The following is a 72,089-nucleotide window of genomic DNA, read 5'->3' on the forward strand; positions in this document are numbered from 1 at the left end:
TTCAGTTAAAGAAAATAAATATTACTTCTTTAAATTAAAAATAATCATATTAAAAGAAAACAACACAAAAAAACTTAAACAGAGTTTAAGCGCCCCCATTGAAATTAAATGGGGGCGCTTAAGTTTGGGTACTTAATATAATTCCCTTGTAAATCTTCTTCATCAATGAGGAATCCAAACTGACTTAACTAAACATATACATTTGACGAAGGCACCCTCCAATTTGGTTTAACAGGCATCAACTCAAGTTTTCCTTTTAATTTGTAACAAATCTTGGACTAACGCCGTATTTTAAGGTTTACATCTCGAGATATTTCGATAAGTCATGGTATTCACTAGCTGCGGAAAAAAAAATTAGTACTAACTAAATTTCACCCAAGATTTCCCAGGAAATTAAAGCAATAAATAATTTTATAAAAATAACTCTTTTCAGTAAATAGTGAGCTTGAGGTTTTAAAAAAGATTTGTTGCTTGATGAACTGCTAATTTCAAGTTGTAGTTTGCAATTTTAACTTGTTGAGGGAACATGATCTTTGACAAAATGCTTATTTACGAAAATTTGATTTTCTTAACATTTCGATTACACTGCTGGTTACTGATTTAGTTTTATTTTTTTTTTGTTTCAGTTGCCAATCTCAGCGTGTTCCACAACTGATTTCACTGATTTATTATAAAAATATAAATATATATACCTTACTATAAACGATGGTAAGGTTTTCTTTCTAAGGATTTGGTGATTTTTGTTCTAAACCTGGTGCCCGCATTCTATACCTGGTGTCTACATTTTCAGAAAGCTGGTAAAACTCTAGCACTAGACTCGATCTAATGATGATGGACTTTGAATCTCTCTCTCTCTCTCTCTCTCTCTCTCTCTCTCTCTCTCTCTCTATATATATATATATATATATATATATATATATATATATAAAACGAAGAAACAACAACTATGTATGGTGCTTATGGTGGTATGTAACTGACTCTCCTTCGGCAGTTTGTATTCCTCCTTTGTGTTTGTAAGATCTGGATTAAATTCTCAGGTATTTTTCAGTGATTTTCTACATAATTTTGCAAAAATCTCGATTAATATTGCAATAACTACACAGCGTAAGCTTGAATTTACAAACAGTTAAAACCATCAAACGCGTTGTATCAGTAACCTTCACCGAGGAGTATTTTTTCAAATGTTTGTAAGAACACTACGTAAAGTTTCTATTGATTAACTTGGTGCATAGACCTATAAGAGATGGACGTGCAACCTATTATTTTAAATCAGAGCCCGCAGAAATCAGCGAGCCATGCGACTTTTTTTTTTCTTAACTCTAAATTTTCACCCGTCAACAAAAAAATCTATTAAAATGGCTGCCCACAGTTTTAAAACAGAAACTTTGATCACGTGGTATTAGTTTAAACTTTTATAGCACTTGTTTGATAAGACTGTTCAGGATAAAGTAACTACTTCACGCGTTGACATTTACTAAACAAGTCACACCAAGGTAAAGGAAATTAGTTGTCGGCACGAACAGATTTTCATCATTTTTCGAAGATAAACATTTGAAAATTTGGGTACTTTTTTTGTGTAAACAAAGTTCCGTCAATAATAAAATAGACCTGTAAGAATAATTTTAAAATGACAAAAAAAAGTATAGCGAAATATAAAAAAGCTTAAATAAAATTATAAGTCAAGGTCTGGTTTCATTGAACTCCTTGGTTCTTCATTCACCAGGGTAATTTTGTGTATTTTTTGAGTATTTTTTCCGATATGTCGCAATTTTTTGCCTCGACTACTCTATAAGCTCCATAATATATATTCCAGTATGCAATATTTTTTAGTAGGTGTATTTTCTAATAGGATTTTTTTATAATTCATTTGATAAAGCAAAACCTTATAAAAAGTTATTCAAATTTATAATTATCTTGCAAAATGCGGCTAGATAATTCATGTTTTCGTTTTTCATATTTTATATAATATTTCATCTGTCATAAAAGGCACATAATAACCCATTTGCTTTTGTCAAATAAAAATTAGTTTATATATAGCTGGTAAATCATACCATGTTAATATTAAATACTTAGTTATTCTTGCGGTTGGCCATAAATTGGCTTTGCTAAGTTCTTTAAAACTGTGACAAATTACTTTTTTCTTTGTTGTATTTACTTTTATATTTTGTATAAGTTATTTATCCTTAACTGTATACATTTCTGTTGTTAATCATAAAACTAAAAAACTCTATAATATTCATAAAGTGGAAGTCTACAGCAATATAATAGGTGGAGTAGTTCCCTGGACATGAAACCATTGTGCTCCACGTGGCTACAAAACTAGTTGATATTATTTATATAGTTGTATTATTTATTATATCTCTTGCTATACATGTACTAAAGTGGTTAAGTAAATGATCTAAATTTCTATATCATCATCAGAGTTATTTCTTAAAATATTAAGAATGTCTAGCTATATAAAATTAAGCTTAAAGCTTAGTTCTATTGCTGTTATCTTGAATCACTAAAAGGAAGTTGATGTAACTGGTTAGACGAGACCAAAAGTTTTAGACGAGTCCGACCACTGATCTCTATAATAACTGGATAGCGCAACTCCGAGCAAAACTTCTTATTTTTTGACGCCAAAATCGCCATATTGGAAAGCCCCAAAAATTTTAATCCCGTAAGCTTTAAGTTCTGTTTTTCGGCTTATCGCTTTATCGCTTTATCGCACATATCAGATTTCATTGTTCTGGGGCTTTCCAATATGGCGATTTTGGCGTGAATTTTGATATTAGAGATGCGCTATCCAGTTATTATAGAGATCAGTGAGTCCGACAGACTTTAAAATAACTTAATATCTAGTGTTTAAGACAAAAGATTTTTTAACAATGCGCAACGACCATGGTTTGCAAAAAAAAACAATAACGTTGTACATCAGATATCATATTAACGATATGATACCCGTTTGAGTTTTTAATGGTAGGGTAAGGTGGGGTAATGTGGGTCTACGGGGTAGTCTGGGTCAGATTACCCCACCCTACCCCATTGATGTAAGCAAACTATTAACTTCTCATTAATGGAGGTTTTTTTAATTATTATGTTATTTTAAATACCTCATAATAACTCATTCTCAGCAAAGCCTGTAGGTTAAACGGCATACTCTTACGAGTGCCTCTGAGCCAGGCTCTTAGATTGACACCGCATGCTGTGCAGCAAATGTGAGGCGCCCATTCCTTGTCTTGGTCACCAATTTTGCAGCCAAAATACAGATGATAAGCTTTCTTCACAAGAGCAGTTATAGAACGTCTCTAAGACGCAAGTGTATATTTGCCACAGATATAGCAGAATGTATCGCGGCTGTTACAACATTGACGAGACATATCGCCAGACAGCAAAACAGCTGTAGCATTAAATTTACTTACTGTTATATTGATACAGACACTGTACTTTACTATAATAATGCACACACACACACACACACACACTAGCTGCACAAACTGTTGCTGATGAGTCACTAACTGGAGTGAGATGTTTGAATATAAATTTAAGCAAAAACTTAGAGAAAATTGAAGATTTCTCTCAAACGGCACGTGATACGTAAATTTTGATGTGATATTTGTGATCAGCACCCAAAAATCGTTAAGAAACACGAAACAGTGTTCAAGAAGTAAAAAATGTGTTGTGCGGTGTAATCGGATATTTTTCAAAGTAACTTAGTATCGAGTTTCCAAATCGTCCTTTTAATCGCAGAATTTTTTGTTCGTCAGTGAACAACTTCAGGGATGAACTTAGTTTCTTGTAATTATCTTGATTTCGTAAATAAAACTGTTTAGTTAATAGCTATAAATTAAATGCCTTATCAAGTTCATCAAGCGTTAACATGTTTTCTTTAATTAATGCAATGTTCTTCTTAATTGTTTTTATCAAATTACTTGCAAATCTATTTACATATCTATTTACCATTATCAGTCTATTCAATTTACTTTAATTTTTAATTTCTATCAGAACACCAATATTACCACTACTCACAGCCTCACCCCTATTTACACTACTCAGACTCTCAATAAATCTACCTACACCCTTCGTCAATCAAAATTTCATCCACATTCAAACTATTCTCACCATCAAACAATCCTACTTCAACCTCCTCCTCACATAAAAATTTAGGTCAAGATAACCAACTATCACTCAGTTGTTCAAAACAAAACATACAAGTTGAAATATCTGCTGGATTCTTTAATCCTGCTACTCTAACAAAAGCAAATCTCTTTACTCTTAAAACACTCAACTCCTCAACATTTCTTAACAATTCTTTCCACTTAAACTCATTTTCTCTCCTCACACTCACACCATATTTACTCTTCTCTTATTTATCCTATCTACACCCTTCGATTCAATCAGAATTTCATTCACATTCAAACTATTCTCACCATCAAAAAACCCTACTTCAACCTAATCCTTACATAAAAATTTAGACCAAGATAACCCACTATCACTCGATTGCTTAAAACAAACGAGTTGGAATATCTGCTAGATTCTCCAATCCTGCTACATGCCTCCATTTCTTTCTCTCAACCTCTTTCCTATCACAACAACAGGATTTTCCACCTAATGTTTCCAAGTGTCTCCTTCTCTTTAATCCAATTTAAAGCCACTTCAGAATCTGTCCAACAACTAACATTACTAATAATTACTCGATTTTCTATTACTCGTTTCACTTATCCTACTAATTTACTCAACAGCAAACAACGCAACAGTTCAAACCAACGAACAGACACCTCTTTCAATACCACTACCTTTGTTTTGGCTGCCAAAAAAAATACTCTCACAGCAACACTCGTCTTAACTCTAAGATAAACAACTACATAATATATCTCTCTTGAGCTATCACAAAATCCATGTAACTCTGCCGAAATAATTCACTCCTCAACTCTAACAAACGCAAATCTCTTTACTCTTAAAACACTCAACTCCTCAACATTTCTCGACATTTCTTTCCACTTAAACTCAATCTCTCCACTCACACTCGCATCCTACTCCACTTTATCTCTACACAAAGTTTGAAAAAATTTTTAGTCTGGCTGTTATAGGCAAAACAATGCCTAATGGATCGTGAATTAACGCCAAAACTTTTAAGATATTCCTTTTTGTTATTTTAAGTTACATGACATTTTTATAAAGTCATTAAATTGGAAAATAAATTCATCATTTTTAAAGTCCCATTCAATTCTTAAAACTCTTTTATACTCTTGGTCACTTTTACCCATCTCTGTTTCTAAGTAAGTACTTTCAAGATTGCTTATTGAATTTTTTATTTCCTTATTTCTTATTATTTTCTCATTAAAATCAAAATAGTTTTGTAATTCTTGACTGTTTGTTTTTCATTTCCTTAAACTGAAACCACTTTCAGACATAATTGTTTTTGACTTTTTATAAAACTCTTCACCCTTCGTTACACTTTAAGTTCCACATGTGACATCATCAACGTATAAATCTTCAACGAATCTTTTTAAAAACTTGCTATTAGATTTTTTACATTTTTTGATGTGATATCTTATTGTTCCATTTAATAAAAAGGGGCTACTAGTCATACCAAATGTTACTCTCAAAAATCTATAAATAATCAATTCTGAGTCCTGTTCTGCATTAACATTCTTATACCAGAGAAATCTTAAATAATCTTTATGCTCACTAGAAATTTCTACATTAAAAAAAGCTTGTTTAATATTTGCTAATATGGCAATATACTTTAATCGGAATCGTACTAGTATTTCAAATATTTTGGATAACAAATTTGGCTCTGAATAAAAATAATCATTCATAGAAAATACATTTTTAGAACAGGAAGCATCAAATACTGCTCTTATCTTAGTGGTTTCCTTATCTTTTCTTACAACTGGCCTGTGTGCTCGGTAGTGTGTTTTTCCTGATTCCTTAGCGATTACATTGTCAGGAACTCTTTCAATAATTTTATTCATTTCGTATTCTTTAAAAATAGCGTCATAATAACTTAACAAATTCTCATCACTCAATTGCCTCTTTAACCTATTCAGACTAATCTCACAAATTTTATAGTTATCTGGTAAAAAGATTAGTTATGAACAATATCATTTTTCAAATTTATGTATCACTCACTCATCGGTAAATTCCATTTTCTCCACACTCCAAAATTTTTGTAAATCACTCCTTAGTTCATCTATCCCACTGAGAGCATCTTCCACACTCCCTATTAAATCAGCATCAACGCGTAAATTCATGATTACTTTCTTATTAACATTTCTTACAGAAAGTATTGGGACACTTAATACTCTTCTAAGAACAGAGAAAGAAGCTACAGGACAGCCTTCAATACCTCTGATAACTTTACCTGTCGTAAATTTATGGTACAAATCACACCCTACCAATAAGTCAATAGGAAAATCTTTAGGACCATTATCATAATCAGCTAACTTTGTGTATAACCTGATGTTGAAAAGTTATTTTTGTTTCTATAATTATAAGAATAATTTTGCTGTGCATTTTTGTTAAAAAAAACGTATTTCAAGTTTTTATGTTCATTTTTTATCATAAGTCAATTTTAAAAGATATTTGGCACAACACTCCCTAGCTTGTAATTCTTCTTTGTAATATTTTAAAAGTTTATCTAATGTCCAAAACTCTCCGGCAAATCTTCTAGGAATTAAAATCAAAAGCATCATCTCGCAGTTTCTCCTTAAGGATAGGAATTAACAAACAGCCGTAAGTTGTTGTTTTTATTTTTAGGGATATAAGATTACGTACACAGCTTTCTTTATCATTATAGAGTTTTCTTAATTGTTCTAGATCATTGAAATTTTTAACTTTCTTTATTTTTAATAAAGAATCCCTATGTGCTGAAACTGAAACTTGTGTATTCCCATATTTGTTAGTAAAGATTTCATTTGCCTCTTTATAATTTTCTGAACTACTATTTCAGGAGTGAAAGTCCTGAAATAGTAGCCAATGCTTGGCTAGACAAATATTTTTTTAATAGTTAAATCGATCTATATCACTTAAATCTTCATGCCAATGAATTGATAAATTAAATTAGTCCCAAAAACCCTGCCAATCTACGGGATTACCATTAAAAACTGGCAATTCTAACTTAGGTAAAATGCATTTAGATTGATTTAAACTTTTGACAGAATCTTTATCTGATTCGTTTATTTTTATACTTTTTAATTTTAATGTCACTCCAGCCATCAACACATGATAAAACTCAACTACACTTGCACTCTCCAAAATGTCATTTTCGATTTCCTCTCGATTTAAATTATTTGATATTTCTTCATCGATATTGTTTATTCTCTTATAACTCTCGCTTAAATTAACTTTTAAACCTATTAATTTGGCATGGTTAAACTCTTTACTCTCTACTTCCTCTCTTATTTCACTCCACAAATTTCCAAAACTTACTCGTAATGCTCTCCTTCTCGCTGCTTTCTTTCCTAATGCAGCTGCCATTTTTTAATAAATATGCACATCAACTCAGAATAAAATCGAATTTTTATCACAATTAACACTTCAACAATTAAATTCTATCAAATCTTTCCAAACAAATCACAAATAACATACTCAACCTACTTCAATCTTCAATACCTCAAACTTTTCTAAACTCTTATCTCTTCATAGTTTTCCATCGGGCGCGATGTAAAGTCTCGAGGATTGAAAACTGCTCCTGTTACTTTGGAGAGACTATATATTTAACTAGTACAAAATAGAAGAGTGCCTAAGCTGCTAGACTAACAATAATAGCAATAATTAAGTAATTAAGTTACAAACGCCACATTTCACAAAACCCATTTACAATAACTAAACAATAAATGCCACTTTCAACATGCTCCTTTACAATAATTAAATTATTACTGTCAATTTTAACATTCTCTTTTTCTCTCTCATTCACATTTTTTGAATTGATACATGCAAAAGCAAATCCTTACTTATTTTGCTTAAGTGTTAAAAAGTTAAGAAATTGATGTTCTTCTAAACCATGGAAAAAGTCAATTGTTTTTTTTGCAAGTATTGCATGAGAACTTGCAATAGCTATTCGTAAGAGAACTTGCAATAGTTTTGTAAGAGATTTTTTAGCAAGGAATCTCTTTCTAATATTAAGCTTTCATAAACCACACAAGTATTTATCCTTCCAAAGCCTGAATTAACAAGTTATAGAGTTCTCTGTGTTCTGTTCGTTTCCGTTAAAGTTAACATATACTCAGACAAAGTTTCACCGTTTTCATGACATTTTTCGTAAAATTCGAATTGTTTGGCAATAACAATGGAGTTAAAATTAAATCAAAAAATAATGATAAAAAAATGTAAAAAATAGATACAAAAATTGAGATGTAAAAAGTAAAAGAATTCATGCGCATCGTTAATTCTTTTAGTTTTCAGTTTTAATCAACAAAAAACAAACTGAACATTTGTCAATGAACTTTATTTTGACTTTTCATATCCTTTAAGTAAAAAGCTGGTAAAATAAGAGAGTCTTTAGATATTTGATTGAAAATTATAATTAATTAAAAAGAGATGCTTCGCAGATCATTTTTCTAATCAATTTGATATTAGCATTTTTTGATTTGTACCATAAATTTATGACAGGTAAAGTTATTAGAGGTATTGAAGGCTATCCTGTAGCTTCTCCCTCTGTTCAAGGATTCTGAATTTTTCAGGAGTTCTTCCATTAATACGACGCCAAACTCAGCAATCATATTTGCTCATGGAACGCATATTTGTTCTAGGAATGCTTATTTGTTCTTAGAATGCATATTGTACTAACTTCTTTTCAAAGGAATTTTTTAAATCAATTTAAAGCAGTTGGGCACTTGATTTTAGTTAATGCATCTAAAATAATTGTATAACTGACTATCAAATAATTGCTTGCAGAACCAATTATTTTGTCACTGATTTGGAACAAAGGTCACTCCAGTTTCAAGTTCACACTTCCATTTAAGTTTCAGAAAGTAGATTCAATGCTGTGTTTCTTTCAGCGTTTAATTATACAAATGTTGTTGCTTTTTTTTTTTCTGAAAAAAATTTTAGTCCTAAACAATTTTTAAATGGAAATAAATTTTCGGTCCGCACTTTGGAATAATTCTCAACAGCGGTTTCGATCTATTGATCAATCATATCAACGCTTTATTAGTATTAAGACGGGCTTTTTAAATTATGGTAATTAAAACACTTTTCTAGTTGTGAAATCTACAAATGTTTGTTAAACCGAAACAAAAATTAAATAGAATAACGTTCAAACTTAGTAATTTCAAAAACAAAGTGGAAATGAAAGCTGATTCTTAGAAGTATCTGTAGTTAGAAAGCTTGTGACTGTGTTCTAAAAATTGATACACTCCTAAACACCAGGCCTGCAGCTAAGGAGTTGCCAAGAACTAAAAAACAATTCTTGATGAATGAATGCATACCACGGGAAACTTGTTTTTTTAGTTTTGTATTCCAAACCTCTTTAAATATTTTAAATATTTTGAAATATGTTTGTAAAATTGAATATTTTATACTTTTTTTGAAAAACTCGTTTTAAAGGCATAAAAATGAAAAAAAAAATGTAATTAATCATAATTATAAAAATATAATAAAATATAACTCTCCTATGTTTGTATTTAGATAACACTTAGCTTAACGTCTGGAAGTGGAAAAAAAAACCCAAAGCGCCAAGGCTTGTAGAGCACCTCTCGGTGTAAAATATTTGTTTCTGATGGGAGTGCTCAGTAAATATTGACTTTAAAGCGCCACATACGCAGCTTCGTCACCGGCTTACATTTTGTCCTATTGCTAAATAGTTATTTAAGAAAAAGAAACAGGATGCATTAAATGAATCACTAATACTTGACAAACCGCTGTTGATATAACTGAATGGAATTGAAAATTAACATAGAAACTTCGATCAAATTCCTATACAAGTTTCAATTCATTATATGATGCAAAATTCGTTCAATAAGCTATCAATTCGTCTGTCAGCCAATGTAACTACACAACCACCCATCATTAAAGATTATTGTGATGCCGCTGCAAAATGATTTAGGATATTTAAATTCCATCTGATGATACTCATCAATTATTTTTAAGATTGCCGCCTAAAGGATCATCTCAAAGATATTACACAAGAAAAATATTTCAGTGAAAAATTTCTTAAAATTTCTCATTCATTTCATATATCAAATAGATGCGTATAAACACTTGATTTGTCAATGAGGTTGGTCTTTGAATTGATAATCTGATTTATTGATCTTAAACGAATATAAAAAAAAAGCGAACTAAAAACAAACGAATTGAATTTACTCGAAAAAACTTTACAAAAAAAATAATAAATTAATATTTAAAGTAGCCTTTTTTTTGCTTTTATGCATAATTCGATGTTGTTTATGATTTTTCAACTAAAATTATCTTATATTAAGCAAGTATTCCGTCAATCCAGCTGCATACAAGCTAAACAGGATTTAAATTAGGCGACCGAGCACACTAAGAAACAACTTTGTAGCCTTTCTCATTTAAGCAGTCTTGAATTGAATGCGCAGTATGAGGTGTGACGCCATCCTGCTGTTCGTAAATAGTTAAAAACCATCCTTGCATTCTCGGATGTTTTTTGACTTTTCTTGTAATGTTAGAGAAGCTAATATCTCCAAAATCTCATTTTGCACCTCGTTATGAGTGACTTGTAACCAATTCTTCCATCAAGATGATCAACTTGTTTTTGTCGTTTGTACCAAGCAGGCGCAATAGTTGGGTAAAATTGTCATTATTATCGTGACCTTGCAGAGCTATTCCTTGTCATCCGAGGTAACATATGCATCGGACTTCCAAGAGATATTTTCGTTGTATAGTTCTCCTATTGGAAGTCTGCTTCTCCATTAACTCCGCAATATCTTGACATGGGACGACGTTAAGTTGATAGAACGAGGCTGTTTTGTGACATGTCGAATCTTGATGATTCTGAAAACATTTTGGAGCTTTTTTCCATGAAACGGAAACTTTGTTAATGTAAGCGTCTTTTTTATTATTCTTATCTTTTTGGTTCCCCTTTCTTTCTTGAATAACACAATAATAGCATAAGACACTGTCAGTTCTCAGTAACATGCGATCATTTTAATTAAGAATTAGGGTACAAACCTTAAAAGTAGCAGTTTTTAATAAACTTGATTCTTTCAACTTGACTGACAAATAAAAAGTTGTGTGTCATAACTTTCATCATAATGCAGCCATGAAAAATCCTTGAACCATTACGCTGTTTGGGCGGAGAAAAAAGTTGATTTTAGTGTGGATAGTTTCTAACTGTTGAACTTCATTTAAAAAAGACTTGCTGTTCACTAATTGTTGCTTCAGTAGATTCATTTAAACGAGGAGAGGCTTTTCAGGTAGTTCACTAAGTGTCGTTTCACAAGATGCATATGTACAGATGGTTTTCGCTTCAAAAAATATGTAATTGTCTTACGCATGTTGATCGAATTGTTGATGAGTAAAAAAGTATTTCACAAAAAATTATTTTATTTAGATCAAATAATAAATAAAATACAGTAAATTGGCTTCAAATAATTTTATCTTGGAACTCATTCGCAGAAACTTAAAAATAAGCGAAATTTTTCGTTTTGTAAATTGTGGTTGTTAGCTAAACTTCATCATCAGTCGAAAATATATAAATATATAATTCATATAAATATAAAAAAAATTCAGAAAAATATTAAAAAAATATTAATAATATTTAATACTATTATTACAAACTAATAAATTACTAATTTAACAAAAATATAATTTTAAAAAGTGTCGTAGTTTTACGTTACGTAAAATAACTCACCACCGTTGATGATTCAAGTAAATAATTTTTTTAACTGACTTTTTTTTTAATGGCGAACAATAACTAGTTATTTTTCTTGCACAGTTACCACTAAAACTAAATAATACAGTCGATTAAATCGATTTTTGTGCTTTTAGCCGAAAGTAGGTAAAAGTGTTTCCATCTATATAATAATAATCAATTTTCTTCTCTGCAATAAAATCAACGTTACTTCGCAAAAATTTGGGGGGGGGGGGGAGCCAAGGGGGGTCTTGCCCCCCCTTCTCCCGTTTCCGTTGCCCATGTATATATATATATATATATATATATATATATATATATATATATATATATATATATATATCTGTTATTTAAATGGAGAAAAACAACATTTTAATAGTACTTAAAGTTTCGTGCCTTACGGCAATCATCAGCTATTAATTACAAATTAAAAACGTAAAAAACCGTTTAAAAACGAATCAAATTTACGGTAGAACGAATTCTGACGTAATGAGCAAAAAGACGCAATCATTTAGTCTTCAGTATCAAAAGAGGATAAAAGGAACTTGTTAGCATGTCGACATTTAGATAATATTTCGCTTCTTTTGTTGAGTAGGTTGTTTTCTTTATGCGATAAAATTTCAAACTTCTCGTGAAGGCAAAGGTTACAGGTCTTGGTTTCAGGGTTGGAAGGTTTGCATCGCTTTACAATTCTCCACTTTATTATAGGTGTGATGGCTTTTTCTTTTAATTTCCAAATTTCCTTTGAAAGTTCTGTATCATTCTTATACCTGACCGTATTAAAAGATTTTACATGGTTAGCATATCTTAGTTTAAATGGTGTCTCGCTAATGCCAAAATAAACTTTTTCTTTGAGTTCAAGATTTTCGGAACTCACGATAGCTTTATAAACGATGTTGCTTAATAAACATTGATTGTTTAAAGGGCAAGTAGTTTTGTTAGTACAGTTGCAAGTGTTTTTTGGTATGCTTTTTTGGTCTTGTAAAATTTTGTGGTTATGCGAATTAATGATGGATTTTACGTTTCGCATACAGCTATAACTTACCTTGATCGAATTTCTATTAAAAATTTTGTGCAATCTATGATTTACCGGGAAGTGAAGGTCAACCAATGCAAGTAAACGGTTTCCTATTTTTGTTTCCACGTTTTGACTGAATGGAGGGTTAAACCATATAATGTTTCGCTTGCGTTTTGTATTTTTAGTGGTGGCAACATGATGTTGATAACTAAGTTTACATTTATAGCCTGCTTTATTTAAAGCCTCTTCGTAAGGTGGAGTAGCATTTTTAAAAATAAGTTCGTTTGATGAAGTGGAAGATAATCTTAGTTCAACAGTGCGAGGTAGTCTTTTGATAACACTTGGTGGATGGTTGGAATCACAGTTGACGTAACTCAGTTCGTTATCACATTTCGAGTAAGGTCGAAAAGAATTATCATTAAGATCAAGTGTCACATCAAGATAATTTACGATTTTCATATTGCATTTGATGGAAATAAGAAAGTCATTACTTTTAAATATTTTCACGAAATGCTTTTTGATTTTTTCCATCTGCTGGCCGTTTTTGTTTTTAAATATTGCTAGCCCGTCGTCACGATATAGCCCGAAATCTTCACTTTTATAATATTGAGAAAGTTGAAATAATAGAAAGATTCCTACTAATTCACATACTTCAGCACCATCGTAAGCCCCCATTGTAACATCGAACTGCCCCCCATTTTTCTTAATCCACGTTTCATTGTTGTTAAAAAGTAAAGATTTTCTTGCATGTTTTATTATTGCTTTTTGCTCCGAGTTTATTAAAAGGTGCTGTTCGGCAAAGTTGATTGCAGCGTTGAGAGTTTTTTCACTTATTGAAGGATAAAAATCATTAATGTCAAAAATTAGAAATTTGTAGAGATGCTTGTTTTTAATTTTTTTAAACCAGTCGGTAACATTTAAGGTGCTTTGCCATTGGTTTACAAGGAGCTTACTTTTGAGTTCATTGTTGATTTGAGATAAAATATATTGATTGGTTATGTATTATATCAAGACAATACAAAGCTCTTATATATATATATATATATATATATATATATATATATATATATATATATATATATATATATATAAGAGCTTTGTATTATCTTGATATAATACATAACCAATCAATATATTTGCTCCTACTAGTTGAGCACTCTACTCAAGTTCGTCCAGTAAAATGGAAAAATTCAATTTAAGATACTCCATCAAAAACATACCAATACCATCGGAAAAAGAATACAAACTAAAGCTAATCGAGAAAACTGAATCATTTTTGAAGAAGATGAGGTGGAAGGCGTTATTTTTCATTAACAGCAAACTAACTTCTAAAGACGATCATAATTATGTGATCTATGGAATCAATTCGATAAAATGTCCACCGCAAATAAAAGAAATGGCTTCTTTCGAAAAGGACGTATTACATTTAATTAGAACAATAAAATTTAGAAAAGTCAAAAACACGTTTTAAAATAAAATGAAAAAGGACATAAAAACCATACAAATGTCTAATAAATAAAGGCTGACAAAACGTCAAATATGTACAAGCTATCTAAAGAAGAATATAACCACCTTTTAACTAATGCTATCACCACCACCTACAAAAAAGGTGACACAAAACTAAAAGACAAAATAAATAAAGAAGGGAATAACATTTTGCGTAACCACGATGTTTATAGTAAAATCAAAATAAACGGTTCTTCTGGATGTTTTATTACATTGAAAGACCACAAAGAAAACTTTATCAACAACCCTACTGTTCGACTCTTAAATCCAGCAAAAAACGAGGTAGGAAGAATAAGCAAATTTATTTTATCTCAAATCAACAATGAACTCAAAAGTAAGCTCCTTGTAAACCAATGGCAAAGCACCTTAAATGTTACCGACTGGTTTAAAAAAATTAAAAACAAGCATCTCTACAAATTTCTAATTTTTGACATTAATGATTTTTATCCTTCAATAAGTGAAAAAACTCTCAACGCTGCAATCAACTTTGCCGAACAGCACCTTTTAATAAACTCGGAGCAAAAAGCAATAATAAAACATGCAAGAAAATCTTTACTTTTTAACAACAATGAAACGTGGATTAAGAAAAATGGGGGGCAGTTCGATGTTACAATGGGGGCTTACGATGGTGCTGAAGTATGTGAATTAGTAGGAATCTTTCTATTATTTCAACTTTCTCAATATTATAAAAGTGAAGATTTCGGGCTATATCGTGACGACGGGCTAGCAATATTTAAAAACAAAAACGGCCAGCAGATGGAAAAAATCAAAAAGCATTTCGTGAAAATATTTAAAAGTAATGACTTTCTTATTTCCATCAAATGCAATATGAAAATCGTAAATTATCTTGATGTGACACTTGATCTTAATGATAATTCTTTTCGACCTTACTCGAAATGTGATAACGAACTGAGTTACGTCAACTGTGATTCCAACCATCCACCAAGTGTTATCAAAAGACTACCTCGCACTGTTGAACTAAGATTATCTTCCACTTCATCAAACGAACTTATTTTTAAAAATGCTACTCCACCTTACGAAGAGGCTTTAAATAAAGCAGGCTATAAATGTAAACTTAGTTATCAACATCATGTTGCCACCACTAAAAATACAAAACGCAAGCGAAACATTATATGGTTTAACCCTCCATTCAGTCAAAACGTGGAAACAAAAATAGGAAACCGTTTACTTGCATTGGTTGACCTTCACTTCCCGGTAAATCATAGATTGCACAAAATTTTTAATAGAAATTCGATCAAGGTAAGTTATAGCTGTATGCGAAACGTAAAATCCATCATTAATTCGCATAACCACAAAATTTTACAAGACCAAAAAAGCATACCAAAAAACACTTGCAACTGTACTAACAAAACTACTTGCCCTTTAAACAATCAATGTTTATTAAGCAACATCGTTTATAAAGCTATCGTGAGTTCCGAAAATCTTGAACTCAAAGAAAAAGTTTATTTTGGCATTAGCGAGACACCATTTAAACTAAGATATGCTAACCATGTAAAATCTTTTAATACGGTCAGGTATAAGAATGATACAGAACTTTCAAAGGAAATTTGGAAATTAAAAGAAAAAGCCATCACACCTATAATAAAGTGGAGAATTGTAAAGCGATGCAAACCTTCCAACCCTGAAACCAAGACCTGTAACCTTTGCCTTCACGAGAAGTTTGAAATTTTATCGCATAAAGAAAACAACCTACTCAACAAAAGAAGCGAAATATTATCTAAATGTCGACATGCTAACAAGTTCCTTTTATCCTCTTTTGATACTGAAGACTAAATGATTGCGTCTTTTTGCTCATTACGTCAGAATTCGTTCTACCGTAAATTTGATTCGTTTTTAAACGGTTTTTTACGTTTTTAATTTGTAATTAATAGCTGATGATTGCCGTAAGGCACGAAACTTTAAGTACTATTAAAATGTTGTTTTTCTCCATTTAAATAACAGATATATATATATATTGCTCTATTATTATAATATTGAGCACTCTTTTACGCACAAGAGCTTTGTATTATCTTGATATAATACATAACCAATCAATATATATATATATATATATATATATATATATATATATATATATATATATATATATAATACACACACACGCACACACACACACACACACACACACACACGCACACACACACACGCACACACATACATACATACATGCATACATACATATATATATATATATATATATATATATATATATATATATATATATATATATATATATATCTATATATATATATATATATATCTATATATATATATATATATATATATATATATATATCAAACTTGAAAAATAAAAAGGAAAGAACAATTATTTGCTCCTGGCAGAGAATTTTTACTGATGTAATTTTAATGTTATATTGAGTTTTACGAGCAACTTTTATCATAAAACAAGTTTATTTATCCTTTTTTTATGTTCAATTCATAAAATTTCATGTATTTGAAGGCAAAAAATGGCGCAATAATATTTAAAAGAGTTCTAATTTGGTAATTTAGAAATTAACACTTGTAGTGAAATAAATGTTTATCGTAGGAACTCCTAAAATGTAATCGGAAAGTGAAGTGCTCGCCTTTATATCATCCTTAATAAAAATGTTGCCTTTGATCCTCACTTCAATTAAAAAAAAAAAAAGCAACGATTAGTTGTTAAATTGTTGTTAAAACTTGGATCGCACCTTTTTTTTCCGCTACAGGATTTGAAAAATACAAATTTTTTTATAACCATATAGCGAAAAAGAAGGTGTTTTCCGAATTTTAACGTCATTTTATTGTTCTGCAGGAAAATTTATGGAAGGTTTAAAATTCCTTCGAGTAAGGAATATTCCCTTTGTCACGATGTTACCATTAACACAAAGTATCATGACGCAATGCCGCAAAATCTCGAAATTTCGATCATAAATCTCGCTTCGGGAATAAAATATTGGGCAACGAAATTCAGGACCATAAATAGTGAAAAAATCTTTTTATTTCAAACATTTTTACTTGGTTTCAATAATTTAAACTAATTTTTATGAAAATAAATTATTAAAAGTATGCAAGATATTTTTAAATAACATTGAAAATTATTGAAGCATGATAGTTTGAAGAGTCTGTAGAGTATTGATTGTGAGTTAATAACATTTTAAAAAGAAACCAATGAATATGTAGAGATAAGTGTATACATATGTTAAAATTACTATCGTCTAGTAAAGGATACTCTGATAATAGTGATGTATTGCTTGTTAGCATCTCGTGGTATCCTTATTTTTTATGTTTATCCAGATTTTGATTTATTTAAAAAACTTGTAAATGTAATTTGTTTTGTACTTTAAGGTGTCACTTGAATAAAACCTTGGTAATAAAGCAGAGTATTATAACACATTTTCTCACGTGATTCTTATTTTAGTTAGAAAAATAACAATAACAGAAAAATGTCTGACGATTTTTATAAAATACTTGGAGTTGAAAAGTCTGCTAACGATAATGAAATCAAAAAAGCGTATGTTTAAATATTTCATTTTATTTTATCTTTTATTTTATTTTTAAGAAAGAGTTTTATGTATTTTGCATAATGTGTATATCAGATTTTAAAAGATGATAAAAACTGCATGTTAATAACTTTAGTAGCTAAAATCTATCACTAATTTTGAGAATTCAATGAAGAATCTAAGAAGTGGAAAAGTTAAATATAAAGCTTAAGTAAAACTTCTTTTCGCACAAGCTTATATTAGTTTAAAATATATAAATATATTAGTGAAAATTATATAATATAAATGATTTAATAGATTAAATTATTTAATTCAGTATCATGGTATCTTACTTTATTTTTATATAAAATGTTATATTTGCTTTAGATTTCTATTATTTTTCTTCTAAAGTTCATTTTTATATTTTCAACTCTTTTTGTATAGATCTCTATAAAATTTAAGTCTCTCGAACTCCCATATGGAAATACAATTTGTTGTAAATATAGTTACAATGGGAGAATTTTGAAAACATTGGCTACAAACTTATTCCATTAGGGAGTCATAATGTGCTATATACTTTAACAGAGCTAAGTTATGTAATTTTATTTGTAGCCTATTTTTTAAGTTAAAAAGTTATTTGAAGATTCTAATAAGGTTGTGTATGGCATTTGATTGACATATGATTCTAATAAGGTTGTGTATGACATTTGATTGACATATGATTCTAATAAGGTTGTGTATGACATTTGATTGACATATGATTCTAATAAGGTTGTGTATGACATTTGATTGACATATGATTCTAATAAGGTTGTGTATGACATTTGATTGACATATGATTCTAATAAGGTTGTGTATGGCATTTGATTGACATGATTTTAATAGGGTTGTGTCTGATCATTTAAGATAAAAGTTTGTGATGGAAATTTAACTATGTAATGCTTTATCAAAGATTCTATTTTTGCATAAATATGTGCTCTTTCAAACTCAGCGCTGTATTAACTATTTGTAGGCACAAAAAATGGAGTAAAACCAAAGTAGTAGTTATCTCAAATCCTTAATATTACAAAGGGACATTATTCAAAAGTAAAATTAAACAAAAATAGTAAGAGACAGTGAAAATAAATGTTAGGCCTACAAAAACTGGCTAAAGAAATAAGCCTAGTGCAAATATACCTGTTGGGCCATAGTTAATCTGGCACTATTGTAGTTTTCTAGCAGTGAACACAATATTTCAATGCTAAATTTTCTCTTCTTCAAAAAACTCACAACAAAAAGTTTGCCTTCAATTTATACTTTATAAATAGCCTCAAATATGGTCATAAAATAAATCCCTTATACTATATTTATATTTTCTCAAGGAAACTACATCATTCACAACCAATGTACGAAATTTCTCCCACACAATTCAATTACAACTATTCAAATTGAATAGGACAGAAAACCAGTAATTTAGTAAAGTCTACTTATTGCTTGCATAATTTAACTTTAATAACATGAAAACTTTAATTTTAATAACATTAACTTTAATTTTAAAACTTTAACTTTAATAACATTCAAATACAATTAAATTTTTTTGGACCAAATTTTTCCATATATAACTATAGGTATATATTTAGCTAAAAGTTCTATTTATTTAGATTTTTAAAAATCTCAGATAATAGTCACCAATCAGGTTTTTTTTAAAGATGGTTTATGTCGCATCTACCCCATGCACTAGTAGTCCCCATGAAGTTTTCTGGAGTATCTTTCAGCAAAAACAAAACCCTTTAGTTTTATGTGTAAAGCTGTTGCTAAATATTATTCACCAATTTGTTGTGACCCATATGACAAGTGGATACACATAAAGCTGGCATGAAAAGGTCAAAGTTTCAAATATTTGGATAGTAGTTAATATTTCAAACAGCTTTTTAGAGAGCATGACTTACTTAGCCATGCACATTGAGCAACTGTAAGTTTCAATTTAAATTCAATGGCTGGAGCAGGTAGTTTCAATAAATTATCACTGTTCTTTGAATCTACTGAATATTCTGTTATTTGCTTTTGCTTTCTTTTTTTGCATAAGGTAACTGGCAATTAGATGAAAGTGAAATTCTTTTTATGCACTCCACAGCAAGCAGCACCATTTATACTAGAAAACATGTCTGAAATGTTTCTTTATAATTCTACATCAATAGAATGCTTGCATGATAACACACAGAGAATGATAAGTCTTTTAATCAAATTTCAGTATTTATCAGTGAATATCATGAAATTCTTGGTCATTTTTTTGCTCAGCCTAAAAGAATACATCAATTAAAAAAAAAGAGGTCAATTAAAAACACTCAGATTGATTTTTTTAATCAAAAAGTTATTCTTTTTTCTCTCCTTTTTTAACTTCCAACATCCTAAAAGTACCTTGATGGAATTTAAAATATTTAAAAATAACCTTGAACATATTTAAGAATATTTTGTAATAAGGGCTTTGACTGGCCCAATTAACAGCCTCTAACCTGTACCTTGAGTAGGTGTCAGGATATTGGGGAGAGCCAGTTTGGTTGTCACACTTTTTATATTTTAGACTGCTCAGCTTTTGTTTTTCATTAAATCAATCCCAAAGTTTACACAAAAGTAGTTTAACTATTTCCGGTAACTATTAGGATATTTTTATGATATTGAGTGAAATATTTTTTGCTGTAAAATCATTTTTCAAAGACCTCTTCTGTGTGACAACCAACCCTACCCAGGGGGTTGGTTGTCATATACTATGGGGCTGGTTGTCACATTTCTTGGTGTGTTTTGATTATATTTAAAACTGGTACCAATAAATTTTGTTTATACAATACCAAGAATAAATCTGAATAATCTGGGAAAAAAAAATGCTGATCTAATAGAAATGTTATTAAGAGCTATACATATATATATGTATATATATATATATATATATATATATATATATATATATATATATATATATATATATATATATATATATATATATATATATATATATATATATATATATATATATATATTAGGGTGTCCCGTTTTTAGGGTCACATTTTATTTTGACTGCTCCTAGCATTTTTCTGCTGCGTATGTGTGAGAAAATGAGGTCTGTAAAGTTTTAGAGCTCTAACTTTATTTTTGTGACTACACAAGCCACCTTAAGTTTAAAAAATCATGATTTTTGAGTGAAAAAAGCCTATTTTTACAGTGCTTGTGTAGTCACAGTTTGAAAGATACAGGCTAATCTTATGTTGAACCATGTACTATTAACCCTCATTAGTTAGAAAAAAATTGGGAGCAGTTTGAATAAAACCGTTACTTAGGTTTGAAGTGAGTTCAAAGATACGCAGTTGACGCAGTTCACCCATTTTTATGCGGTTTGATGCGGTTGACAAAACCAAACAAAATACTGATCTAATCATTATCAAATGGGTCTAAATCGATTTCTGAATCCTTTTCACACCTAATTAGACTAACGAAAATCCAAAATCTGTTATAATATGTTAAAGTTATAAATCATTTTGCTTTCTTGCATTGTCTCAAAAATGTCTGAAACGTTTTAAAAGCAAAAGAATAATTTTATTTTATACCGCTTAACTGAAGGATTACCAAAAGTGCTTCAAAGTAGTGATAGAACACTATTATTGGAACTTTCAGAAACTTTATCTTTTTTATGTGAAAGAAAACTTTATAATTCTTTAAGTGATAGGACACTTTTATAAACTTCTGTATATTATAGTTGTTATTTGACTCCAGTGCAGAGAGTAAACTTAATTGAACAGAATGGCTAAAACCAGAAAAAAGAAAGAAATATTTCTTCTTAAGAGTATAAGTGACAAGTTGAATGACAATCAACTCCCTTCTAACAAAGACATTTTGGAGCATTATTATTTTTTAAAGTTTGAAAATCCTAAGATCAAAGATAACACCCTTCTCTGCTGTGGATTCTCTCATGATTTCAAGCTCATTTGTGAGGAAAATTGTCAGTGTTTGGTTAAAAAGGTCACTGCTATTTATGAAAAAGCTGGAATTCCAACATCCAGAGTGGACAAAGTACAGAAGAAAATGAGTGAATTGCTAGCCAAGCACAAAAAATTGATTTCTCTTCAAAAAAGGCAAAACACTAAAGAAGTAGAAAAAAGAATAATTTTCAAAGACAATATTTTGCCTGTTCTTTTTGATGTTATGACCAGTGATGTGATACAAATATTAGAGAAAGATAAGAAAAGATCTCAGGTAGACAAGGCAGAAGATATCATTTTCATAAATGATCAAAGAAGTTGCAGGAAAATGTACATTGGGAAAAAAGATAAAAGGTACATTTATTCTGCTCAAAGATCTCAACAGGCAAGAGTAAGAATGTCTGGAGCAGATCATGACCAGAGTTATCAGTCTGAGCTGCAGGTTTCATCTTCAAGTGAAACAGAATTATCTTCAGAGGAAACAGACACCTCTAATTCTATAGACTTGAGTAAAGATGAGATAGATCCACAACCATCTACATCTGCTGGCATAGTAGGAGATACTGCCCTTATTTCGAAGGTTAAACATGTAAGCATCAGAGCTCAATCCGATATTTTAAAGCAGGTGGCTAATACAAGTGGACTTTCCAGTAAAGGTATGTCAAAATCCAATTTACACAGAATTGGCAGAAAGGTCATACAGGAAACAGCGGAGGAAGCAAGGGAAGCTTTAAGAGCAAAAGCTGGATCAAACATGATTCTTCATTATGATGGAAAGCTAGTCAAAGAGTATACTGATGGAAAGAAACTCAAAAGAGAACGCTTAGCACTGGGTGTAACTTGTGATGGAGAACATTTTTTGCTTGAAGTACCTCCTGTCACTGATTCTACTGGAGCTTGTCATACTGAGAAGATTATTGAGATTTTAGAAGAAAACTCACTCAAAGAAGACATTAAAGGTCTAGTATTTGACACCACTGCGTCAAATACAGGCAAAGAAAAAGGAGTAAATTCCAGGTTAAACATCTATCTTGGAAGACCTGTTATGCATCTTGCTTGCAGACATCATATCTATGAGTGTCATATTAAGAATGTTGCAAAGCTCTTCAGGACAACCTCAGGTCCAGATAATCAACTCTTCAAGAAACTGTTGGATTAGTTTTCTCTTATTCAGATTGATCAAAATAAATTTTGCAAATTCAAATATGGAGTAAATCAACAACTTGACAATGCTGCTAGAGTATCCCTAGTAATCATCACAAAGTTATTGGATGAAGACAAAATACCCAGAGGTGAGTATTGGGAGCTAGCAGAAATTGTTCAATTCTATTTATCCCCAGAGATTGATCAACTGAGAGTTCGACAACCTGGAGCAATTCATCATGCAAGGTTTATGGCACAGGCTATATATTACATGAAGCTGCAAATTCTGAGCCAAATGACAGATATTGTTTCCACAGCTTCTACAAAAAGAGAAGTTGAAGCCATCTCTGAGTTTGTAGCATTGTATTATGCAAAGTGGTTCTTAACCTCGTCTCAGACTGTAATTTCTCCAAGACATGACATAGAAGCAATCTGGGAGATGAAGTCATACATGCAGAGCAGACCTAATGTTGCAGCCATATGTCTCGATAGCATTGCAAACTATACATGGTATCTTCATCCAACTTTAATCCCATTTAGTTTACTGGATCCTGGAGTGTCAGATGAGGAAAAGACTGAAATTGCTGAAAGAATCCTGATGATAAATGATTCAAAGAAAAATGTTCCTCTGTCATTTATGCATAAGAAGGTAATGTATCAGGTTTCATTGACAGAGAAGGAGAGAGGCCCAGGTTGTCTGAGTTTGTTGATTCAGAATCCATTTTGATATTTAACATCTTAAAAATGGATAACCAGCAGCTTAAATGGATGAAGATTCCACCTAGTATGTGGAACAGATTGTCTGGCTACACAAAGTTCAAGGAATTTATCTCCAACATTCCTGTAACTAATGATGCTGCAGAAAGGAATGTTAAGCTTATACAGGACTTTGTTGATGGAAGCCATAATGAAGAGCTGAGGCAAGATCTCCTAGCAGTGGACCAGAAAAGAAAGGCTGGAAGACCCCAAGGGAGTGGTGGAAAGAAAAGAAAATGTTAATATGTTGTAGAATTAGTGGTTAAAATGTCTAGTATAGTATATAAACAAAATTAAACATATAAGTAGTACTTTTTAACCGATTTTGTCACATAAAATATTAAACTTTCATATATATATATATATATATATATATATATATATATATATATATATATATATATATATATATATATATATATATACATACACATATATACAGTGCTTCCAGAAAGTATTAGCGTGCTCATACTTTTTTTTACCTAAGTAAACTTCAAATGAGTTTAATTCAAAAACAATAAAAGGGTGATTGATAGTTTTTTTTCAACTTTTTCATAAAATAAAGCAGAATTACTAATTGTCAAATATATAAAAGATATTTCTTTATTATTATTTTGAATTTAATTAGAATACAATAAGAGTGAAAAAAACAATGTTAAAAAAGTGTGCAAAAGTATTAGCGCACTTACAGTTTTTCAAAGATTCTAAGAAAGTTTAATATTTTATGTGACCACCTTTGTTTTTAAAGCATGCCAAGACTCTACTCAGCATAGAATCTATATGTTTTCTGATTAATTCTTGTGGCACGGTGTTCCACAACTCTTGGATTTGCGTTTTGAGCTGCACCAAGTTAGTGGGCTTGCTTTTTTATAATTTTTAGTCCATCCAACTCCAAAGATTCTCAATAGGATTTAAATCAGGTGAGCGAGCGGGCCCAGGCATTAGATTCAACCATTTTTCTTCCATCTATTGCTTTATTGAGCGTGCTGTGTGGCAAGGAGCGTTATCTTATTGATATTGCCAGGTGGAGTCAACCTTGAAAATGTCCATTTGCTTTAAATAATCTTCTAATATCTCTCTATATTGATGTTGATTAAGGCGATCAGTGTAAAAAAGAGCCAGTCCATAACCAGATCCAGCAATGCAGCCCCAAATGCTAATTGAACCTCCTCCTCCTTGAACTCTTGACATGATTAAACAAGGATTATATTTTTCATTTTTGTATCTCCTCATGACAACCCTTTTCTTGCACTTAATAAGTTCAAAATTTGTCTCGTCCGAGAAAATTACTTTTCTCCATTGCTCTACAGTCCATGCAGCTCTCTCTTTGCAACATTTTCTTCGCTTGAGACGGTCTTTGATACTTAATAGTGGCTTCTTTGTTGCAAAGTATGAATTGAGATGTTTTTTCTTCATAAGCTTGCTAATTGTTGATCGGCTAACTTGATATGCACCCAACGCTGTATTCAGGTCTGAGGCGATTTCGGCTATGCTCATGTTTGGGTTGCATCTGGCGAGCATAATTGCTTTATTTTTGTCCCTTTCTGACATTTTTTTGGGACGACCAGAGCGATTTTTGTCTTTGACTTTCCAAACTCATAATTTTTTAGCGTTGTTCTAATGCTGCATTCACTGATTTCAAGTTGACATCCAATTTCTCGATTGCTGAGACCACTTTTGTTCAGGCCAACAACTTGCCACTTTGTTTCAATTGATATGCTCCTTAAACCCATATTTTTGTTGTTGCAATTTTTAAGTTTTAACTAACTGTATTTCAAATGATATTTCCGCTACTTCAAATTATTCCTCTTATATTTTTTATTGACTATTATCAATCAGCAGAGAGTTTTCAAACAAAAATTAACCAAAAAAGTTTTTCTCAAAGGAATTAAACGAGTGTGCTAACACATTTTAAATGATTGCGCTAATACATTTTAAATGAGTGCGCTAATACTTTTGCACGCTTAATTTTAGACATTTTTCAGAGTAGTCATTAAACTTCTAAATAATTCATAAAAAAAAACAAGCAGGTTGACAATATTTGACATTATAATTAAATTTAATTGCTTTTACCTTTCATTTAAAAAAAAATTAGTTCAAAATTAAAATTACTTTACAATTTATATTGATTTGAAGCTGTCCATAATAAAAAAATTATGAGTGCGCTAATATTTCTGGAAGCACTGTATACACACACACAAACACTAAATCTAAACAATGTATAAACAAAACAACAGACAATTGTACAAACAAAACAACAAACAGTTGAACTTCTGTATTTCTTTTTCTATAATTATGTTAAACATTGGATCAATTTAAAGTTATACACATTGAAATAAATAATTTAGATTATAGATATTAAGTTAAACAAATGTAACACATTGAGTTTAGATTTTTAAATAATATCTTAAACATTAAAATATTTCTAAAAAATACAGACAAATAAACAAGGAATATCTAAAACCAACATTTAGTTTGCAGCACACAGAGTCAAGGCAATTGTGACAACCGTCCCCATATATTTTGTCACAAGCAACCCCTTCTATGTAAGTTGCAAGACACCTGTAAATTTACCTAAAACCGTGTGAATTTCATGAGAATTTTTTGTGGATTAAGTTACTCAAATGGATAAAAAACTTTAAAAATGTACATTCAAAGCACAATAAAATAAATTTTGTTTGGTAAAAAACAATTTCTAAGTGAGCGAAATTTAACTTTTTCATATCAAAAACCTATAAAAACAAATAACTTGTTTTCTACACGCTAAAAGAAGCTGAAAATTATAGTGAAAATGTTTTTTTTTATAAAATATTTTGATTGTATTATTTTAAAGTTCTAAATCTTATCTACATTTCCTGTAATAAACTTTGTGACAACCAACCCCGCATGACAACAAACCCTGCTCTCCCCTAGTCCTCAGAGTGGCCAGCTGAAACCTTGTAAACTGTGTTCTTTGATAAATTCACATTTGGATGCATAACTTTGCAGGCCTCTAACTCATTTTTACCCCACATTGAGGAATGGTGCAAGTTAATACTAAAATAGTTTTCTTTTTAAATCTGGCACATTTATCTTTTAATGTAGCTCATAAAATATTGCAAGATATATAAGTAAGATGGTTAATGTTAAAGTAAGATGGTTCATGGTACACATAAATATAATAGGTCAGCATAGTGCAAGATGTGTCTGTATAATAAATGATATAAAAATGTATTTAGATATCGAAAGCTTGCTCTAAAGTGGCATCCAGACAAAAATCCAAATAGAAAAGAAGAAGCAGAAGAGATGTTTAAAAAAATTTCAGAAGCATATGAAGTTTTGTCTGATAGTAAGATTAGTTTGTAAATTGTTCTTGTTGGATTATTTGTATTGAATCTTGCTGTGGTAAAACCTTTAGATTTTTTGTAATGTTATTTAACTTAGCAATACTAATAACCGAGAAGGCTATGAGAAGTCATGACAGGCTTCTCAGTAAGGCTGCGTGGTTTAGTTATTTTTTGGTTTGGTTTTTTTCGATTCAATTTTAAGTTTAAAACCAACTGTTCAGTTATTTTCAGTTTGTTTTAAATAATTTTTTTGTTCAGTTTGGTTTGGTTTCTGTTAAAACAAAACATTATTTTAGACATCATAATTTATTTACATATATTTCATAACTTTAAAATAGAATACTTTTAAAAACACCAAATTATAAGTTAATCTTTAGTTTTTTAATATTTTCTTTTATATAAACAATCTTTGCAATATTTTCAACCACCTATTTAATTCTTCTGGTGGTCATGATATCACCGGCAGTAGAAAAAACTCTCTGAAGTTGCAGAAGTTGCTGATATATATAAAAATTTCAGTGCATAATTAGAATTGTTTTCTTCAAAGACTTCATTATTTTCCACCACTTTAATATATTTGTCTTTCATCAAATTTTTTATATTCAATCAAATGCAGGCCTTTGAAATGTAAGTCTAAAAGTTAGCATAGCAATTAATCACCATTGAAAGGACATCTTTCCTGCAGTTCACATATCAACATTTTTATATTCTTGTTGGCTTGTATTTGTGATGATGTTGGGCAAGTAGCTCTTTGTACAAGGAATATAATTCAGGTATTACATCTTTGACTGTTGGTCTTTAATCAGCTTATAAAGCTACTATAATATTGTGAATTTTTTCAAAAAATGGATTGTTGTATTCTAATATCTTCCATTGATCATTTGAGGGGCTTGACCTTTCAAACTCTTCATTTGCTTTTGCAAGTGTTTTGTTTGCATCTTTGACTAGAGGACTGACTTTATACACTTGTATTCAGTTCCACTGTGTTGTACAAGGAACAATCAATTTCCTGGCCTTAATTCCAAATTCTTTACATGCATCTTGAAGCTTGGTTGTGGAAAGAACGCTTCTGTGCGTGTTGATGCTAACTCCATACAGTTTTTCATTGCTTTAGACAGTTCAATTGAATTTTTTATTGCTTTAAAAATAACAAACTATATTGTGTGATTGTTGCAGTGCAACTCTAACTTAACTCATCACTTTCTTTAGTAGCTAAAAGATTGTTGCTGCCATTGCCATTAATATTCACTTCTTCATTTAAGTTCAAATTAGCAATAAAAATATCCATGTTTACTGTAACTGCTACCTCAGTTTGTCTACCAGTAAATAGTGCGCAAGCAATGAAAAAACTAGTGAATTGTAAGACTAATGCAGGAATGATTGTTCTGACTTGTCCAGAGATCTGTTGTAAACTAACTTCAGTTACTTCTGGAAAATCTTTGAGAGTTTCTTTTTTGCAATCCCTTCTTAACCTTTTCATACGACATTTAAAGTTTTTGACATCTAAATTTTGATGCAAATTTATTATTTAATTCATCAATAAATGCTTGAGCTCCTTCATTATCTAAAGTTTCAAAAAGTAGATGAAGATTGCAAACAAAATTTTATTAACACTAAATCAAACCTTAATTGCTTTGGATCAATTAACTCATATTTGTGATTTTTGATTATGCAACTTTCAATTTTTGTTGTTTTAGTCTCTTTTTTCTTATCAAGTTTTTGTTTATTGTGTCAGTGGTTTTCAAAAGATGTTCCTTCCAAGATGTTTCATGTTTGGTTTCAACATGGTCAGTTAATGTTGAAGTACTGCCATAGTTTTTTTTTTTTTTTGTAAGATTTAAAGCAAATTTTACATTTGACTTCAAATCTATTCAGCTTTTCAAAGAATTTCCAAATATCACTTTTGTTTGGTATCTTCAATCAGAATAAAATATAAATCGCTTCTAAGAGAACCAAACCAAGCTATAGATATAAAAAATGTAAATAAAATTTTTATTTGGACAAGTCTAAATATCAGATAACTAAGTTAATATATTCTGAATTTTAAGTAAAACAAAACAAACAAAAAAAAATACAACAGTTAAGAAAAAGGTTCGATTTAACTCACTTGTTTCATTACAATAATATCCAAAATTCTAAATAACTTTCCTGGTACACCCATTGGTTTTATTTCACAGTAAGCTGTTTGAATTATTTTGGAGTCATGCTTACATTCTCTGTTTTACTTTGCTTTTTTGTGGTTTAAAGTACTGAAGCTAAATGATTAAAGTATTATTAATTTAGTTTTGCATAAGTTTTTTGATTTTCAAAATTTTTATATCAGTTTTACAAGTTGTTTTGGTTTGCCTTGGTATGGTTTAATATTTTAAATAATCAGATTGGTTCAGATCAATTTGATTTTTTCAGTTCAGTTTTCACTGAAAGAAGGGTTTAGTTTGATTAACCATGCGGCCTTACTTCTCAGTGAACACCACTGGCCAACAATATAAATTTGCTAATTTCTAGACAGGCTGGTCAGAAATAGCAGTCATGATTTTAGTCACTACTTCTCTTTATATCTTTTTAACATGAAATGCAAATTTTTTTTACAGTGATTTAGAGTTCAATAATTTTTTTTTTTTTTTTTTTTTATTAACATCTATAATTTATTTAAGTCACTGTGTTTGAATTCAAAGTAATTGAGACATGAATGTCTTGCAAAATCTGTTCCTGAAGTCTATTCCTGGTCAATATGTGCTGTCCACTTATATAATAGAAAATACATTCTTTTAGATGAAAACATTTAAGATAAGATTTGAGATCTTTTTTTAAGATAAGTTAAGATATTGATCTAAAGATTAACGATAAACAACTAACAACTGAAGATTAAAAATTAACGACAAACAATTAACGACTAAAGATACATGATTAAAGATTAAAGATAAGATAAAGTTGATCTAAAAATTAACTTAAATACTAAATTTTAATACTAAAATTTCACTTATATACTTCCATTTACAGTTGATTTTAAAAGATCACTTTAAATCAATAAGAAAGGAACAGTTTGATTAAATCAGTGGGTAATTAAAGTAGGAGACAAGCAACTTGTAAAGAAAAATGAAATTTGTCCTAAAAATATGTTTAACAATGCAGCGAGCTACTGTTTGTTTCAGTAAGTTTCTTTGCTGAACAGTAATTTATTAGAGGATTAAAAACAAAAACAGAGAAATAAATAATGTTATACTTTGCTTATTCACGTTTTTTACAGTGGAGCTGTGAATAAACTTTATTATATTTTATGTACCCAAATGACAGAAAATCTAGTTTAAAATCATAGCGAGCATTTTTTGTGTTAACTGTTGTAAATAAAAGCTTTTTTTTTAAAAAAAAAAGTAAATAGAAAATAATGCAAGTTCACATCAAATTCAAAATAATTGTTCTTATAAAAATCTTGTGGTAAAATAATAAAGTAAAAGCCATTAACTTTTTTAACTTAAGATGTTTCTATTTTTTAGAAGAAAAAAGAAAGATCTATGATCTTTATGGTAAAGAGGGTTTGAATGGAGGAGGTTAGTTTTTAAATGTTACCTGTTTTTTAGAAGAGAAAAGTTTAGCATTACAATTTTTTGGATTGCGAATAGTTTAAAATTTAAATCAAATTATCAGGTGGAGGTCATTATCAAGAGCCGTCATTTAATGGATTCAGTGGTTTCTCGTTTCGGCATGCTGAAGACATATTCAGGTATGTTGTTATCTATAAGATCTTTGTTATCATTTCTAATGTTTCATTGTTCCTGTTTTTAATTTTCCACTTCTTAAATGAACCTAAAATTAAAATGTATTGACCTTAAAGAAATGTACCTTTAAATGTAAAAGAATATCTGAGTTTAGTCTAAATATATATAGTACCTTCCAAGATAAGGATATCCATTATTCCAATATTTATTTAATGTAACTTATTCTTTGGATTCTATTTGTAATAATCATTGTTATTATTGATTAATAAGTTTATCATATTCTGTAAGATTCTTAAAATGTTGGTCATCAGATTTAAACCAGTATTAGTAAATGAAGGTCAAACTATTTTTTTGATTGCCATGGATCTTTTAAGTAGTTTGTTAGGATCTACATACATACATACATACATACATACATACATACATACATACATACATACATACATACATACATACATACATACATACATACATACATACATACATACATACATACATACATACATACATACATACATACATACATACATACATACATACATACATACATACATATATATATATATATATATATATATATATATATATATATATATATATATATATATATATATATATATATATATATATATATATATATATATATATATATATATACCTGTGTATGTATATTACACACCCAGTATATATTAGTGTTGTAATATTATATTTTATTGCTATAATCATTTATAATCATTTTTATGATTGTTATCAGTGGTATAAACAATTTTTTTTGTTTAAGAATACTCAATAGACTAATAAATAGAGGAATTACTTTGAATGTATAATAAGTATATATGATAGTATTTTAATCTTCATGCAAGCAATTCTCAGTGAAGAAATACACAATGAAGAAAAATATGAGATATTTCTTTGAAGTTCATTTCTTTTCATTATTTTAATTTAACCTAATGTTAGCTAGAGATTAAATTATACCAATTACATTATGTTTATATGTAATTTATTTATGATAATTTATGTGTAATTTTACCAATTATATTTGCTAACATGTATAATTTTATTATTTAGAGATTTTTTTGAACATGACCCATTTGGAGATGATATTTTAGCAGACTTCTTTGGTAAGTATAGGATTTTTTTCTTCTCTTTTTTTTCTCTTTTTAAATGAACAAAGAGATTTGATGAGTTTTTATATTATTTAGTTAAAAAAAAATCTTGTGACACAGTTTGAATAATGTAAAGCTACTAATTTTTATCCCTATGTAGTTCTTTAGTTATCATGCAAATCCTAATAGTATGAGTCAATGAAGTAACCTTTTAACTGTTTGATGATAAACTTTAAATTGGTTCCTAATTTTTAAGTTATAATTTTAAGGTCAAAGAAATCCCTCTGCAGGTAAAGTTCGTTCTACAAGAGGTGCTGGTAGTGATTTGTTTAGCCATGATCCATTTTCATCACGAAGTAATTTTGGTGGATTTGGCAGATTTGGAGGTTTTGGGGGATTCAATGATGACGACTTTTTCAGTACTGGAAGGTGAGCATATTCTTGTTAAGTGTATGGTTTTTTTCTGTTTGCAGTTGTGTTTTGCTGAAAATTTCCCCTTTTTTTTACTTTTTATTTAGTTCTTCATCTTTTTCAAGTTCTTCATTTGGTACTGGAGGTGATAAAATTTCTTTTTTAACTTTTTGATGTGTTTAGATTTGTTCAATTTGTGTATCACAGCAATCATAATCATTTTATAAAATCACATTTTTGTTGTGCTGTAAATAACTGGCAAATCAAACCTTTTTTTTTGCTTAGCTTATTAATGCTATATTCTATATTATAATTCTATATTCAAACAAGATACTCATGCTAATAATTCTTCCTCTTAATGTCCATCATGTCATAATGAAATTTAATTAGTCTTTTTTTCAATTTTTTTTTATAAATTTGTGTAAATAATAAATATTGGTTTTTAGGAGGCTCATTTAAATCAACTTCAACATCAACTAAAATAGTAAATGGTCAATCAGTCACTACTAAAAAGATAGTTGAAAATGGTAAGGAAACAATTGAAGTATATGAAAACAATAAGCTTGTAAAGAAAACAGTGGATGGAGTACCACAGTTAACGAATGGAAGTCATGATAGTCACAGAATGCTAGATGCACCATCTAAAAAGAAAAAATAAATTACTTACTGATACTCTTACAAAGTGAATGAGATTGACAATTGTAAATATATGCAGACTTCAGAATAATATAAAAATAGTTATATAAAAATGTTGATTGATGTTTATATTGGTTGTGGTATTTGTCTATAAAAGACTCAGACTCATATGATAATGTCCAGTGAAAGCCTTTCCTTAAGATTTTTAGATCTTTATGTTTACTGTTTTCTGTTTATGTTTGTTCATTTTGTTACCAACTGTATACATACTTTTTATGCCTAAGTCTAAACTGGCTTAAATTTTGGTTATAAAATCATTTCTTGTTTTTAAAATTTTATAAATGTAATATTTTTTTCATTTGTTTAATTGCTTACCTCAGAGATGAATTATTTATTGGTTGGGTATAATACCCATTTATGTTTGACTTTTTTTTTGAGTTAATTAAAAAGCTAACTTGTTTATTGGTGAGTTTCATAAAGTTACTTAGAAATCTATTTTGTTTTTTTAAAATGTTCATTCTTGTTTATGGATTGAGTCCAAAATTTTTAAAAGTGTTGCCATGTTGTTGTGCCTTTTAAAGGTGTTTTTTTTTAAACTGGAAAATATTTCCATATAATTGTTGTTGATAACTTTTTTTTTTGTTTATTATTTTTTTAAATGTGCTTTTTTTTATGATGTGTTTTGATAACACCATTAAAAGTGTTTAACTTGGAAAAATACTTTTTTTTTCTAAGTTATTGTAACTTTAGGTGCTCATTTGCAATCATCATTTACATGATTTTTAAAATTTTGTTTTTTAAACATTTACAATCTTTATTATACAAAAAGTGTAGATTTAATTTGAATAAAGATCCTTGGATCTAATAAAACACTTATTTTCAGTTTAAATTTAAATTTAAGAAAAAGAAAATAAATAAATAAAATAAACACGAGCAAATTAAACTACTTTGGCATACTTTAAATTGAATAAAGTTTTTAGAAGGGGCTTTACTTTCATGCAAGCTTTTGAATATCATTCTTGTTAGTAATGAAGTTGTAGCAATCTCCAACATCATTGTTGATAGGCTTTTTCAGTTTGTGCTTTGAGTTGAATTATTTTAATGTATACATTTTAAAGGATTTTGTTTTTACTTATAAATACAGTTTTCCGAAAACCTTTTGATTGGTTATCTGGCTTCTAACAGAATTCATATTAAGTTGAGTTAATTTAACACCAAAGCAATCACAATGGCTTCTCAATTAGTTCGCAAAGTGAGCATTGTTGGTTCTGGAAATTGGTAAGAAATTTTGATTGAAAGTATTTAATGATTTACTGAAATCAAAGTAAATTATTTTCTGTATGGAATTTTTAAAATCTTGAAGACTTATTATTTTTAAAGCAATATTAGCTTTTTATAGTAAAGTATGATTTTTTTTTTGGATGTCTCTTCAGTTCAGAAAATCAAACAGTTGAGGTGTAAAAAAATTATCATCCAAAAAATCTTTGACAAATTTAAAGTATATAGCAAGTTTATGGAATTAATTTTGATTTTTTGAATAACAGTTCAGAAAATATTTTTTATATAATAATCATAGTAGATTTAAACCTACTTGATTCAAGGATTTCTCGCAGGTTGAATGTAGTTGCTGATTGTGTCTTATATTATTTTGAATATTACTTTATTTTACTTGATTGTTTAGGGGGTCTACAATTGCAAAAGTAATTGGGAACAATGTTTTGAGATCACCACATTTTGAGAAAAGTGTGAATATGTATGTTTATGAAGAAATGGTTGGTGATAAGAAATTATCAGATGTTATTAACACTGAACATGAAAACGTCAAATATCTTCCTGGAATTAAGCTTCCTCATAACATTGTAGGCTTATTTATTGTGAAACAAGTAACATTTCTTGAGATTGAATAGAAATTTTTATCTAACTATGAATAACTTAAAAATAAAAATTAATACTTTTTAAAAAACAAACTTTGTTGAATTCACAGTTTGCTTTATACAGCAGAGAAAATAGAATTAGCCTCACCTTTATTTTTTGTTCTAATTTAACAAAAAATGCAGTGAAACAATTATGAAATCTACTTTATTTCTCATTATCTTCTACTAAAACTAAAAAGTTTGTAAATTGGTATGTTTAATTAATTACAAATGGAAAAAAAATTAAAAGTATTCAATTTGTGGAGAAAATTGAATTAGCCTCATTAACGTTATATACAAAAAATTAAGAAAATATTTTGTTTTTACGCTCATTTAGTATTTAGTATTGCTTCCTGAATTTTTAATGACTTCAAATATGCGATTTGACATACTAGTTACAAGATTTTGGATAGTTTCTATAGATATTTCATTCCAAGCTTCTCTGATACGAGCTTTCAGCTCCAAGGTGCATTTAAATTGCTTACCATTTTCATAAACCTTTCTAGAAAGTATTCCCCATAGATTTTCAATTGGGTTAAGATCTGGACTAGGTGCGGGCCATTTCATTACGTGAATATTTTTTTCTCTAAACCAAGCTTTTGTAAGCTTTGAATTATGGATAGTAGCATTATCTTGTTGGAAAGTGAAAGTTTCACCCATCAATTCCTCACCATGTTCAAGTAAACTTATTTCTAATAAGTCAATGTAGTCCTGTGAGTTCATTTTTGTTGAAATCCATGCCAGTGGAAGTTTTCCAGCAAAGAAAAAAGCCCCCCAAACCGTAACATTTTCACCCCCAAAGTTACAACTCATCCGAGTTTCTTTCTCTTTTCAACGATCGTGCCAGTAATATTGATAGCCATCAGGACCATCTAGATTGAACTTTTTTTCATCACTAAAGAGAGCTTGATGCCACTCTTCTTGCCAAGACATGTGTTCTTTCGCAAATTGTAATCTAACTTTTTTATGACAAGCAGTAAGTTTTGGTTTTAATTTACGCTTTTTCCAAACTGTGTTTGGATCTTCATGTAAGATTTGTCTTACACGTTAAACAGATACAGGTAATTGTAAATCAGCACAAATTTGAGAAGCAGTCATGTGCTGAGCAGCAGTATGACGTACAATAACTTGTTTAGTACAATTATCAATTTTACGTTTGCTACCACTACCCTTATAAGCTCCATAATTAACGCCAATCTTGAAGTAATTATTTACTACTTTTGGAGATCTTTTAATTTTCTTTGTAATTTCCCGATTAGATAAGCCTGTATCTTTGTATGCTTTGATAAATGCTAATTCTTCATTCGTTAAGTGCTTACCACGTCCCATTTCAAATTAAGGTATCAAAAACCAAATGTTAAAAACTTTATGAGCATTGATTTCACAGTCTTTGTTTAACTTACAAATAATAATAAAAAACAAAGTCACAAATGCATATCACCAGATCAAAATATACAAGTAAACTGAAAATAATTATTGATGAGGCTAATTCTATTTGTTACTGCAAATATCAAGTATTATACACTTTATGGTTTTATCAAATGTACCGCAATTTAATTATGCTATATTATAATATAAAAAGTTGTTGTTTGTAACAATAATTGTATGTGTGTGGATACAAAAGATATACCGCACAAACTTGTTTACAGATTTACAAAATATTGGATCAGTACATGGTGAGGCTAATTCTATTTTCTTCACTGTATCTTATTAAAACTATTTTAAAAAATTGAGTCCGTGTAGGGTAACATTTTAAAAGTGAGGGTGTACCAATTTCGGAGTATTTACAGATGAGCTGTCTAAAATGTCAATAACACAGTTTCTCTACTTTTTTCATTACTTAAGTTTTACTATTTCTTAAAACATGAGAGAGCAATCAAAATAATTCAGGAACCTATCTTTCCGTTTTTGAAACATCCTCATCTTAAAATTTTGATGCTAATTAACTAATGGATGGAATGTTGTGTCACTTAGTTTTAAAAAAATGTGGAGTGTCTTGAATGATATGTAAGCATAACTATTATTATATTCTTTCTGAATTTCGAATGGATCTATCTCTGGTAAAACTTTTATTTTTGATATTTAATAATTATAGTACATCATGAAAAATGTGGCCTAAAGGGTTTGTATCAGGGTTATCAGACCATACTTAATGAATTTTGTTTAGATTCACTTTCATGGTATTCAGGTGCATGATAAAATGTTCATGGTTTACTAAACAAAAACTCCATTATGGCTTTCCTGATCTTTGGGTATACTCTGGATGCTTGAATATTTTTTTGTACCTGATCCAGTGACAATGAAAATCCTGATGCGCTCCTTTTACCACTTGTTCACTGAACAATCCCAAAGAGAACTTTTTGTGGTAAACAAAGTGAAAGTGTTGCAAATAAGGTGATGAAAGGTAGCATGGATTTGAGGATTCACACTTCCATTTGGCATTACAAGATGCATCACAAGCATTTTCACCACTTTTTTCAAAGACTTTGATAAAATTGTTTGTGGTGCACTACATAGCAACAAATAAAGCTAAATACTTTTTTTAAAACTTCAATAGAAATTAGGCAATTATCTTTTTGGTGCAGTAACTGTAATATCATTAGCAATTTCCATACCTGCTTCTCTCAGTGTTCCACCAAGTGGTAAATAAACTTTTGAAAAGGTCTTTCATATTGACAGATAGCTGATTCTAAATTGAAGATTACAAATAACTGTTTTAAAATTTTAAACTGAATTTTTGATAAATTATTTACATTTTGAATTTGTTTTTTTAATCATTTTGTTTGTTTTAGGTTGCTGTCCCGAATTTAGTCGAGGCTTGTTATGGCGCCGATATTTTAGTTTTTGTTGTCCCTCACCAGGTTATTTTCTTAAAGACATCACCTTTGAATATTTGGTTTTTAAGATATTTTTTATATTTCCTTCTTTTCAGTTTAATATTGCCTTTAAGTATCTTAACATTAATTTATTTTCAACACAAGTTTTTCAAACAATATATGAAGTTTATTTTCTTTAGTTTGTTGTGCCTGTGTGCAATCAGTTGAAGACAATCATTAAATCTGATGCTGTTGGTATTTCACTCATAAAGGTGATAATTAGATGCAACTTAGTAAAGGACACAAATATTTGCTAATATAAGTCCAATTATTCAATTCTTTTAAATATTTTTCCCTTTTTTGACTTATAAATAAAAATGATTTAAAAAAAAAAAATATTTTTAATGATTTTTAGTAAAAATTATAAAAAATGATTAAATTACTAGTTGAAAATTCATTTGCTCAATGCCGCCCCTCACACCATTAAACTGATTAAATGTAAAAGTATGAAAGAAGCGAACAGTGAGTGTTTTTCTTTTTTTAAGGGTTTAAACCAATCGTCAACTAAACTAGAATGCGCGTCTAACCTTATTGCAGGTATACTCGGTATTAAATGTGGAGCATTAATGGGAGCGAATATCGCTCAGGAAGTAGCCAAGGAAGAGTTTTGTGAATCGACTGTTGGTATGTTCTTTAATTTTGATATGAGAGGCTTCTTGTTTTTTTCTATTGAGTTCTTTTTATTCATATTTTAAAATTCGTTTTATTCAGGTTACAGTGACTCAACATTATGGTGGATGTGGAAGGAATTATTTCACTGCGCATATTTCAAAGTCAGTTGCGTCGATGACGTGAACACAGTAGAAATCTGTGGTGCTCTAAAGGTTATTATAAATACAACCTTTCATAAGTAGTCCCTGAATTACTGTTTATAACTTAGTGGAAATACCATTGCCATGGTTATTAGTATAATTTTTAAAATTTTTTAGAATGCTGTTGCCATGGCTGCAGGATTCGTTGATGCGTTAGAGTAAGTGATCTTTCTCTTTAAGAAACAATTTTTTTTTTATTTTCCAAAATTTCATTTTAATCGATGTCGAAACACACTTTTCTTGATTAGCTATTAAAGTTAAATCGACTTTCTATTTTTTCGCTTTTATGTGCAGTAAAATTTCTAAATGTGTAATTTTTTTTGATTTTCTTGAAGCTATGGAGACAACACCAAAGCAGCCATCATACGCCTTGGGCTGGTAGAAATGGAAAACTTTAGTAAAATATTTTTTGAAGGTGGTCATAAAAGCACTCTATTTGAATCTTGCGGTGTAGCCGATCTTATAACGACGTGTTACGGAGGCAGGAATAGAAAGGTCGCCGAAGCTTTTGCAAGAACTGGAAAGGTTATTTTACGTTTTTTCCTTGTCTCTTAGCTAACTTTTATCAAGGTCTGTATGGCGTGACTATAAGAATTTTAATACGATAATAAGTTTATTGCTAATTTTATTGCAGTTAGTTTCACCATCTTCATTGCCGTGCTAATTTTTGAAATAATTTATAGTCGTTTGAAGAGTTAGAAAAAGAGATGTTAAATGGTCAGAAATTGCAAGGGCCGCATACGGCGTTGTTATCCTATAACTATCTTAAAGAAAGGAACTTACAAGAAAGGTAACTTTTTTTTAGTTGAAAATTTTATTCCGATTGTCTGAAGTTTCTTTTAGATAACTCAATTGACTTTACGTTTTCAGTTTCCCTGTAATCAGTTCAGTTTATCGTATATGTTATGAAAATAAACCGCCGTCGTATTTAATTGATACGCTGAAGGAACGTTTTTAATGAATTGAACTAGTAGGGTGTCTTTTGCACATACAATGGCATTCATATAGTTTGACGCTGTTAAACTACATCACCTTTTTTGTAAATATTTTAAATTTGTAAAGTTTTTTCTGTCGTAAGTTATTTTTATAACGTAACAAAAAAATGTTAATATATATATGCTTTGTTTTACGCACACTATTTATATATCTATTATGGGTTCGATCAAGTTCAAATTAAGTTTAAAATTGAAGTAATGATTTTGTGACTTTATGTTAATTTTTTAAGATTCCTCAAAGTAAAGAAAGATCTCCATTTTTCTATGATTGTGATGAAAAAACGCACACATAGCTTAATTAATTTGCATACTCTAATATTCTCTAGTTGATTTTTTTTTTGCTCATGCGTTGGCGTCAGTGTTTTTTTGTTGTTATTAATTTTTTGTTTTTTGTTTTTTTTTCAGAACTCAGGTTTCTTCTAATTTGTATTTTTTGTGCATTTTTAACTGGGGATTTTAAAATATAAAACAATTCCGTATTTAAGGCTTCGAGCCAGACTATCATACAGCTAAATTGTTCATTAACTGGATGTTGCACTATGAGCAACCAGGCAGACAAAAGTTGAAAAAATAACTTCTCGTATGATTTTTTCTGAATAGTAAACACTATAACTTGTAGAAATCCAAAATTTCAACTCTCGAGCATGCGTAGTTTGAAAATGGATGAAAAAAGTGTACTCTTTGCTGAAAAACATCCTTTATCTTGCCTTTGTAATCCTGGGAGTTATCAATTCCGGGATTTTGCCATTATATTTACATGGCCCCGTGATTCTATAAATACCGGCTCTTGAAAGATATCAAAATTAATTTAGTATAATTTTAACGGGGCGCAACCCCCTCAAACTTTTTTCAACAACTATCAAGTTCAGAGAATTTTTAGTGTTTTTATTGTAAAGGATATTACAATATGGTATTAAAAAATACTTTTAGATGGAATAATTATCAAATATAGTAGTGGTTACTACTTCTAAGTGATAAACGTCGGAAATTCTTGAAATTTGGAAAGCTTATTTCACCAGATGCTTAAGGTAGTAGGCCTATGAAAAAATTTTTTCAAGTATTAAAGATATATTTACAATAAAACTAATCAGTTGTTAACAATAATTATGAAATTAAACATAAAATCAATAAAATATATAAAAAAGTGCCTCGCTTGCCTCGAAATTATATTAAAAAGTGTGAAAAAAACGAAAACTTCAAAACACAATTTCTCAAAAACGACAATAACTTCAAATTTGGTATGGTAGTTCTACATATGTATAAAATTCATTTGTCATAGGATTTTTAAATTTGCCTTCCTAGTTCAGATTATATTGACTTTTAAACTTGAATATATATTTTTATAAAAAAACTCTGGCAGATAAAACCACATTGTAGCGCCCCAAAAAAAGAAATTTTAAAAATCTTATGACAAATGAATTCTACATGTATGAAGAACATATCCTGAAAATTTCAGCTTAATTGCTTACTTTAAACTGGAGATATCATGTTTTAAAATTTAAAAAAAAACTAAAAATCTCAAAATGAGAAAAATCGAGTCAAAAATTTAAAATCAAAAAATTACGTCTAAAAACACTCCTTAAAAGCTACCAGTGCTATATGAATCAGTTTTTTCAGTATCTAAGTATCCTTTATGAAGAGATCTAAGTTTTTTTCTTTGCCTTTTGCATATTGAAGTTGATTTACGACGCTTGTTTACAATTCGCTTTTGGTCCTTTAAAATCAGTTTTGGAATAGTCAATGAACCTAACAATCCGAAGTGACTTAAAACAGATTTTACCCCATCTCCACCGTCATTATAATGAACTATTGCAGAGTTTATACAAAGTTCAAATGTTCTTCTACTTACAAAAATGTTTTTAGGACATCGAGTCCATAAAATTGAATGAAATGCTTCATTTGAATTTTGGGTTTGACCATGTAAACATTTACTTAGCAAATCGTCATCAGATAAATCTTTAAAAATAGGTTTTATTATATTATGAATAAAGATAGGCAAGTTAATTTTGTTTGTGTGAGTACTTGTACCTTTAAGCTTATCTAGTTGCCACTTGCACCATGAATATTCATCCCTAGGACACATAGAATGACGAATGCTATTATCACTAAAATTTGTACTGTGCCACAAAACTGCTCCTATTGCTTTTTTCATTGCATAAATGCTGTTAGTGTTATTTCTAATTGCAATACCATAATAATTCTGCATTGAGTTAATTGCACTATTAGTCAAATTTCCTTTTCCATGTAGGGGTTTATTTGTTCCTTTATACTTATGTACAATTTTTCGCAAGCGTGTACCAAGTCGCTTCTGCACATGCCCAATGCATTCTAATTTTATTGGTTGAATATTATAACTTTTATATGGGTTAGATTCTTCAACTTCTTTAAAAGAGGAAGTATCACCGTCCCCGAGGTATTCATGATAAATCAAATTAGCCTCTTTTTACTTATGCAAGATGAAACTTTTTCTGATGAAATATTTGAAAGATTTATTCTTGAATATTTGTTTAAAGGAGAATTTTTCTTTCTTTTTCGTGAAAAATTTTGCTTGTTGCTTTTTCCAGAAGACATTACAATTATACACCAGTACAACTTGTTTGATTTAAATCAAGAGTTGAAAAATTCATAAATAATGATTTTATTCCACAACCAATATACAGTTCAATACGACAATTATTATAAGAAAATGTGATTTTAAAGCATGACCAAAAACAGCGCAGATCTATATTAAATTGGAAAAAGAAGCTTCACAAGATTTGTCATTTTGACCATCAAATTTGGGTAAAATAAAGGTTTTAATCTTTCGTTGCTATGGCGTTGCTAAGGTAAATAAACAAACTAGCTGATAATATAAGTTATTTTAAACCCTTTTAGTTTGATCAAACCTAAACAAGTTATATATCAGAAGATAGAGGATAAATTTTTACATAAATACAATATATTACCTATTTTTTCAATTTTTGATCAAAAATCTCTATTTTTCATAGGCCTACCACCTTAACTTCTGTAAAACTTTATAACATTCAGTAACACTAAATTCATGCTTTAAACCTAAATATAACTCAAATATTGTTTCCGAAGGGATGTGTACTTTATCAAAAAAAGTCAAGTAAACAGACATCCTTTTTTTAGTATTTTTATAACTAAATTTGACCTTAATACATGATCAGCCATGGATACTACAAACAATTTAGGTCAAACTTGGTTTATTGCATGAACCAAATTTATTTTATTTGTTGCGTTAAAATTTTAGTTTAAGAGCTTTACTAGAACTTAAATTATCATATTTCCAATTCTGTTAAAAACCTGGAAAAATTTGCAAAGTGTAAATCATTTTTTAGAACAAGTTTAGAGTATAACTTTATTTCTTAAAGTTTTCAAATTCTTAGCTGAAAAAACATTTGTTTAAAAGATACTTTAATGATAGAAAACCTTACAGCATGTATACTATCTATAAACTTATATACGTTAATTATTATATATCAAAAAATCTTATAACTAAAAGAAAGAGAAAAGTATATTCCAAATAAGATAAATATATGTCAAAGTAATAACATCTTCAAAGTTAACTTTATAATAATGCTGCCTTTTAAGTTTTTCCTTCATTTTGCTTTTACTATTGATCTTTTTTATTTTGTCCCCAAATGGAATATTTCGTAATTAAACGGCAATTATGTATCACGTGATGAATGTTTTTCTCGGGAGGTCAAAAATGTAAACAACCAATTATAAACACATATAAAAACAAACAAGGAAATAATTGAACACATCAGGTATAAAAATTTAAAAATGATATAAATTTTCAAACATAAATGTAATTAAAAAAAGAGTTAAGAGAAATTTAGTAAAGAATGTTTTATTTATACACATTAAAGTCAATGAAATAGAATAAGATATGAACAGACAAAGTTAAGTTGTACTTATTAAACCTTATTAAGTGGTGCTTGTTAAGGTTTTTGCAGTAAATTTATTTGTTTGTTTTTTTTTTCTTATTGTTTAAAAATAATGTTGTATAGTATAACGCTATTTGTTCTTATATAACTCCAAAGTGAGTTTTAATTTTATTATTTGTCATCATTTTACTATTTGATTTCTACGTTCAAAAAACTGTATGGTTAATGATCGCTGTGTCGTTGGAATTTGCAATAACGATAAATGTTATCCAGAGCGTACCAAAATATATAGTAATATTACATCTGGAAAATTATGTTTCCACAAATTGCCTGCTGATGAAAAAACAAAGAAGTCATGGATTCATGCTGTTTCTAAAGGGCGAAAGCTTTTTGTTGTACCTAAACATTTTAAAGTCTGCTCCAATCCTTTTGTTGATGGCCTGCCCACTTATGAAAACCCTAATCCTACTCTGTTTTTGACACACACTATGAATGTTCAATGTACTCCTGAAAAAAAAAATATCATGACCTCCTCCAAAAATCAGAATAAGATCTCTTGAAAAACCAATTTCTACAAATATTCTGGAATCTATTACTTCTAACTCGGATACACTTACAGCTCAAGAATTATCTGATCTTATGTTTATTTCTTCCTGTGAAGAAAATCCCATATCATTTGAAAATAGCCCACATGATAATGGTGGTACAGTTACAGAAGAATTCTTAAACCACATCTCCACCTCTCCAAAAGAAAAAGAGACTGAAAATCCAACTTTGTGTGAGATTAAAGCGGGTTATAGTGGTAAAAATGATACAAAGCCTACTCTATTACAAACATATGTTGCTTTACAGTTTTGTCATATTACTAGGGATTCATTTGTATCAACTTTTACTGGTTTACAAAAATGCAAAAATGTTTCAAAGTGTTTTTAATTATGTCAAGCACAAAGTGTTGAATCTGTTGAGCAATTACTTTTAACACAAGATTATAATATTGATATTAACTTATTTCCTATGAGAAAAAGTGGTCCTAAAAGAAAAATCTCACTGGAACAGGAATTTCTGTTAGTTATAATGAGATTACGCTTGGGTCTTTCGATTGAAGACTTAGCCTTCCGCTTTTGTATATCAGCTGGAACAGTATCCCAAATTATTATCACATGGGTCATATTATTATCTAAAGAGTTGGAGAGCTTGATTTTGTGGCCTTGCAGGAATACAATTTGGGCAACTATCCCAAACTGTTTCAAACGACTATATCCAAAAGTAAGAACAATTATAGATTGTTCTGAAATATTTTTTGAAACATCAAGTGCCCTTGATGTTCAAGCTTGTATGTGGAGTGACTATAAACATCATGCAACAGGCAAATTTTTAATAGCAATAACTCCAAACGGAGCAATTTCATGGCTGTGTCCCCTTTATGGTAGACGTGCTTCTGACATTTTTATTGTCAGAAATAGTGGTTTTCTTAATATACTTGAGCCTAACGACCAAGTTATGGCAGATCGTGGCTTTAAAATTAAGACGAATGAAAAATTTTAAGCCAGCTTTTTGATTTTAAAATCTTTTAAAAATGCAGAAAGAAACGACAAAATATTTCAAGAAAGACAAAATTTTTCAAAAAAAAAATATACATAGCATATTATATAAATACCAGGGGAGTGGAAATTTTTATCCTGATCTAATAAATGGGAGGTCTTAATAAAGGGAACGATTATTTTAAAATAAACTCAAAAATTTTTAGAATGGTTGTCTAATATTCTTGCATTTTTAAGGACTGTTTACACTAAAAGTTTTCATTATTATCAGTTAGATACAGTATTACATTATTTTTATCAGTTAGATACATTCTTAAGCTCGGGATGGTGGCAAAAGTTAATAATCTCCCCCACTTCCCTGTATTAAACACCTGAGAGTATGTATATATAATCTATATATAATAAACATAAGTTTATATTTTAAATATAAATGTAAATAAAAGTTAATTAAAACCATAATAAAAGTCACTAACTTTCATATTAATCTCAAAGCCTCAAGGTTTTAAAAGAAGAAACTAAACATAATGACTGATAAGAAGGAATTAAACATAATGACTGATATCATATAAATCATGTAACACATGTTAAGACATTATTGAAGATTAAAACTTAACACAAAGTAGACATAGAGCACATGTAACAAATCCAGTTTTGATCTACTGTTAATTCATAGTCTTCTTTTTTAAATTTTGACAAGAACAGTGCAACCAAGCGCAACATATTTCACATTGAATACTGCTACATTCATTAAATTCATTAGCACTGATTTCTGGCTCTTCAAGTATTAGTTTATCGCAATTTCCACAGAATGTTATAGGTTTTAATAGTAACAACGTTGGAGAAACATGTTTTGAAAAAAATATTTAAATTTGCTTTAACCTTATCCCAGAGCTCTTGATCAAATTTCACTACTTCAACATGTCTTTAAGAATCCAAACAATAAAATATGCTGACTTGCAACTTGTGATAGCCATTTGGGAATTAATCTGTGTGTAATATTTATGATTCTTATTTAATGATATTTGATCATTTTTATTGTAAATAATCACATTCATTAGCTCCTTCTTTAATTGTTTTATTAAAAACTTTAAAAGGACATTTAACTTCCAAACACACCCTTCCATGGCATTTGCATACCATAAATCTGTCTGGGGAACAAGCAATAAGGTCTTTCATAAAAGTTAGAGACCCCTTTTTTCAATTTTCAAATCAGTGTGTTTTGATAAATGCTCTGCATAAAATTTTTTTATAGCACTTTGCTAATGATCAATTCCCCATTTGGTAGAAGCAGTAATAAATTTTTATTTGGGTATAAAATATCAGCAACAAGATTTTTTTTAGGCTTCTTAGAACTGGTATTTTTAGAAAGGGTGTTAACTTTGGTATATACACTGTGATGTTTGGATACAGTTATCATCCCCTTTCTCATTTGAAACCAGGTATTGCTTTTGGCTTGATCTCTTGTATTATATTCTACATTTTTAATTGTTTCCTGGGTCAAAACCATTTTTTCTAAAAATATTTTGCTCAAAGTTGTTTCATTAGTGTTAGAATAGTCAGAAAATATTTTAAAAGATCACTCCTCAAGATCAGGATTACTTTCAAAATTTTCATCAGATTTTTTAATTTTTGATTTAAATATTACAGCAGAATGCTCAGATATATAAATATTGTTTAAAAAAGTCTCAAACGAATGTTCATTCAAGTCACGATGGCTTTCAATTCTAGGGTTGAATTCTTGCAATGCTGTCATTTGTGTGTTTTCCTTCTCGTTATTATCTGTTGCATTATTTGCTATTCTTTTTCTAACAACTAGGTCAGTTATTAAACATGGATTGATATCTTTTCAAGAAGATTTATTCCAGTTTTGGAATATGCTAATAATAAAGGTTGGTGTAATCCAACAGTACATGTTGGATTACACCAACCTTTATTATTAGCATATTCCAAACTTCAAAAGCTCCAGCCATACATGAACACCAAGCAGAAATTATGTCATTATTACTAAAGGCAATCCAAAGTTTTCTTATTTCATTAATTTTCTGCAAACCACACACTTTAGAATATCCAAACAAAACATCTTTTTTAAACTTGAAGAAACTTGAAGGGCCAACAAAACCACTATAAAAAAATGAATATGCTTTTTGGTATTTATACTTGCCAATATATTCCGAATCAAAGTATCTTTTTTTAAGGATATACGAAAAAATATTTCCCATTGTTATACTAAGCCATTCAGCTACTAAGTCTTTTCTAATTTGAATAGGAACAGAGTTTGGGTCAATTAGATCTAAAGCTTTTAGTTTGTCCGCATATGATTGCTTAAGGTTTTTCTCCTGTTCTTCTGCTGTTTCTATAACTTCTATATTTAATTCCACTGCAGTAAATGCTCTTGCAACAAGTTCAGTTGTACTTAGCCCACGAACAGTTGTACTTAGCCCACGAACAGTTAAAAAATTAATAAGCTGTTTGACAGATAAATTCAAAAAATCTTCGTTATTCTTAAGTGGCATTTTAAAAACTACTTTAAATGATGTATTTCCAAATATAATATTCTATTTGAAACAAATAATAAAAAATAAGTTAAGCGTTCTCTTTATTTTGTTTACAATTTTGCCCTCCCGAGAAAAACATTAAACTTTGTGATTCTTAATTGCCGCTTAATTACGAAAAGGTCTATTTTACGGCAACGAAGAACATCTTTTGATTCGCTATGATTAATTGAATTTTTATTCTTTTTTTGTTAAGTTTATCTTATCCAAAGTTATAAAAACCTGCACTTATACTTAGTCTTAAACAAGTTAATTACAGCTTCAGCCCAATTCTAAAGTTCGAAACTGCAATATACTGTGGTAAACCTACAAATATCAATTTGTGCAAAAAGTTTCCAAATATAATATTTCAAAATTACTATTAAATGATTCATTTTGGTATTTTTTTTTTTTTATCCAGACCATTTTTTTTTTTCTTCATAAAATGATAATTATTTTTACACTTCTGTAGGAACTAAAAACAGAATGAAATTACCTTACCGGTTTTTATATTATTACAGCCACTTATACTATCTTTTTCAATAGTTTCAGTTTTTTCATTTTTGATCATTTAAAATAAAGTATTTTTGCATGGCGTTTTATAAAATTAATAGACCTCCTTTCTGTATAGTTTGAATAATATGGAGGCTGATTTAGTTTGAGAATAAAGTCATGAAAAACACGTGCCAGCTTTACCAAATGACTTCAAAATCCCCAGAAATTGCTGTGTCACTGGTTGTAACTCTAACTATGAATCTGTAAAAGAAAAGAGGCTATTTAGAGATTACCAAGGGATCCGAAAAAGCCTCTGAGAGTGGAAGTTGACACAAAATTAGTTTATTTGAAAAGTTTAGTCTCATTATCTCAAGAAAGATTCGGATTTAGACAATTATTACTCTTACTTTAATGGTTGCTGTATTCAATCAAAACAATTGGAAAACAAGACAGCTATTAATAAACTTTATGCTGTATTTATGCTGGAGTGAGATATATTGTTGAAACAGAGAGCTGAAATGTAAATCATGTTTAAAATGCAGTGGAGGAAAAAATGCTAAATGCATAAACTACACATTTAGAAAAATGCATTTTATTCACAGCAATTGATGATAATTTATATAAATTTTTTTATTTTTATATTTAGTGTTAATACCTATATCTCTAAAAAAATTATAAAGCTCTCTTTGGTTTTTCTTATGTAACTAAATTTATGCTTAAATTAGAAGAAGATTTAGTGGAAAAAATAGCTAATACGGAAATGGTTAGTTTGAGTTTATATTGAGAAAAATCAAGAAAATTCAATGTTTATATAACAAATAGTTAAACTAAATAATAAAACAATTAACAACAGAAACAACTTTCTTATTTTTTTCTTTGCAGACGGTATATTATTGCTTTATACATTACCTACAACAATTAATTAGTTTTTTGTTTCTTCAATAAGTCTTTCGAACATGCTATTGACCAATTTTTGACATGATAAGTTAATGTGTGGAACGTAGAGGTCGCAAAGGAAAAATAACTTACTGAGAAGGTAAGTTAACTATTCACAAAGCTAAAAAGGATTCGTTTATCTCCAGCAACACCATTGAAAAAAACTTTGAGTTAAATACAACCTCACGTACAATTAAACGACGTTTAATTGAGGGAAATTTTTTTCCAAGATCACCTAGAAGTGTACCGTAATTAAAAAAAACGACATGTGAAAGCCAAAAACGAGTTTTGATATAAATACTCTGCAAGGACAAGTAAGAAATGGAGTTTAATTTTTTTAACAGAAAAATCTAAAACCAATATTTTTGAATCAGATGTTAAGCAGTTAGTCCGCTGACCACCAAATAAAGAGTTTGACCTACAATACACTAAAAATATAGCAGATGTATGATGTATGATTGCGGACAAACTTTTTAGATGAGGCAAGCATAGCTCGAGATCCTTTAAGGAACCCTCTAAGATTGCTCTAAGGAGTAACTTCTCTGAGTTAGCTTTGAGAAAACCTTTAAGTTACCTCTGAGTGGGCGGCAAGCTGGTGGCGAGCAGGTGGCGAGTGGGTGGCAAGCGGGTGGCGAGCTGGTGGTGAGCGGGAGATCGAGCGGCGAACGAGTGGATGGCGCTTTCGCAAGCGAGCAAATATAAAACAGGGATAGACGAAGGTGTGCGCTTCCCGAACACACAGATGTACAAAAGGCAGAGACCAGCGACAGGGCAAACCTTCTAGGTTCCAGCGAGTCAGCGAATGTGGGCACTCGGCGCGTTTAGCTCCAGGGTTGATGATGTCTCTTAAGTAACGGATCCAATGAAGCGACCACTATCGACCACCAACTTTGCAATAGCGTCAAGCACGACGAATATGTTAAATTGACAGACAAGGTTACAGATGCTGTACGAGTTATACTTATGGTAATTACATTACGGTTGTTCCCAATCTTCAATCCTGAGTTTCACTCCAATTTAACAGTCTTATTACCAGCTCTATCAGAGAGCTGGTAATAAGACTGTGAAATTGGAGTGAAATGTCGGAAGGTGAGAATGTTGAGCCTTTAAGTAGAAAAGAATAAAAGAATAAAAGAATAAAAGAGTTAGAAAACCATACCGAGATAATCCCAATGTTGTTGTTGTCCAGAATCAACAGAAGGGAAATTTGTGATAAAAAAAGGTTGGAGATCATATAGAGTTCGGTTTCGAGTGAGATAACAGGTGTTGTGAGGAGGGAAAACTAATTTAAAAAAAAAAAAAGATCGAAATAAAAACGTAGACAAGATTTTTCATCAACTCTTCATATAAATAAGTGATAAAGCGTAAGAAGAAAACTTAAATACAACTGGGAACGGAGGTAAACACGAAGACGCATAAACAATAAAGCATAAGAAGAAAAGTTAAATAAAACTGGGAAAAGACGTAAACGCGAAGACTCATCAACCTGTCACATAAAAAAAAAGATGAAAAGGTATCGCAACCGACAAAAACAACCAAAAGCTATAAAAAGCTCAAAAAAAATAAAGTTGATTAGATAAAGAGGCAGATAAAGAGACGGATTTGAGCGACGGATGAGTATGGTCGTCCCTTTGAAAGGAGAGAAGAAAAAAAGAAGACAAAGTTTTAAAGAGAAAGTTTTAAGAAAGTTTTAAGAAAAATAATAAGAGAGAAAATTACCTTGATAAACAAGCAGCTTTATAAGCAGTTTTATAAGCAGTTTAATAAGCAGTTAAATAAAATAAGAAAAGAAGAAGACTTTGATATTGATTAAATAAAAATAACCAGAAGATTCAAATAAAAAAGAGATACTTGTAAGAAAAAGAAGATATAAAATAAAGCAGTAGTTGATGTAAAAAGTTTTGAACGCCGCAAAAAGCGTATGAGAATATTATTTTTATGATATAAACGTTATGAGTAAAAAAGTGCTAACCATTACACACTAATAGAACGTTGAGTTTTACTATATAACAAAATATATTAAACGTTCAGTTTTATTATATAACAAAATATATTCAACCCTATTTGATAAAATCTTGGACAAGCTGAGGAGTACTTGAAAGAAAAGAATAAATAGGATTAAGAGTAAGATGGTCGAGATCGAGATGGGAGAGGTCGGAGATAGGCACGAACTGCTTGAACAGCAAAGGAATAACCTTGAAGATGCATATTCAAAAGCAGTAGCTGGGTTAACAGGAGCGGAGTTAGGCCTTAAAAAGCTAGCTCTAACATTTACGCGAGCTAACAGATTATGTCACTTCTTCAAGGAGTGAAGACTTCACGCTGGGTGAAAGGGTCCGCCTAATTTTTAGAGACCAGGGGATCATGATAAGTGCAATACTGACAGTTATTGCCACTACGATAGGCTGGCTAGTTAATAATCTAGTTAGAGTACCGCTGACTGCTCAAGATGTAGCACCACCCGGACCCGGTCCCAAGGCTCCTGCACCGAAAGGAAAAGGAGTAATGGACAGGCGGTATAGTTCCTAGAAGGTTTGCCTAGTCGTCATCTGTTTCTCGTCATCTGGTATTGGTCCTATTTATTTAAGAACAAACACTATGACGGCTGACATATGTTAATATACTTCATAAAATAATGCTTCCGTAAGCTAAGAATAGCACGCGTTGCTTTGGATGTTTCAACAAGATAACAATCCAAAATATACGGCTTCTATCGCAAAGAGATGTTTCCAAAATTATGGCATAAAAAAATTGAATTGGCCAACACAATCTCCAGATTTAAATTCAATAAAAAATTTATGAAAAATTGTAAAAGATGCAGTAGCAGAACAAAAGCCTATGAACAAAAAGGATCTGTAGAAGGTTATAAAAGCATCATGGTACGCTACTCCGTTGTCAACAAAGGAAAAACCAAAGAGAACTTTATAATTTTTTTTAAAATATAGGTATTAACACTAAACATTATAAAAATAAAAAAATGTTATATAAATTATCATTCGTTGCTGAGAAAAAAATGTATTTTTCTAAATGTGTAGGGTCATGTATTTATTATTTGTTCTACTACTGTATCATTTAACAAATGAAACTTAACAAAACCTTTGGTTAATGTTTTTAACGGAAGCTAAGAAATACCAATAAGTTAATAATCTTTCAATGAAAAATTGGTTTAACAAAGTACCGACTCCAGCATAAAATATCATCTTCAGCCATTTTACTCTCTGAAACTGTCATTAAAAAACTGAAATTGCACTAAGTAGGTATTCGATTAAACACTTTTTAAAAGATTTAAACAATTTTGACTTTTAAAAGATTTAATTAACTTTCATTTTTAATTTTCAATGACCAGAACACGCTTCTATTAGTCCTGGGTATATAATTGATCATAATGAGGGCCCTTAATAAATCTTCCCCAGGGCCCGAAATTTCTCTCGGTAGCTATGACTGCAAGCGCTTAATATATCAATCTATTAAGACATTGTCAATGTAAATGTGATAGGTTTGTGAAAACTTTTTTATAAAAAAGTGCATTGTTTTCTTTTAGAGAGGTGCGAAGTTTTTGTTTGAAACTAATAAAGTAATTGACCAACAAGAAAATAAAACTGTTAAATTTTTTTGAAGCGATGTGAAAAGATAAATAGATTGGATAGTTAATAAAAATGGTTCACCTGACTAAATTGTTTTCTATTAATTGTTGTTCCAACAAAATACGCATGTGCATTTTTTTTTCCGTTTAGAGAAAACTTTCTAAAGCAAGCCTTAAGAAACTGAAAGAATTTTCATGAAATTCTTTTTCATAAGCAATGTTACGAAGCGTTCGAAATAATCCAATTTGAATTGGACAAATCAGACATTTAAAATAATCAAAATAAATAATCAAAATAAATAATCTAAAAAGATTTAAATTTTTAACCATCCCTAGGTAAAAAAAATTTATTGAAAATATTGTTTAACAAAAAGTTTAATGAAATTTAATGAAATAATTGATCTACAAATAGTAAATTAATAAAAAATGAATGATAATAAAGTAAACAAGTTCGCCATTTTTTGTCTTAAGTTTTTATAAGTGAATTACTATTTGTGATGGTCTGTGTGTTACAACATTTTTATTAAAACGAAATACACAATGATATATTGATTGAATTATTCAGTTTCCGAAGCCTGTTATTTTTGGAACATGCCAGGCATTTTTAGAACAGCGCAACGTTAGGAAGTTTTTAATAAAACAGAGTAGCAGATTGAATTAACAACAAAAACGCTTTTGCTGTGAAGTACGGACCGTTAAATCCTCTTTTGAAATTTTTTTGGTAAATTATGAATATACATTGTAAAATTCTTAATATAAATTAAGTATTTTTCTTATATACTATTTTCCAGTTCCAATAACTTTGTTCGAATATTTTTATTAACACATTTCACGATTGAAGTATTAGACACAAGCCATGAAATAATCACGTTTTTCTTTAATTCTATTTACAACAAATTTGAAAGTAAGCAACATCTTGATAAAGTAACCAAATTATTCCCTACTTAAGTGTAATATTCATTTTTAAATTAATTTATTTATAATTTTTTAAGTTTGCATAAAAAAAGCGTAAAACACTTTTTGACAACACCCATTGATATTGACAATGGGACGCCCTTGCAGGACCATTGATTTATTGACATTGATTTATTGACATTCATTATATCAGGTGATAAAGAAAAATGGAATGATAATCCACTTTATTGCTTAAGGTAAATGGTGTTTTAATAAAATCTTGCACAATCGAAGAAATAAATGCGTCATTAAGTTTTGTTACGAAATCGAAATCAGACCTTTTGAAAAAACGATTCTTCTATTACAAGTATTTAGCATCTCAAAAAATGTTGTTATGCGCTTGCGTCATCAAGTTAGTCTAATTTAATGCTGACCACAAAAGTAATTCTGATCATTTAGTTATTAACTGTCAGTGGTTTTAATTTTTAACTGTCAAACAGCACATGCTTTTCATCCTGGTAACAGCGTTTGTTTCTAACATTATTGCATAAGTATCAATCAGTCAAGGAACATTAATTATTTCTACGTTAAGAAAGCTTGACCTCAGTGCTTTCATATTTTAATTTTTTTATGAGTTGTTTTTTTGTTAACTTATTGACTCAAAAGAAAGTGTTATTGAAAATATTATCAGGAGAGTGTTATTTATTCGTTCTTATCTTATCTTAAACGAAGAATGCAGTTTTCATGTTACCTTTGTTGATTAAAGTTTAGAGCGAATATTTTTACATAAAATATATACAACAATGCAGTGCTTCGAGCGCAAAGGAAAGCCCTACCTCGTTGTGCTTTTTGTCTTCGTTTTGTTAGAAATTCTCTTGTGTGGAGGAATTGTACTTGGTTGGGCGAGCATTGTAGTTGTTTTCAAAGCAAAACACTTTTATTTTAACAAATGCGAAATTTCCTTAGAAAGCAATAGCTCTTTGTTTACAGACGTGCCCGTTCTTAAGTCTATGATAACTGCTAACTCGGTTAATGCGACACTCGATTGTTCAAGACAAAATGACAGGCTAAATCTAGTTTTTACAATAACCATGTCACTTTTTAGTGCAGTTCAGTTCCCAACTGGAATATTTATAGATAAGTTCGGACCAAGAGTAACAAGAATGGTTGGAGGGTAGGTTCATCATCATTTACATTAGCGTTTTTTTTTTTTTTCACGTGGCTAAAAAAAAAAGGTTCTTTTAATACCTTCCACAGTTATTGAAATATTGCATTTTAAGAATTATCAGTTACTTAAATTATATATATTTATATAAAATAATTAAACGTATGCGAATATTAAAACTGTAGAAATTCTAACAAATATCTGCAAATATCTAAATTTCGGAAAATTGCGGGAAATCTCTTAGGAAAATTTCAATGTTTATCTATTAGCAATCTCCCACCCACTTTGTAATAAATTTGAAATAACAAATTTTTTTTATAGATCCATCTACATTATGGGCTGTTTGGGACTGGCATTCGTTACTCCAGGTAAGAGAACTAATTTACTAAAGTTTACTCAATAAAAACTAATAATGAAAACTTATCACAATTAGAATAAAGTAGAATAGCATAGTTAAAAGTAACGCAAAAACAATGTAATACAATAAAAATGTAATAAATTAAGAAAAACAAAACACTAATTGAAAAATTTCTCTGACAACAATTGTTGAAAAAAGGTTGCAACTATTGTAAAAAGGTGACAATTTTCTCCGTACTATATTCGTGTTCTTCTTACAAAATTTGTGCTTTTTTTCATTTTTTAAACCTAAAAACAAGTTGAATAACTTCATCGAATCATTTTATCTTTTCTTGACACGTTTTCTTGACACGTCACTTTATATTTTCTTGACACGTATCGTTATCAGTATTAAAGCAAAGTTAAACGATGGACGTCGTATAAAGGGATCCAGGAGCTAAAAAACATTGCAAGTGCACTTAAGGTAAAAAAAAGCAACAATAATTTAGGAACTGTAAATGAAAAATGGCGGGAAGGAGGAGGGACTTTATTGAAATATAATGAAATATAATAAAATGTGTGCTATGAAGAATTTTGCTTTTAAAAAACTTTCCCTTTGAAAAACAAAATATTAGAATCAAATACAGAACAACATGCGCTACACCGAATAACATATGTGCTACACCGAACAACATGAGGTATGGTGAGCGTTTGCAGGTTGTTGACTGTGTATATATATATATATATATATATATATATATATATATATATATATATATATATATATATATATATATATATACACACCAGTGGCGTATCTAGGGTAGGGCAGGCAGGGCACGTGCCATGGGCGCCAGCCTGAAAGGGGCGCAAAAGAGGCTTGGTTGCGATACAATAAGCGAGAATTATATAAAATAAATTAAGAAAAGGTATATCATATAAAATAAATATATTATATAAAATAAAGTTTGTCATCATTTACTAAAAAATTGTAATTAAGCACTTTATGTGGGGAGGAGGGGCGTGAGATCGGTGTTTGCCCCAGGCGCTATTTACCCTAGGTACGCCACTGATATACACACATAGATGCATATAAACGGTTATAATCCTAAGCAACGGGCAAGCAAACCTAACCAACATGGTTTACACTTGCTTATCAGGGACATCTTCTTTCTTAAGTGGAAGGAAACTTTGGGACTTCGGTACTCTCCCTGCCGAAGTAGATGTGAAGTTCACTCGGCAACTAGCCAAAGAACGTAAATTCATCATGCTATAATTATTACAAATTAAGAATTAATGTAATGCTATATTATCTTATTTTTTTCGTTTTATCATACAAGTTTTATTTGGCAAATTCCCCAATTTTTACCTAATATTCAAAATTCCGATTTCGAAAATCCTAACGAGCAATCATTTTTGTAATCATTATAAATAAAATGTTAATAAAGTCAAATAGAAAAAGATATATTTTGTGTTGTTGACGAAATACTATTTAACGAAATGCCACATGACTTTAAACTTTAGGAAAGGAAGATTTCTTGTTTCCAATCTTCATAGCCATTGCTCTCGGAGGAATCATTCTTTCAATGACAATCTACAAGGTAAATGATAGAAAAAAATGAACAAATTAGATTTCTTTTTACACATCGTAAATTAAGCACACTGTTAAACACTATCACAATAGAATTTTTTATATATATATATATTTGCATTTAAACGAAAAGTATCTCTTTTTTTTAGATTAGTAATACAATATTATGGAAAAGAAGAGCCATTGTTATGTGCAGCGTGAATGGAGGTTTTGATTCATCAGCCGCTGTGTTACTTATCTTTAAGGTTTTATATTTGCTGTTATGTGCAAAATGAGTGGGGGGGGGGGGGCTTTGATTCTTTATTCGTTGTGATCATCAGATCATCAATGCAAATAGATTTTATGATTTATTTGTATTGACGATCTATTTTATTAAGTCTAATTGAGTTGCTTTTATTTAAATGCATCAACAGTTCGATTTTAATTTGCTTCAAGAAGTTCAATTTTTTTTTCCTTTTTTCAAAAATATTCAGAAGTTGTATTTGCTTAGCTTTTGTAAAAAAGCGAAAAAACAAACGCCGACGCTTACAATTTCGTAACGAAATTTTTATGTTAATTGTTATTATTTTTTTATAATAACGATTAGCATAAAAATTTCTGTATAAGTTGTTTAACTCCAATTTAAAATAATTTCTATAATTAGGCAGACAAATTTACCGGGTTTCAGAAAAAAATTGCGATACCTCGCAAAGCTTTTTTTGTTTGTTTTGTTTCAAGACATTGCGCAGAGCTGCTATTCGATTAAAACCAATTTGATTCGAAAAAAACAAATTTTCGCAAACAATTTTACTTTTGAATGTAAACCTTGCTGTTTTAAACCCATAAAGAGTTCTGTATTAATAAACTTCCGAAAATTAGATTAACTCTAAACAACTTTGCCGAAAAATTTTTTTAATCGTTATTGATGTAGAAAATCGAGAAACCAAAGTCCCGGTGTCTACTTACGACTTTTAACGTGCCGGTATTTAATTAAGGTGTTAATAGCGGTTAATTCAAACTAGTACCTTACTTTATGATTGTTTTGTTCTGGAAAAAAATTTCAGAAAATCGACCCATAATTAACACATTACTCTTCATCAAAAATTAAAAAATATAAAAAATTTTTTGAAATTTTTTTGTGATAAAAAATATATTCTCGCAAAAATAATAACAAAAAAAGAATCATTTAACTTTTAAATAATGATAAGCTATGCATGCCCATTTTTTAAAATCATAAACTTTTTTTTTTAATTTACAATACATTATTTGATTTGCACATCTTCGTACTGATCTCGTATAAGAAATTAAATATAAATTGAACTTCCAAGTCCAGCTTGCGACGCCTTGACGTCATCAATAAACAATTTCCAATGACTTTTTTTACAAATGCACATTTAAATTGCTCAAACTTATTTAAATTACTATATTTTTTATAAATTTACTAGTTTCCTTATTCTCATAATTATATATGTAAATTTTCTTAATTTTTTAAATTAGGTAGCATATTAAATTATGCATTTTATATCGCGACCATTTCTTAAAAACGGTTGAAATCTTCATTTGTCCGAAGTTCAGAACGTCTCACATTTAAATGAAATTACATTTGCGTCTTGCTTATCACAGATTTGTTTCAAACTAATTGCGTTTACCTTAGTTTTATAGTAAAGGAAAATATTTTTCATTTATTGAAAAATCTTTTAAAATACAATGTAGTGAGGTTCTTTTAAAGTAAATGTATTTTTTACCGTTGATAAGAAATTAGCGTTTGAAAATATGGGTAAAAGGTTATTTTTTCTAGAAAGCACAGCTAAAAAAATATTATATGCCAACAGGAAAGTAGAAACTTAATATCCTTTAATAAAAAGGCAAAGCATTACTTGGATATTTGCTTTTTTTAGAACTACTTGACTGGTATTTTAACGATGGAACAATGATGTTCATCATCACTGATGTTAATTTTAAGCCCAGGGACTAAATGTCTACCATTTTAAGTTGATGCTTTTATCTACACCTTGAGTTCATTTAAATCTTGAATGATATTAACAATATTTAATAGATCTTAATTTATCGTAATTTAATTCAATTTCTTCATTGCACATTTTATAGCTGACTATTTTATCAGGTTCACAGTTCATGTTATTTGTTGTTTTGTTCATGTTTTTGTTGTTGTTCATGTTATTGTTGTTGTGTTGTTATTTAAATGGTTTGTATCAAGAAGACTACACTCAGTAAATAACGATGCATCATGGCGCCGCATGTATCTAGTATATTAAGGCGCCGCATGTATCTAGTATATTAAGGCGTCGCATGTATCTAGTATATTAAGGCGTCGCATGTATCTAGTATATTAAGGCGTCGCATGTATCTAGTATATTAAGGCGTCGCATGTATCTAGTGTATTAAGGCGTCGCATGTATCTAGTGTATTAAGGCGTCGCATGTATCTAGTGTATTAAGGCGTCGCAGTGACTCAGGATAATCAAAAAACGGCAAAAACTCAATAAAATTTGATAAATATTGTAAATAAACATATTATATGTGAAGTAATAGTTTTTTTTGGTCTTAGAATTCAAATTTGTAAACAAAAATTTTTTTTTACGCTCACCATTGACGGGTATAATGCGTGCATACGTGTTCACCCGCGCTAAGGTTTGGCTGCACGTCTAAAAAATAATTTTAATTAAGGTGGTACAACACCAAAAAAACAAGGAAACTATGAATTTTTTTGAGTTTTTCAATTTTGTATAAAATATGCGTCAAATTAATCAAAGAAAGTTTAGCCAAAGGTTCAGAGCTAAATAATTTATCTTTCTTAAGATATAAATGAATGTAAATTATGTAAATAAAATATCAAGAATTTTTCAAAGCTGTTTATCTCAGTTCGCGTTTTTCAACTGGATAGCGCAACTCCGAGCAAAACTTCTAACTTTTTGACGCCAAATTCGCCATATTGGAAAACCCCAAAAATTTAAATCTCGTAAGCTTTAAGTTCTATTTTTCGACTAATCGCTTTAAATACACAGTATCAGTTTTCAGCGTTCTGGGGCTTTCCAATATGGCGATTTTGGCGTCAATTTTGATTTTAGAGATGCGCTATCCAGTTATTACAGAGTGGTTTAAACTTCAAAACACAGTTTCTTGAGTTAGCAATGTTCATTTGATCTGAAATTTTCAGCACTTGCTCGAAATACCTATAAAATTTATTTAACAGATGGATTTTTTTTTATAATCATTAATTTTTTTTTAGAGTCAGATTTCTCTAAAACGTCTAAAAATAAATTAAATATGAGGAAAATCTACATAACTCATCATTTAGTTTAATATTTAAAAAATCTATCAGTGAAATGGAATAAAGTAGTGTTTAGAATAAGTGTACAAAATTTCAGATCATATGAAATGGCTAGCTTTAGATATTATGTTTTGAAATTTAGTCCAAAAACGCATTTTTTGATAGTTTTTCCGCCATTATGGTTCAAATGCTAATTTAAAAAAAAAATTTGTTTTGCTTTTTTTTATTTAAATTTTTTGAGTAAACTATATTCAAAAATTTTTTTATTTTGGAGGTTTATTTCATTTTTATATTTATTTGGTGTTGTACCACCTTAAAGTTTTAGAATTTTCAAGCCAACACACAATATCTTGGTACTTTACTCTATTTTACTTTATATTTTCATCAAAACTTCATAATTTTCAAATGCTTCAGACAGAATTACCATCACTTATTTCAGCTGCTACTATTGGTATTTTTATACTATCCATATAAACGCAGCTTTAGCAATATCAATGGTAGTAACTGAAATCAGAGAAAAAAAATTTTTTTTGGATAGTGTATAATTTTTTCCTCTAAAATATTGTGCAAGAAGGGGATAAATATGTATCCAAGGGCTAAGTTTTTGATCATTTAATATTGTTTATCGCTGAGGTCAGTATTCACTTTTAAATCGAGAGCTTACTTCAGACTCATGTTTAAAGGAAAGGTTTTATCCAAAGTATCTTTAACTTTTTTGAATTTTCTGTAAAAAGTTTGACTTTTTTTTTTAAAATGTACTTCTTGCAGAGACTAAAATTAGCACAATGATGATCAACACCTAGTTCTTTTATTTTTTTTATTTTTTCTTCGCTCTCCAAGAACCACCCATTGTTTATAGGGTTTTCCAGAACCAAAGTGGCTTCTTTTAATGGTCATAAAATTTCTTCAAGCCATTGGTACTTTTTTTCTCTAAAAGGATCATAACTTCTACCAAATTGTTTTAGTTTTTTCTACACTTTTGAAATAAATATTGTTAAAGTAACCTTTACTTTATTTATGTTCTTTTTGAAATCCTATCCAAATTTATCCACTCCTAATTCACGTATATTCGGGATAAGATCTAATCTTGTCATTTTTTATTGTTTTTAAGAATCGCAAAGTTAATAAAATCATTAATATATTTTAGAAACATTTTGGAGTACTTTATATAAATTACACTTTACACTGTTTAACATTTTATGTTGTTATTGCTTTGACAATTATCACATTAAGTTTCCTATGTTTAAGTAAATAATGTTACTTATATATTACAGGAAATACTGAAGTTGTTAAGTAAGCTATTTCAAATATGTAGTACTTATCGAATAATAAATCGCCATTCAAAATTAGCAATAAACATTTTAACAAACTTTTAAGTAGCACATGATGACAAAATTATGTTTCTTGAAACTATATTTGATATACTATTTGATATGAAACAAGTTATACAAGTAAGAAGCTAAAATTCAAGAAATACAAATGTCAATGAGTACATAAAAACCTTGTTTTCCACCATTTTCATTTGTTTTGATATCATAAACTACTGTTGAAAAATGGCGAAAAACAAGTTTTTTTATGGATTCACTGATATTTGTATTTCTTTATTAACTCCCTATACCGCAGGTGATTGTAGCAATCCCTTTATATTTTAAAAGTAAAAGTGTTAATGAAATGAAATATATTCAAGAATATATATATATATATATATATATATATATATATATATATATATATATATATATATATATATATATATATTAGGGATTGCAATCCCGCACACTTTTCAATCCCGCGGGATCCGCGCGGAATTTTTTAATTTTTGTGCGGATCCCGCGCGGGATTAGTAGGTTTCTTATGCACATTATAAAAGGCAAAATGACAATTGTATTTTTCTTTCAAGTATTTCAGAAAAAATATACTCAACTTATGAAATTGATAAAATAAGGTAAATAAAGCCAAAAAACACAATTCATTTGTAAATCAATATAATTCTTAACATTTAATGTACAAAAAGACAAGCCAAAGTACATAGGACATCTTTTAGCTTTACGTAGAACGTCTATTAGCTTTATTTTTTTTTTTAAATATCAAAATGAGAAAATCATTGTAAGAAATGCGCTCTTAAGAAACAGACCCTACTTAAGGTATCATCACTTAATCTATTCCTCAAAGGACTGCATATGTAACCAGCTGCTGAAAAAGCTCGCTCGGCCTCTACGCTTGTTGGTGGTATGGTCATCAAGTAACTATGCGCTATATCTTGAAGCTTGCCTCTTACTCCATTACTTTTATAGGCAGACATTTCCGGCTTCAATAATTTATCAAAGTCTAAAGAATCTAAATTTGGTCTCTCCTTTACATTTTCTGTCCAGCTTTTCTTGTCTTTCTGTGTTTGATTTTCCAATTCTTTTTTCAGCGATAGAATTGTAGGAGTAAGTATTTGGGAACTGTTAATAAAATCTACAGCTTCTTTTTCTTTGAGTTCATTTTCTTCGTCGGATTTTGTAAGTAAACTAGTAGTCCATTTAAATTCTTATTACGACGTTGTGTAAACCTCACACGAAGTGCCGCGGCTAAATCTATGCTCAAAAGTGATGATTGCTTTTGCAATTTATCTAGCATAAATTGAAAAGTTGTTTCCGCCGTGACAAGGTTCGATTCTCTCCTGCATAAAAGTTCGAGACCAAGTTTTAGTGGTGCTAGGCAAATAATTAAGTCATTGATTTGGGACCACTCTTCTTGGGTGAAACGAATTTCTGACCCAATATCAATTAAGGCTTTTTCAATACAATACCAAATACCAATCAGCAGATGGTCGGTCAAAATCATTGTCAAACCATATTCTTTATTTATAACTTCATCATCCTCAGTTTTACCATATTCATCTTCTTCTTTACAATTTTCATATGTAGTAAACGATTCTTCGACTTCTCCGCTGTTTTTCTTGTATAAGATATCAATAACTGCAAGTTGTATTCCATGAGCATAACATAGTTGTTGATAGCAACTAACTTGACGCAATATTCTGCATTACACGATCCATGGATTCGAATCAATCCAAGATTAAAGTGTTTCGCCTCCATATGTAAATTTAAGTTTAAGTATCTCTGACTATTTTGTGATGTCCATTCGTCAAACGTTATTGAAAACTTTTGATTTTGCTTTTTTAGTGATGTGAATTTTTTCATTATATTGACTTTTACAGAATCTGAGAATTTAACTACCATCGATCTTATAGTATTAGGTGAAGTAGGAAGCCGGAAACCACTCTTTGAAAACAAGAACCGTAAATCTGAAGATGTGCAAAAACTATTAAATGTAAAGCCGAACATAGCATGCACTTCGCATTTTCTTTATCACTTTTTTTTAAATATTCCATATAGTTTTAATTTGCGACATGCTTAGTACTTTTGTATTAAAATCTTAATGTAAATAATTTTTAAAGACTTTTTAAAAAATAGTTTTTAAAAGTATATTTTTTATAATTATGCACGCACGTTTTCAATTTCACGTTTTCAGCATACTCATTAACAAAAATTTCAACATACTCATTAGCGAAAATTTCAACATAATCATTAATTAAACAAAAAAAAATTTGAACGAGTTCGACCAATGTTTTGCTAAATAATTATTTATTTTTGAATGATTTTTTTATATTTATAGCTAAGAAAAATATTTTAATAGCTGAAGATAAATTTTTTAATGGATTTGTTTCGCAAATACATTAAACACTTTTAATTTGATATTTTTTTTGTCTTTTTAGTTTAAAAGAATTGACCTTTTTTGTTTAAAAGCAATAGTTTCAAAATCCCGCCAATCCCGCGGATCCCGCAGTAGTTTTTGCGGGATCTCGCATGCCTTAAATTTATGCGGGATCCCGCGGGATTGCGGGATTGCAATCCCTAATATATATATATATATATATATATATATATATATATATATATATATATATATATATATATATATATATATATATACATATCCTTGGAACTGGGTAGAACATTTTTTTAGCTGATATTTAAAATAAAAAAGTATGCATATATTCTATTTGATTTTAGAAAATTCTTCTAATTTGAACAAAAAAATCAGATTGCAATTTTTTTTATTAATATATTTGAAATATATAAAGTTAAAAGTTTATCTTACGAGCCATTGTCTGAGAAATGTAGGCAAAATAAAGAAATTTTGGAAGTGATGTCTTCCAATTGCATTCATTTTTAGATATTTTGTAAAAATCAATAAAAGTAGGCCACAGGTAATTTTTTTTTCTAAAAATTTTATTGATTTTGGAGATATTGGGTCCCAAAATTTGGTCCGTTTTGAGGAAATTTTGCGCATGGAGTGCAATTGCTACTTTGAGGAGTAGTTTTAGCAACATGAATATGACAGAAACATTTCTTTTTAATTTTTTTACTAATCTGGGTAGATTTCTACAGTAAAAGTAAAAATTCAACATGATTACATTTTCAGTAGTCTAGAAATCGTTGTCCGAAACCGCAACATTTTAAATTTTACCCTAACTTTGAGCTCTTATATCTCTTTAGGCCAATACATGCACGTAGTTATTTTAGGTGTTTTTGAAAGACACTAAGACATACATTGATTTTTCGGAACAAAAACCATGTGCATGCAAGGACCTGGGAAGGAGTAACCTGCCAAAAATCACTTTTTGCGTTCAACGCGCTTTGATAGATTACCCATAACAACCGTGGCCTTAGGTCCACCATGAACAGTATAAGTTATTTATTTTCCTTAAAAATGCATCTTCCAATATCTGAAAAAAAATCCATGTGCTCGGGTGATAAAAAGCCTACAGAAATCCTAGAAATAGCCTAATTTTGCCAATACACCTTTTCACAGTTCCGAGATAATATTTATGCGCGCGCAGAAATGGAAGTAAAAATGTAAACAAACATTATTTTAGCAGCGATTTCACAGCAGATTTACCAAGTGATACTGAGATCTATCAAGTTTTCGGTATTGTTTGATTTAAATCTTACCTTTTGTAAAATTATATTGTTTATGGCTCTCTCAGCAAATGAAGAAAAGATTCCAGTCATTAAAGAATCTGAACTTCAAAATCAACTTCAAATGAAAGAATATATAGAAAAACTGAATATAGCTAGTAACGTTTTACCCGACCCTTTTACTTTAAAACAAGGTTGGTTATCTGAACATAAGGGGATGGGTTTGAAACATTGGCCAACAGTATATTTCAATGATATTGATCGATTCCTTTCTAAAAATAATGCATCATCAGACCTCATAAATAGACTTCAATCTGAGTATAAAGAAGGCAAGGCTTATAAATATTTTAAATGTGAATGGGTGAAAGAGATTTACTATCATGAAATCAGTCAATTTTCAAAAATATGTTTTATCAAATCCAGAGTCACACCATCACAAAGAACAAATAATACAGCATATTATGTATGGGTTGCAATTGAAAAAGATTCTGATAAGCCTGGTGGACATGTGTATTCTGCATACTGCACATGCACTGCAGGAATGTTAGGTTGTTGTAATCATGTTATTGGTTTACTTTTCAGAGTAGAAGCAGCAGTTTGGACTGGAGCTAAAAAACTATCGTCAACCAGTGTTTTGGCTAAATGGAATGTTCCTACAGGTTGCAAAACAAAATTGATCCACAAACCTATAGCTGAAATGACTTTTAATAGTTTTCACTATAAAAAAAAACAAAAACGAAATAAGATTAGCAGCAGGAAATGCTGGTTATTGCTCTTATGAATTTGCGACCCCCCCCCCAAAAAAAACTTTTGGATAATGGAATTAAAGTACGTATTCTTCTATATGAAAAACTAAAATCAGTTGCAAGTCAAAGCTGTTTTGTTGAATTGATGGAAGGACAACGGAAGTCTGAACCACTAACTAAGCATACAACTGTTTTACTGGAAGGTGTAAAAGAAAAAGCAAAAAAATTTGAAATCAATAACAATCTATCTCAATCAGAAAACATTAGTAACTTTACAAACACATTAACATTAAATGAACTTGAAATAAAAAATATAGAACAGGAAACAAAAGACCAATCAAAGTCAAATGATTGGTTTATACAAAGAGCAGGTAGAATAACTGCTTCAAAATTTAGCAAGATTTATACCAAAATGGAAACTCTAAAACAAAATCCAAATAAATGTTCTTTAAAACTTGTTGAATCAATATTAAGTGAAGAGAAAATAGACACATTTTCAACACGTCATGGAATTGGTATGGAGATCCATGCAAAAGTGGCTGTTATAACAGCTTTAAAAAACATGGGCCATAAAAATGTTAAATCATTTGAGAGTGGAACAATAATAGATAAAGAGCATCCATACATGTCAGCTTCTCCTGATATAATAAATACTTCGCCACTAAAAAAAAAAAAAGATCTAGAGCCTGTCTAATCCAGTTTAATTATTACATGTGCAAAAGAAGTACCTCAAAACATTGACTCTTAGATTTGTAAAAAACCTTCAGCCAGTTCAGAACTAAAACTGTTGTATGTTATGGATATTATTTAGATGACTTTTGACAATTCTTTTTTAAATAATGGTAAGAAAGAAACTGTCAAAAATGAGAATTTATATTTGAATAAAAGGTTCAAAAAAGTTTTGCAGCACAAAAAAGGTTTGAAAGAACTCATATATATATATATATATATATATATATATATATATATATATATATATATATATATATATATACACATGCATATACATATTATATAACCTATCAAAGTAAAAACAGTTTTGTTATGATGCTATCAAATAAAAGTCAGTCTAAACATATTGGTTTTCTTAAGTTACTCAAAGCTGAGCAAACAATAATAACATCATCAAATAGTTTCAACAATGTAATTGGAAACTCTGTTGCCAAAATTCGAAATGTCTTCAGTCTTCTTATAACTTGTTCAACCAAGATCCTTAAGTTAGCGATTTCCTTTGTTTTCTTTATTTCATTAGGGGTCATTTGAGCTGCACCTTTCTGACCAGGTGGAACAGTGTAGTAGATCAAATGTTCAGAACATTCAGTGTTAATATTGAAACCTTTATCATACATTATACGTGAATATTTTGGAATGTAATCTAAATAGTTGCTGCAATTTGTAATTTCTTTATCTGAAATTGAACCTCCGTAAGCTTTAGAAACAAAAACTATTGATGAATTTGGAGCTACAGATACTAATATTTTTACAGTATTGTGATGTTTATATTCACTCCATGTTAGTTTCTGTAAGTCTAAATTTTTTGGTGTTTCAATGAAAAACTCTGTTCCATCTAAAATTGAGTGCAAGTCTGAATAATTTAATTTCTTAAATCTGTTTGGCATTGTCTGAACTATAACATCTTTATTTGGAACAAAAACCATGTGCTTTAAAAGCGAACTAGAAGCTTTCACCCATGTAGAAAATATTGCACTTGCTAATCCTAAAGATATATTAAATCTGTCAGCAAGATCAGTTGTTAGTAATCCAAGTCTTAGCTTCATTAGCAACATTAAAAACTCATCTTTGCTGCATAACTTTCGTTTTGGTCCAAATACTTTAGGTCTTTTTCTAAAATTTCGAAAAACACCAGTAGATGTTTTTTTAGCACCCTGCCATCTCCTTTTAATTAATGGTGATATTGCACTATGTAATTCATGAAACACACTGACAGACATAAGACCAGTATAAAAGTCACAAGATCTATCACTTTTTAATAAATGTTTGTATACCGGTAACTTGCAATAACATGATTTGTTTATATTATATTTATATAAAATTTTATCTGGTTTCATAGTAATTACTGATGTGGCTGTGATTAATTTTTCATATAAATTTTTATTTTTTTCAATTTCATGCTGAAGTTCTTTTTTTAAGTTGTCAATTTCATTTTTTAATTCTTGATGCTCTACTACAGAACAACATTTAACATTAAATTCAACATAATCTGATGGATCATTATTTGAAATGGTTGAAATACTTGAAGACTGAATAAAGTTAAAGTTGATATCATCAGCAACATCAGGAACTGTTTTAGTATTATTTATTGTTAGTGGAATTTGTGATTCTTGTGGTAAGGTTGTTTTTTGTGACTGATAGTTTAATTTTCGTCGAGAAGTAATTGCATTTAATAATTTAAGTCTTTGAGTTGCATCATAACCCAGATTTAATGAAGGATATCGATTTATAAATGATGGTGTCCTATCAGGAAAATGATCAGAACATACTCTCATTTTCGATTTTATTGTAAATAAATTTCCAGGACGTAATGATGTAGGACTTACACGATTAATTAATTTTCTCCATTTTTCTCTGAGCTCTGGTTGTTTTTTTGCTGTTGGAAATGCATGCAATCTAAAATAAAAAAATTTTCACATATATAAATAAAATATTTTATGTTATAATTGATAATAAAATATTATTTAAATTGTTATATGTATGTATGTATGTATGTATGTATGTATGTATGTATGTATGTATGTATGTATGTATGTATGTATGTATGTATGTATGTATGTATGTATGTATGTATGTATGTATGTATGTATGTATGTATGTATGTATGTATGTGCACACACATATACACACACATAATGGAAAATAAATACTTACTCATATGGTAGTTTGCAGTTGCATAAGTTAGAGCTTCTTTTAACATTGTGTATCTCACATAAATTATCTTTCCACATTTCCAGATTGTATTCGTTATTTTTGCAATTAATGACAGCGCATGTTTTTGATCTCTTAAACTTTGTATATGCCATAGGTTCAGTATTTTCATTTTTTTCCATGATAAACCTTAACTGTTAAAATAATTTTTATTTTGACTTTTACTTTGCTTTTATCACTTTAGACATTTAACAAAATATATATATCATTGGTTCAGTACTATCACTTGGTAAATCTGCAATAAAATCGCTGCTAAAATAACGTTTGTTTACATTTTTACTTCCATTTCTGCGCGGTGTATTAACAGTGTATTGTTTAACAATGTATTGTTTAACCATTAATTAATTAATATTTTTTTTGGTAATTCTTAGAAAACTGTATTTCCCATCAGTTTTAAACGGAAAAAACGATCTTGAAGTTTAATGGTTCCTTCTTTCATTGATATAGTTTAAAAAAATTCTTTTTTCAAGTTCTCTTATGCAGTTCCTTTAAAAAAAGCATTATATTAAAGTTTTTAACAGCAGTACTAATTAATAAGGCTGTAAAGTAGCCGTTGCTAAATATATCTATACCGTTGCTAGGGTATTTTTTTAGTTAAACTTTAACTAAAAAAATACCCTAGCAACTAAACTTGAAAAAAAAAATTTTTTAAACTATATCAATGAAAGAAGGAACCATTAAACTTCAAGATCGTTTTTTCCGTTTAAAACTGATGGGAAATACAGTTTTCTAAGAATTACCAAAAAAAATATTAATTAATTAATGGCCAATCTGAATCTCCACGTTCTCAATATCATCTTTTGAGAGTGAATAATCTCCTCTTTGATTAGTTAGTGTTAGTGCATCAATCTTACAAACAATGTCAAGAGGCGAACATTGGAGAATATTTTCTTTGGTAACAGAATATTCCATACAAGAAACATATATACCATCATCATTGACCTAATGGTTGAGGTAAAGTAACGTCTAATCATTGCTGCTTCCTAAATATTCCTTGAAATTAGTTATTATGGTTAATAAACCAATAATTTTGTAATAGATCTCAATACACAAAAATACAATATTATAGTGTTAAAACTTCTTACATTTTTAATTATTGCAGGATACCATTACATAAAGTATGGAACAATAATCCAATCACCAATTTGAAATTCAGCTGCTAACTCCTTTGCAAACAACTGAATATCGTTGTTTAAATCATCTTCTTCGTTTTCAGGTGCATCTTTCATATCAACAGTTTCATCAATCACATCATCAGTTAAGTTAACCTCTTCAAAAAAAGTGGTTGCCAACCTTCCTGTACTTTTTTGCTGACTCCAGTTAAAAAATTACACTTAAAGGATAAAGGAAATTGCTAAATATTTATCTCAAGCCCCAAAAAAAGAAAAAAGTCATATTTTTTAGCATACATACTTTGGGTATTTGTAAATATACAAGTTAATTTATTTGCCTACAGAATAATGATCGAATTTGTTGAGTTGTCACATATTCACTTGGCTTTAATATTGTCCTCAGCTGCTGGTGAACTTGCTTTATCTGAAAGGACAGTGGACTTGCTCTAATTGTTTCACACAAAGAGCTAGCTGCTTTTTTGATTCTTTGATAGTTTCATCTGAAATGATTGTTACATCTGGAACATATATGTCATCAGCAGGAAAGCAAGACTTTATTGGTGTTGGAATTGGTTCTTACATGTCAATACTGTTACCTGTAGAAATACTTTTTAGGTGGCTGAAGCAAAATACGGCTCCAACAGGAAGTTAATAAACTCTTTTCATTATAAGCAGCAAGGGTGTTCAAAGGGATGAATCTAATTTTTGGTATTTTTTTACCGATTTGAAATTCATGTCTTGGGTTTTGACAACTGTTTGGCTGATTCCAGCTAATACCAAAAGAAAAACGATGGTACGACCATAATGAGTCATAGTGTGAAAGATAAGTTTGTAGTCGGCTTTCAATCAAGGTTTTTTCATTCCACTGGTTTGTCGGTTGTAGCTATAAAACAGTAACGTTAAATTTTCCACCTATGGAGTAAGAAATCCTGTTTCTTTTAATAAAAAAGCAAATAATACTCCAATACTATTCAAACCTTTAAAGCTTGTAAATGATTAGTTATGTCAGCAGTTATTTCGCTAACTTAAAAAATTCCCTCTTTGTTCCAACGCTTAAAAGGACCACAAGAAGTCTTCTCTTTATTAAAATATATGGATTTCTCATAAGAACTGACTTTATTCTTGCTCTCTGACATATTTTGTTTATTGATAATTAATTATTGACTAATATTTAAAAAATGCAGTTTTTACTAACAAATTTTAATTCTCCTACCGAAAACTGCTGAAAAAAATTTACGTTATGTAACTCAAGCAAACCATGATATGTACCAAGTAGTCATTAACAAAAATATCACACAAAGTCGGCAGTCATTCGTCCCCTCAGTATTATCTCGTTATATCTACAAATGAAATAAATACATATATATATATATATATATATATATATATATATATATATATATATATATATATATATATATATATATATATATATACAATGTTCTACCTGATATAATATATTATATTAGATAAAACATTGTATTTATTTATATATAATTTTTATTTGTTTTTATTTTAAGTGCTATATGTGTTTTTTTCAAGTTCTCTTGTACAGTTCCTTTAAAAAAAGCATTATATTAAAGTTTTTAATAGCAGTACTAATTAATAAGGCTGTAAAGTAGCCGTTGCTAAATATATCTATACCGTTGCTAGGGTATTTTTTTAGTTAAACAATTGGCAAAATTAGGCTACTTCTAGGATTTCTGTAGGCTTTTTATCACCCGAGCACATGGATTTTTTTTCAGATATTGGAAGATGCATTTTTAAGGAAAATAAATAACTTATACTGTTCATGGTGGACCTAAGGCCACGGTTGTTATGGGTAATCTATCAAAGCGCGTTGAACGCAAAAAGTGATTTTTGGCAGGTTACTCCTTCCCAGGTCCTTGCATGCACATGGTTTTTGTTCCGAAAAATCAATGTATGTCTTAGTGTCTTTCAAAAACACCTAAAATAACTACGTGCATGTATTGGCCTAAAGAGATATAAGAGCTCAAAGTTAGGGTAAAATTTAAAATGTTGCGGTTTCGGACAACGATTTCTAGACTACTGAAAATGTAATCATGTTGAATTTTTACTTTTACTGTAGAAATCTACCCAGATTAGTAAAAAAATTAAAAAGAAATGTTTCTGTCATATTCATGTTGCTAAAACTACTCCTCAAAGTAGCAATTGCACTCCATGCGCAAAATTTCCTCAAAACGGACCAAATTTTGGGACCCAATATCTCCAAAATCAATAAAATTTTTAGAAAAAAAAATTACCTGTGGCCTACTTTTATTGATTTTTACAAAATATCTAAAAATGAATGCAATTGGAAGACATCACTTCCAGACTTTGCCTAGATTTCTCAGACAATGGCTCTTAAGAGTAAAAATAGACTTTACTAATAAAAATCTCTCATTTTTCAGATTTCTTTGAAAATAATATTAAAATTTTTAACTTCTTTTAACCATAATACACAAAAGATAAGTTTTTTGAAATTTCTTTTTTTAATTTTTAAATAAATAATTATTGTAATTTATTATTAGCACTATATTACACTAAATTAACAAAAAAAGTTGTGAGGGGTTTATTGCCATTTTTTGTTGTTTTGAGTCACTTTGTGTCGAGGTAAAACAGGTTGTTAATATCCATTTT

At 29.5% G+C, this 72,089-nt stretch overlaps 6 protein-coding genes, 1 long non-coding RNA gene and 3 pseudogenes across 7 annotated transcripts in view; 6 read left to right on the top strand and 4 right to left on the bottom strand.

Moving 5' to 3' along the window:
• Positions 1-5,441: 5,441 nt before the first annotated feature.
• On the bottom strand, positions 5,442-5,960 carry LOC149887279 (uncharacterized). Its single transcript, XM_090091500.1, has one exon. The coding sequence runs from the start codon at positions 5,958-5,960 to the stop codon at positions 5,442-5,444; it is 519 nt and encodes a 172-aa protein (XP_089947626.1).
• Positions 5,961-17,701: 11,741 nt separating this feature from the next.
• Positions 17,702-33,638, top strand: LOC145190537 (dnaJ homolog subfamily B member 6-like). Its single transcript, XM_090090584.1, has 8 exons — positions 17,702-17,838; positions 26,874-26,983; positions 30,476-30,529; positions 30,627-30,702; positions 31,766-31,818; positions 32,073-32,232; positions 32,322-32,359; positions 32,661-33,638. The coding sequence occupies exons 1-8, from the start codon at positions 17,771-17,773 to the stop codon at positions 32,870-32,872; spliced, it is 771 nt and encodes a 256-aa protein (XP_089946710.1). The 5' UTR covers positions 17,702-17,770; the 3' UTR covers positions 32,873-33,638.
• Positions 27,455-29,142, bottom strand: LOC149887280 (uncharacterized; annotated as a pseudogene).
• A 327-nt stretch (positions 33,639-33,965) lies between the features above and the next one.
• Positions 33,966-39,950, top strand: LOC145190055 (glycerol-3-phosphate dehydrogenase [NAD(+)], cytoplasmic-like). Its single transcript, XM_090090583.1, has 10 exons — positions 33,966-34,128; positions 34,532-34,709; positions 37,556-37,624; positions 37,780-37,851; positions 38,125-38,263; positions 38,351-38,463; positions 38,569-38,609; positions 38,787-38,976; positions 39,135-39,241; positions 39,322-39,950. Exons 1-10 carry the CDS (start codon positions 34,079-34,081, stop codon positions 39,407-39,409), a joined length of 1,047 nt encoding a protein of 348 aa, XP_089946709.1. The 5' UTR covers positions 33,966-34,078; the 3' UTR covers positions 39,410-39,950.
• A 735-nt stretch (positions 39,951-40,685) lies between these two features.
• LOC149887281 (uncharacterized) lies at positions 40,686-42,445 on the bottom strand. Its single transcript, XM_090090806.1, has 2 exons — positions 42,392-42,445; positions 40,686-42,266 (listed from the first exon to the last, which is right to left on the bottom strand). Exon 2 carries the CDS (start codon positions 41,650-41,652, stop codon positions 41,026-41,028), a length of 627 nt encoding a protein of 208 aa, XP_089946932.1. The 5' UTR covers positions 41,653-42,266; positions 42,392-42,445; the 3' UTR covers positions 40,686-41,025.
• Positions 42,446-43,553: 1,108 nt separating this feature from the next.
• On the top strand, positions 43,554-44,884 carry LOC149887282 (uncharacterized; annotated as a pseudogene).
• Positions 44,885-53,813: 8,929 nt separating this feature from the next.
• The window catches only part of LOC149887283 (equilibrative nucleobase transporter 1-like), a 25,117-nt gene continuing 6,841 nt past the window's right edge, over positions 53,814-72,089 (top strand). Inside the window, exons 1-4 of the mRNA XM_090090865.1 lie at positions 53,814-54,493; positions 54,806-54,852; positions 56,345-56,421; positions 56,561-56,656. Coding sequence (XP_089946991.1) covers positions 54,123-54,493; positions 54,806-54,852; positions 56,345-56,421; positions 56,561-56,656 — 591 coding nt within the window. The 5' untranslated portion in view covers positions 53,814-54,122. The remainder of the gene's footprint in view (positions 54,494-54,805; positions 54,853-56,344; positions 56,422-56,560; positions 56,657-72,089) is intronic.
• Positions 64,560-66,265, top strand: LOC149887284 (uncharacterized; annotated as a pseudogene).
• LOC149887285 (uncharacterized) lies at positions 66,425-68,577 on the bottom strand. The gene is made up of 2 exons (XM_090090864.1): positions 68,281-68,577; positions 66,425-68,022 (listed from the first exon to the last, which is right to left on the bottom strand). The coding sequence occupies exons 1-2, from the start codon at positions 68,457-68,459 to the stop codon at positions 66,459-66,461; spliced, it is 1,743 nt and encodes a 580-aa protein (XP_089946990.1). The 5' UTR covers positions 68,460-68,577; the 3' UTR covers positions 66,425-66,458.
• LOC149887286 (uncharacterized) lies at positions 68,517-70,118 on the top strand. Its single transcript, XR_016453468.1, has 3 exons — positions 68,517-68,599; positions 69,168-69,291; positions 69,440-70,118. It is a non-coding gene; the product is annotated as an uncharacterized LOC149887286 (long non-coding RNA).

This window comes from Hydra viridissima, unplaced genomic scaffold (assembly GCF_058129835.1).
Source record: "Hydra viridissima isolate aposymbiotic clone 2 unplaced genomic scaffold, HvirCarnegie_v1 scaffold_6, whole genome shotgun sequence".
NCBI lineage: Eukaryota > Metazoa > Cnidaria > Hydrozoa > Anthoathecata > Hydridae > Hydra > Hydra viridissima.

Coding starts and splice junctions, on each gene's coding strand:
- LOC149887279 (XM_090091500.1), bottom strand. CDS start 5,960: ATGAATAAAATTATTGAAAGAGTTCCTGACAATGTAATCGCTAAGGAA.
- LOC145190537 (XM_090090584.1), top strand. CDS start 17,771: ATGTCTGACGATTTTTATAAAATACTTGGAGTTGAAAAGTCTGCTAAC. Junction 26,984..30,475: donor ATATGAAGTTTTGTCTGATA/GTAAGATTAGTT, acceptor TCTATTTTTTAG/AAGAAAAAAGAAAGATCTAT. Junction 32,233..32,321: donor GACTTTTTCAGTACTGGAAG/GTGAGCATATTC, acceptor CTTTTTATTTAG/TTCTTCATCTTTTTCAAGTT.
- LOC145190055 (XM_090090583.1), top strand. CDS start 34,079: ATGGCTTCTCAATTAGTTCGCAAAGTGAGCATTGTTGGTTCTGGAAAT. Junction 34,710..37,555: donor TTAAGCTTCCTCATAACATT/GTAGGCTTATTT, acceptor TGTTTGTTTTAG/GTTGCTGTCCCGAATTTAGT. Junction 37,625..37,779: donor TTTTTGTTGTCCCTCACCAG/GTTATTTTCTTA, acceptor TATTTTCTTTAG/TTTGTTGTGCCTGTGTGCAA.
- LOC149887281 (XM_090090806.1), bottom strand. CDS start 41,652: ATGCAGAATTATTATGGTATTGCAATTAGAAATAACACTAACAGCATT.
- LOC149887285 (XM_090090864.1), bottom strand. CDS start 68,459: ATGGAAAAAAATGAAAATACTGAACCTATGGCATATACAAAGTTTAAG. Junction 68,023..68,280: donor AACTGCAAACTACCATATGA/GTAAGTATTTAT, acceptor TTTTTATTTTAG/ATTGCATGCATTTCCAACAG.